Genomic DNA, 70073 nt, shown 5'->3' with positions numbered 1-70073 from the left:
AGTGAACATGAAGATTTTCACACGTACATTTTTAAAGCTAGTGCATAAGCGTGTGTTTTATGCAGTACGATTCTTTCACATTATATGGCTACCTGTAACCAATTCTAAGGGTAAAACGCAGATATGTTATCAAATATAGTTGATATTGGAGGCAATATTGTATATTACCTTTATAGCTTAAGCATGGTCTTATTAATATGAAACTTTATGAATATATTTAAAAGTGTACTTACCAGTGTTGCACGTGCGATATTGCCGAAACCTACATACGTCACAAGCAATCGCATGCTGTCATGGCCTAACTTCCCGAGCACAATGAATACAGTGAACATACGCCATTATACAGATTGCTTATCTTTTTTATCAGTCTTAATAAACTGATAGACGGGTATGGAAAACATTGTTTGTGTGCCATATAAGAACACTGAGGCCTTGTTTGGAAACTTAAACAAATCACAGTAAAAATATGGCGTGGTTTGAGTCATGTTGTTGTTTTGGGGTTTGACGCCACTTTTCAGCACACGATAGGCTATGCATGGTGGCCAGTATTAATGGTGGAGGAAGAACCCAGGAAAACCCCGGGAAGAACCACCGACCCACGACAAGCTACTGGCACGCTTTCTCACATACCCACATAGCCGAATCCTAGACTCGAACCCACGCAGACAGAGGTGAGATGGCAGTGATCCATAATGGAGAGCGCTTTAGACCACTCGGCCACTCGGGGCCCCTCTGGTTTGAGTCAGAAATTCTGCGCATTAATTGTAAATACAGACTGTCTGCAACTTTGAAATCCCACCAAGAAGCCATTTATTCCCCACTTGATTGATAATATCATAGCATAGAATATTCAAATATGGTCTGGTAAGCCTTATATAGAAATGGGGTCACGGCGAGAGTCTCGCGTTATCTGTCATGGCGGACTCGGCCTGGTTAATGTAATTTATTTTATCGTGTAAGGGTTTAATAAATTCAAAATAAGCCAAACGTCTTTCCCAATATGATTATACTTATGTCGCAGATTTGTACACTATTTGTTTTTCTGACTTTAGTGATGATTTTGTTTTGTTCTTGCTCCATCACAAATCAGTCAAGTTGAGGCTATGTCATTTTAGCTAACACAAGACCTAGAAGAAGAATTGGAAAGTACAACAAGGCAGGAGGAAGTGATATGATAATGTTTACAACAACGGAAGCCCATACATCTAAATTAAAATATAAAGTAAAAACATAAAAGAACATATATCAGATGTACAATTATACAGATAATGCTGCATTGTGCACCCCATATCGCAAAAAGGGTGTATTACATGTCGCATAACGCCAATGGAAGAATGTTGTGCAAGATGGTCACACCTTCAATTAACCCATGTGAAGTGAAATGCTCTTCAGTGAACCCGTATGAAGAGCAGTGCCCGTATGATGTGGACGGCTGTATTGGTCTGTGCACACACTAGACAAATATACAGATAATGCCGAATTGTGCACCCTATATCACGAAAAGGGTGTATTACTTGTCGTATAACGTCGCTAGAAGAATGTTTTTCCAAGATGGTCACCTTCAGTGAACCCATGTGAAGTTAAATGCTCTTCAGTGAACCCATATGAAGAGCAGTGCCCGTATGATGTTGACGGCTGTACTTACCTGTGCACCCATGAGACCTGGAAGAAGAAAAATTGGAAAGCAGGACACGGCAGTAGTTAGTGATATGATGACATGTACAACAACGTAAGTCCATGCATCTAAATTAACATATACAATTACAAACATAAAAGAACATATATTTCAAACGTATATGTATACATATAAGGCTGAATTGTGCACCCCACATCGCGAAAAGGGTGTATTACATGTCGCAGAACGCCACTGGAAGAATGTTTATGCAAGATCGTCACCTTCAATGAACCAATGTGAGTTAATTCTATTTAATGAACCCATATGAAGAGTGCCCTTATGATGTGGTCGACTAGCGGACTGTGCACCCACGAAACCTGGAAGAAGATTTGTAAAGCAGAACACGACAGTAGGAAGTGATAGGATGACGTGTACCCCAACGGAAGTCAGCAGTAAATTACAGGCTGGAAATTATATCGCTCAGGCGTATATATTTCTTACAGGCATCGGACCTCGACCGACCCACGACCCGAACAAAACTGTCTGAGAGACCCTGCTTAGCACTCTCTGTGGCTGCCCCTATTCTAAAACTACGAGTTTTGAATAATTGAGGGTTAAAACTGCATTTCAGGAGCGTTGTGCACAGGGCATGGTTGAACTACGGCCTAGTTATGGGCAACCCCCGAGAGGTAAGGAAGAGTGGTCCCGCCTGACAACCCTGCAGTTCTAAATAATGACTCAGCGCGTGGACATGGCACTGGTCTTGTACATTTTGAGGCACGACACTTAAGCGAGAAAGGGTGCCATTGGCATGTTTGTAATTTGTAAACTGGACAACTAAAAAATCGTCATTGATCCGAACCCGAGAGAAATGAAGCATGTTTGGAATGCTACAACCAGGCTGTCTAACGGTCATTTCCCCGCAGAAAATAATTAAATGCAAGAAGAAACATAGACTTAAATAAAGCTGCACGAAACACATTGTGGGTAAATGTCCGCAGGAATAGAACAAGTTTATGTAGCATGCATTTATCAATTGGTAGTCTGGCATCTGTGTGAGGTAAATGATGATGAAGCGCGTGCAGTTTTTTTTTTGAATAAGAAAGAAATTGGTTGGATCAGGGATATTCTTAGTTTGTGCACATAGCCAGTAGTCGAGACATATATGGGCAGCCGTCGCCGCCAAAATTACATTAATCAAATTATCTAGTATGAAATCAAATGATTTAACCTAGCAAATGAAATGATAAATCCAGATTCCAAATGATGTGGTGTCACATGAAATGATTTAACGAACAAAACCAAATGATGCATTTAGATTTCAAATGACGTGGTATTAAATGAAATGATGTAGAGTGAAATGAAATGATTTAACCCATCAAACAGAATGATGAATTCAGATTCCAAATGACGTTGTGTGATATGAAATGATGTAGCATGAAATGAAATGATTGAACCCCAAAAATGAAACAATGAATTCAGATTTCAAATGATGCGGCGTTAAATGAAATGATCTGGTATTAAATAAAAATGATTTAAAGAACAAAACGGAATGATGATATCTGCTTCCAAATGAAGTGCTATTAAATAAAATGATGTAGTCTAAAACGAAATGATTTAACTCGACAAATAAAATCATGAATTTAAATTCCAAATGATCTGGTTTTAAATAAAATGATTTAAAGAACAAAATGGATTGATCAAATCTGCTTAAAATGACATATTATTAAATGAAATTACGTAGTATGAAATGAAATGATTTAACTCGACAAATGAAATGATGAATTCAGATTCCAAATGATGTGGTATTAAATGATTTAAAGAACAAAACGGATTGATGAAATCTGCTTCCAAATGACGTAGTATTAAATGAAATTATGTAGTCTAGAATTAAATGGTTTAACCCAAAAAATGAAATGATGTATTCAGATTCCAAATGATATGGCATTAGTTGAAATGGTCTGAAGAACAGAATGGAATGATCAGCTCATATTCCAAATGATGTGGTATTAAATGAAATGTATGGAAAGTAATCAGTCTATTCAAAATGTAAATCAGCTAGCGTAAATCCAAACAAACACGGGGGCGCTGTTAGCCAGACTCACAATCGACAGGCGTATTTACAGAATTCGGCTGAGATTTTTGCAGACGTTTAACAGCTAAGGTTAGTGTTTCTTGTCATTTGATATAAACAAGAACTGTTTTCTAATCAGGATAAAGTGGCTATCCACATTAATAAATGTATGTGTGTATTTTATTTTAAAATCTGCCTTGTACTGCACGAGTTTTCAATGCTTAATCTCAGCTGGATCTATCAGCTAAGGAGATTAAATCTTCATCTTATTTGATCAATACCATGTTTAATGACCTAACGCACTAAACCAACAATTTGTTGCCCGCCACTTTTTGTATGTCTCATGTTACTGGCCACACGTACATAGGCATTATTCGTCCAAGTTCTATATGTAAGAATTCTTCTTTTTTCTCCAGTTAATCTAGTTTGCATTAACAAATTAGTTGTTTGTTTTTTCTTTTTTTTCTTTTAGTTTTCCTCTGGGAGATCAAATATAATTTATTAGAAATCAAGATTCGTGACTCTTAGTGCATTTAAAACACCACACTCATTTCCAAACATATTGAAAATTGGGGGTTGCCTTCTTGGAGTGTTTTATGGCGAAGAAGAAGCACAGATCATGCTTGAATAAACCCAAAATTTAGCTAATGATGTATGAAAATAACAACGAAAGGCGATGGATTCTATCAAATTTAAAATTTAAAAAAAAAAACAGCATCACCGATTTGTAAGTGATACCCTTAGAGTAAAAACTCTCTCTCTGTGACATAGAACAGTCTAAGCTTGGGCTTTCTGCTAACTTTTGTTCCATATATTTTCCAATTTTTTGTTTTACATATTAGTAATACATCAACATTAATAAATCGCCATATGTGTGTTCTATTATAAATCAAAACTTTCATTGCTTTTTTCCTGAAAAGGGATTGAAATTTTCAATCAAGCGGACGTGATGGAAAAAATGTTTGTTAAAGTGGATATTGTCATCAGTCTGTCATCATGCCCATATTGAGATCGTCTAGGGGAAGAGATGTCATTTATATTTATTTATTGTCATTATTTCTCAACTGGACAGTTGCATAATTCTTTCATAAAATCTAATTGGCGTGCCACTTCTGAGTGGCTTGTTCACTGTTGAGTCCTGCTTCCGTTTACTATTATGTCACAAATTGTTTTATTTCTTTATTTCTATATTTTACCATTTATTTTCTTTTATTGTATTACAGTTGCAAGACTCTCACTTTCGGGGAGTCCTCCTGATTTTCCATTTTTCAAATATTTTGTTTGGAATGTAGTTATGCATGAACCAATGTGGCCACGATGACATTGTTATTAATTACATCAACCCATGTGGGTTCTATTTAGATAGCAAGCTTCGGTTGCTTTCGCCCTGGGATGGTACCTCGAACTGATGGCCAAATTAATAAGTTTTCCGAGAACACATTAAAACCTGGGATTAGTGGCACTATACCTCCCCCTAGGAGAAATCAAAAAGCCACCCATGTTGGCATTAACCAGTGGTAAATGTCCAATTGGACGCACACCACTTAAATTCTAGAAAACAACAACAACCTGGGATGGGATTGGAATTTTTCCATCACGCGGATATGATGGAAAATATGCAAATCTAAAGAGTCTCTGGTGTAATTTTACTAGCCACCTAAGATGGCTTTCCGGAAACAAGATGATTTTTTGGTTTGTTAAGATCTTTGTAGGCATGATAAGGAAAAAATTTGGCTAAGTTTCATTAGCTCTTGTTTTGCTCTGTGTTTAAGAATTATTTTGTATTTTTTTTTTTTGGTCTATTTCCTGGTCATTTACTGCTAATTCTCCCCTGTGGTATTCAATATGAATCACTCGTATGTGTCCTTATGTTAGTCCCTTCTGTGTTAACCGTTTCTTATTAGTTTGCAGGTTTATGTGGGCACGCGTTTTGGTCTTGTTTGGTAATTTAATCACTGCCTGCTGTCTTCTGTCTGCCATCAGCTGCCGGGATTTCGGTCCAGTTTCTTATGCACTTTGTTTTAGAGGAACGGTAAATATCTCTGTCTGAAATTAATTTCTAATAGTCTGGTTTAACGAGTCTATTTCGGGCTACATTTGTTACATGTATTAAGGTTTGCTGGGTTTCAAATGCTGAAGTCGGGTCCTTGCCTGTTGAGTTGGGGGGGGGGAGGGGTCTGTCTGTGTCCTTATAGCAAGCTGATTATAAGTGGCTTTTCCGGGGGTTAGTTTCTCAAAGTTAGTTTGTTTTTCAGGTGGAGTTTTTGCTAGCCACTTATTGGCTTTCCAGAGTATATAATTCAGTAATCCAAAGCTGTTATCTTCTATTTTACATAGCATTATAAATGAAGTCTATCACTTCTCTGTACAAAATTTTGTCTGTTATTTTATGGGTATAAGGAAGATTTTTTGGGCTCAAAATTGCCTAATTTGCTTATACTTTTAGCTTTTATTTTTGTCTTTGTTTATTTAAGGATCTGCAGTATAAAATTGTTTTTTGCTATGTTGCACACGGGGCAAGAAGGGATGTTTGAGATAATGTGTCTCTGGTGGGCATTTTCACCTGTCCACCTAACATCATGTAGATATTAAGTTTTCGTTTGTTTGCTTATCTCTTATTTTTTGCAATGATTTTCATACTATGTTCCAGTCAATCTCTAAGTTTGGTGTTTCCACCTTGTTTGGCTTTACTTTTGTATTGTGTTTTATCATATTTTCCAATTCATTCTTATTAAACATTGTCCAATATTCTTTGCTTGTTTTGTAATTTTGTATAGTTTGTGTTATTCTTTACGCTATTTTGGGGTGCACTAGCAATTTTGTCATGCTATTATTCCTATAAATTTCAGGCTTACTGGATAGAAGAAAGCAAACCAGTAAAGATATATGCCCTGCCAGTGATATTCTGGATTTTCCTGACGTTTATTCAATCTGGAAATATAATTTACTACATATTTAACTCCAGTCTATGAGATTGAGTCCTCCTTTTTTCCTGTCTTTTTATAATGTGTATTTTGGTAACCCATTCCGTATAAATTTTATTATTAATGATTCAGATTTATTTAGATATATAAATTCAAAGTCCGATACGTCAAATTCATATCAAATCGAGTTGTATAAACAAGATTTCGCTATTTATATTTTTTCCGGGCCCCGAGTGGCCAAGTGGTCTAAAGCTCTCTCCGTTACGGATCACTTCCATCTCACTTCTGTCTGCATCGGTTCGAGTCTCGGATTCAGCCAATGTGGGTATGTAAGAAAGCTTGCCAGTAGCTTCTCGAGGGTCGGTGGTTCTTTCTGGGGATTTCCCAGGTTCTTCCTCTACCATTAATACTGGCCGCCATGTATAGCCTATCGTGTGCTGAAAAATGGTGTTAAACAATAACAACAACAACATATTTTTCCGGATAAATTTATTTGCCTATCATTCCATATTATAGCATGTTTCTCTAATTTTTTCCTAATTTATAGAAAATTTAGCATTTTACTGACTTTCCCTAGATTTATTCCTAGTCCTTTGACTTGATTTCTTATGAGTTCTGTAGGGAGCCCTTGATAATTCTTCCATTTGCCTATAAGTAGTATTTCAGTTTTAATTCGGTTTATCTTTGAACCCGAGGGTAATCCAAAAAGGTTGTACTGCTGCATTAAAAACTTATACCATTGCTTTGAAGTTATAATGCTGGAGCAATCGTCCTCATGTTGGAAGGTTTTACACTCCTCCCTCATGTTAGGTACTCTTACTCCTCGGATTCTTTTATAATTTTGGATTGCATTATTTAGTGCCTCTATCCCTGTTTCGTACAGTAACATAGATAGTGGACAACCATGTCTTACAGAACCGTTTATTGAGAACGGATTGGTTTTTGCACCATCGGTCTGTACCAATGATTTTATATTCTGATAAAGTGTTTTGATCCAGTTTTGGAATACATTTCCAAATCCAAATTTATGCAATATCTGCAAAATATAACTCATTTCTACCCTATCAAACACCTTCTCCTGATCAATGAGGATTAAAGCTCCATCAATATTAGATGTTTACATATATTATTGTCTTTATTGAAAGTATATTATTCTGTATATTTCTGCCTTCTTCACCATACATTTGGTTTGGATCTTTTGTGTACCCTAGTACTGGTGTAACTTTATTTGCAAAATTTTTACTGAGTATTTTGCAATCAATATTAAATAACGAGACTGGTCTCCAATAGTTTAGGTCTGAAGTCTAGCCTTTGTTTTTGAAGATGAGTGTAATAACTCCTGTTTTCATACTTTCTATCATTTCTTGATTTTTTATAAATAGTATTGTAGAGATTTTTCATTATTGGAATTAAATATTTTTTGAACTTTTAATAAAACTCTGGCGTTATCCCATCTAATCCTGGAGCTTTTTTCCTAGTTAATTGGTCAATCGCTTTATATATTTCTAATTCTGTTATGCTTCTCCTTCTTCTTCTAATAATAATAATAATAATAATAATGTTATTATTATTATTATTATTAGTCGTGGTAGCTTCTAACTTTACTATATGTATTTTGCTGTACTATATGTACACATTATTTTGCTCTACTGTATGTACATGTTGTTGTGCTGTACTATATGTACACCTTATTGTGCTGTACTATATGTACATGTTGTGCTGTACTACATGTACACCTTATTGTGCTGTACTATATGTACGTCTTGTTGTGCTGTACTGTATGTACACCTTATTGTGCTGTACTGTATGTACACCTTATTGTGCTGTACTGTATCTACACCTTATTGTTCTGTACTATATCTACACCTTATTGTACTGTACTATATCTACACCTTGTTGTGCTATACTATATGTATATCTTGTTGTGCTGTACTATATGTACATCTTGTTGTGCTGTACTATATGTACACCTTATTGTGCTGTACTATATGTACATGTTGTGCTATACTATATGTACATCTTGTTGTTTCTGTACTATATATACATGTTGTTGTGCTGTACTATATCTACACCTTATTGTGCTGTACTATATGTACATCTTGTTGTGCTGTACTATATATACATGTTGTTGTGCTGTACTATATGTACACCTTATTGTGCTGTACTATATGTACGTCTTGTTGTGCTGTACTGTATCTACACCTTATTGTGCTGTACTGTATGTACACTATATTGTGCTGTCTGTATGTACACCTTATTGTGCTGTACTATATCTACACCTTATTGTGCTGTACTGTAAGTACATCTTATTGTGCTGTACTATATGTACATGTTGTGCTGTACTGTATGTACACATTATTGTGCTGTACTGTATGTGCACCTTATTGTGCTGTACTGTATCTACACCTTATTGTGCTGTACTATATCTACACCTTATTGCGCTGCACCATATATACGAATACTAATCATATTCGAGTTTGTATTAACATACTTACGAAAGCAAAACATATTTAATTTTACTTTGAATAGTCCAGCAGATAAGTGTGGACATCTGCGCTTCGCAAGCACAAAATGTTATTTGAAATTTTTTACTGAAACTTCATCTAATGTTGTGGGTGAGGGCAACGTTCCCTCTGAGATGCGCAAGCGTGCGGACGCACAACTGCTCAGACATCCCCACGCATCGCAATGGACGAAGATCTAAAGATTTTACTCAAGTCACCGTAATGCTTGCACAATGCAACGCGCATAGCGTGCACATCTACCAGTCGCTTAGAGGGAACGTTGGGTGGGGGTGGGTGGGCATTTTTTGGGACAGATCTCGAAAGAAATGAAAAAGTGACAAATGAACAGTTGCACCATCAAGAGTGTTTAATTAAAAGAAGAAAAGAAAAAAGAAAACGGCACGGATGGCAAGAGGCATTAATTGAAATTACAGAAAAATCGTCGAATTTGATAAAACTGCGCTTCTTTTTGCTTTTTCCTCGCATTGCAAGATTAGTTTTGGTACTTCGTCATAGCGATACACGAGGGTTGGAGCGCGATTATGGAGGGGGATTACCGCCATAATTCTATGCATGTATTTTTTATTTTTCCTTGATGCATTCTTGTAAATGACTGCTTGCAAGTGCTACTTTCATAATTATATCCATGTATATTGTATTCTTCAATGGTGCAAACTGTACTTGGCAGTTTGCAATTGCTTCTTTCCTTCTGCATTATTGTAAATGACTGCTTGCAAGTGCTACGTTCATAATTCCATCCATGTATATTGTGTTCTTCATTGATGCAAACTGTAAAGGGATAGTTGCAAGTGCTTAGTCTACTTTCCTTCTGCGTCATTGTATCTTGCTTTTTGCTAAACGCTGAATTCGTTCTGTAATTTGTCGAATGGCAAATGTTATGTCAGTTATTACAAGTTTTATATTCTGTTTATAAACTTGCCATACTACAAATTACACCATTCCAACTCCTGATTTCATTTAGATTTGGCCTTGCAACAATCTAATTTTGTCAGTATCGTCTTTCTTGTCCAACTCGAATCGCCATCTGTTGTCATAATGGGATACTACAGTATTAGCATGGCATTATGACAACAGATTGCGCTCTAAATTTCCAAGTTTTTTTTTTTTTTTTTTTATTCTCAATGAAATAATGAATGCTCCTCACGGGAAGTTAGATTGCTTTACGGCACTAATTTTGTTGTGGCTAGCAGCAAATAAAGAACTTAATAGATCTACGTGTGGAAAGAAAACGAACTCGTAATTCTTTCAGTACCGTCTTTTTTTAGGTGTAAGTTAGCAACGAAGTTTAATCGTTCTCTAAAACCATGTGCTTTTTCGAAGCTCAAAGTGATTTATAGCACCTTAAGAAAACAAAAACGCCATCACAACAGCTGGGTGGTCTTTAGTCCTACATGTAAGACCTGATGGTGATATTTATGTTGTGGGCGTCAAGCACCTAAAACAAAATCAACATGTGCTGTGTCTTACCTGTAGGACTAGGTGGTCTTAGACCAGGTGTATCTTCAACCCCGCTGACCATATGAACCCAAAAATGTAAAGTTAGCGGGCCATACATGCTAATATATGCTGTAATTATAGAACTTATTTTTGTATGAGCGTGGGCCACACAAAAGATTCCCGCGGGCCTGCAGTTTGACCACCTTGCACTACAGTACTGTATTGTCATATCACAGACTCACCAATTTTGACGCACTTAAGCATTGGCTTTCACGTTTTCATAAATATACTTCTTTCATATTGATATCTCATTATTTTGGAAATATTAGTTATTTTAGAAAAATACGGATAAAAAATGACTGATATATTCCTTCGTTTCTTCACGAGCTTTCATAAGACGACCCCTGGTCGTAAAGATCGTGTAGTACGTCACCTATTTTGATACACTTCACAGAAGTCTATATTTTCCTGTGATACTATTGTACTCCAGCGAAAATAACATTTCAGAATAACATCAATAGCACATAAAATAAAGATTGGAGCACACACACCCCAGCCCTCTATTCATTGATGGATACATATAATTTTCTTTGTAATGAGCCTCTGTACATCTCACTGCCTAAATAAACAGCTTGTAAGGTCAACTGACAGGGGAATGAGGGGAGTGACTGATCACCCCAAGACGCACCAAACACTCTTGAAAACACCCCAAGACACTTCAAATTATGTTTTAATGTTGAAATTATTTCACTTGAACAGATAATCATTTAATCATAAATACTCCAAAATTGAAAATTAAAAATCCAAGAAGTGTTTAAGCCAATTATCTAGTCACCCACAGCAATGAAAGAGTTATTGTGCTTCTGATTCCAAGCACTGAATAAAAGCATTCTGTTATGTATGGATATATAGTATGGATATATAAATACCAAATGCACTGTAAAGTAATTGAATACTCATTTTATTTTCGTTTATCAATATGAATCCAGGCCACACCACAAGGAGGTACACTTTCCATGGCCCATTTTTATTGATATTTTGGTGGTGGTGGTTGCTTTTTTTTTTATTAGATACACACATATATATTACTTTTTGTCATTGTTTCCTTTTTGATGTCATTTAGTATTACTGTTATATACATTTACCATTTGCTATTTAAAGTCCTGCAAAAAGCAATCAGTGCATTTTTGTCCTTTTGTCCAATAGATGCTGTCACTGTTATGATTTGCATGCTGTTCCTTTTGCCTTAATAACAACTGAACATTTCTTGTGATGTTATGAATTTTGAATTTTGTCCAATAAGAATTTTAAAACTAAATATAGAACTTTTAGGTTCTAATTATTCAGCGTACTGCACTTTGTCACGTTAAAGATTATAAAAGCAAAACTTTAAAAGAATTTTTGAAATATTAATGTAGTGACACATGATTCTGACTTATTGTGTTGGTCTTTGTCATTTAAAAGTGGTTCAGTTAGAATTAACTATGATCAGAAAGAGACAGAGAATGCACCAAAACTTGCATATTTCATTAAGTTATTGTAATTATATACATGTATCCTAGGTATATGAGTGTTTGGGGACAGTGTTTTAGGGTAGTTTTGCCATGTCTCGAGGTCTCTCCTTCAATAATTATCAACACTGGAAAAAACTCGACTGATCCTATTTGTTAATTATACTGATCACTCCTTTTTTTTTGGTTTGATTTTATTTAATTGCCTATATGTATCCTGGGTAGTTGAGGGTGTTTTGGGATAGTCTTTTACTGTTTTAGGGTAGTCATGGGTTCTTTCATTTGGTGATTAAATACATGGGGAAAAAACTCCTGATCTTACTCGTTAATTATATAATGCAGAATTTTACTGATCACTATCATTTTTTTTTGTTCGATTCACTATAATTGTATACATGTATCTTGGGTAGGTGAGAGTGTTTTCGGAAAGTTTAGTGGTGTTTTGGGTTAGTCTTTGTCTTGGGGTCTTTAGTCAGACTTGGAAATAAGAGGCCAAATGTTCATGAACTTGAATGAAGTGTTTAGCCCAGAGTACTACAGTATTGCAGGTCTTAAAATTAGCAGTCAGCAAACAAGTAATTAAAGACACTTAAAGGTATTATATATGTCTATTTACTGTTCTTTATTATTTAAATGCATTTAATTTCCAGTTTCAAAAAGATGAATGTGGGAAAAGATTGTTTGACAGAAACCATGTAGATTCCAGGTTGTGAAAGATGAGTTACTCTGATACCTCATTAATATGGGAAAATGTCTGTAATGGCTTATATTTATCCTAATGTAGGGATCCTGATATATATGTTGCTTAAAATTCACATGAAAGTTGAGGAAGAATGTTAAGAAAACCCAGCACAGTGATACATTGAGAATATTATTGAGTATAGTGTTAACGTGAACATCTCTTGAATTATTTTTTCAGATATTGATAATGCCTGTCAATATTGACCTTAACAATATTTAAGTTTAGCACTTATAAAAAAATAAGAAGTGTTAGCTATTGCACTGGTTTAAAATTAGGGTAGGTAGGTATTTTTTTATATTTTTTAAACATTATATATATATATATATATATATATATATATATATATATATATATATATATATATATATATATATTTGGGATGGTCCTGGCTTTTAAAAAGCTGTCGCCAAAAAAATCGCCAACCTCAATATTTTGTCGCCAATTTTCAAAAAGTGTCGCCAGAACAAGTAGTGTACATTTTTCCAAGTGTTAATTTAGTCTATTAATGTAACAGGCAATGAAAATTACAAAAGATGGGTTAGTTAATACTTTAATTACAACAAGCATTAACAAAATGTTACAGTGTGTTACATGAAGATCCGTCGCGATTTTAGGGCTGCCCACTTGTTGAATGCAGTTTCAAAGTTTCACTGTTTGTGCACATGTATGACTGTTGTTACCTGAAAAAAAAAATGCATTATCAACTTTAGTTGACATTTTAATAATAATAAAACCCTATGATCGTACATTGCAATGTAAGATAAGTGACGTATAATGCGACCGTCGATTGCATGCATTCCATAATTAAATGACCCCCGCCCCACCCCTTTATGGCTAGCTTCACAAAGCTTGTAGTGAATTGCTTCCTAAATCCCAAGAATGATCACTGAATGCTGTATAAATTTTCTCGACAAGCAAAATAGGATCTCCATTCCCATGAATGAAACTTACACGAGTCAACACCTTGCAATATTGGACCGTATATATAAGCATAAATTCACACCCAATTTAGGGATTCTTTCATTCCTGTATTTTGAGAAATAAATAGTTATTTTTAATTATGCAAAACTTGTTGTTTTTTTTGTTTTTTTTTTTTTTTTTGCTATTTCTTGTTGCGGAGTTTAAGTCTCTGCAGCCGTAACACGGGATTGATGGCAAAAGGAAAAGATCAATGAGTAAAATGCACAAATATTACTTACCCCGCCTGGATTCATGTTTGGTGACACACTCCTTCTTCAAAATATCACAGCCAGTTGTAAATGAATTAACGAACTTTGCCTTGATACATACATCACAGAACATCTGTTTTAATTTTTTATCATATCTCAGCCACGGACGCCCAAGTTTCCAACTGTCTAGAAATTTTCGGGAATTTTTGCCCCGTTCATCATAATGTGGTGTTGCACTTGAAGCACTACATGTAGATGACGTTGGACTGCAAGGTTTATCATCGGGTTCAGTGACTGTATTGTCTGATGAATCTGCACTAAATCCAAAGGCTGTTAATTTTTTTAACTTAGGATGAGATGATGAACACGCAACATCTAACTTCCGTTTGCTCATGATAATGTTGCACTGGCGACAGATATAATTGTGATTGAGATATTTTCCATTTGCTTTGTATTTATATACAGTAGTCGGTACTTCAAAGGTTATCAGTTTTCTATGAAGGTTCAGCAAAACTATTGTATTGGTATATGTAAAAAACAAAACAGAAGGATTAGCTATTCAATTAATTGTATCTGTTCTATTCGCGTCTTCAGAAGTCGACCAGTTGTAAGTATAGTTTGGTAGTATGATTGACTGTATCACAGCATACAGTATCAGCCCAGATGTCAGCATAAGCAGATTATGATGTAACAATGCACTGTAATGATGGGGTTGTCAATACGAACAAAAGGATCGTTTGTGTAACAGATTGATTCCAATGCATTGCTTAGTCAAGTTTGTGGCTTCCTTTCGTTCTCCCTTTTAATTTATCCAGTCCAAATCCATGATTGTATGTACAAATTAAATAACCAAAAAGTCTGTCGCCAAAAAAATCGCCAGATGGGATATTTTTGTCGCCAATAAGGAAAAAAAATTGCAATTTGCGACATTGGCTAAGCTCAGGACAATCCCTGTATATATATATATATATATATATATATGTATATATATTACATACTAAGCACTACAAGTACTGGGCAAAACCGGCTCAATTAAATCATCAGATATATTTTGGAAATTTTGTTTTTACGCTGGGGGAAAAAGTGTTATAGTCAGCAACAAAAAACTGGGACAGTCAGGCAGCTTGAAGTACACATTTGTTTTTTTTTTACCTAATAATTATGTCCCAAATGAATTTAAGACTAGACTATAATGCTGATGCCAGAAATTTGCTCTTTGAATTTTTTGTAGCCTGGTTTCTTTCACAGATGGTGTCATCTCATACACTGTTGTATTTTGCTCTGATAAGATTTTGTGACCAGAGCATTCTTCTGTTGATTTCTTCATGTAGATTTATTGATGATTTATGTATAAATGTGTTTTTGAGAATGCATTTTATTTAAATTGGTTGTCAATAATGCTTATGAAATGGTTTTATTTTGAAACAAAAGTATATCAGTGATATGTTTTAAATGCACGTTTAATGTATTAAGAGATAAAGTAACACAAAGTTTTAAAGTCAACACCCATCAATTGAAAAAGCTATCAGAACTTACAGAAAACAACATTAACATACTTTACATTTTGGCTCGTATGTTTAGATTCAATCTACTGTTTCTTGACAAATATGATAATCATGTCATCTGACTCTTGCATGACATCACAGGATATTTAAGAGGACAACTGGCTAACAGATTGTTTACAGTTATATAGATTTTAAAAAAGATATAGATATTATTTGAGAACATGGAATATGACCATTATTGGAAACACTGATGTTCATAGATCCAACTGATGATGCAGAACAAGTAACTTATGGTCATCCAGTGTATGGTGATAAGCATGTGATAGGTGGTGCTTGGCAGTAAAATACTGTAAACTTGGAATACCGCAGTATCAAGGCACCAGTGATATCATATGAAGGATATTAATTATTTGTTTGGTGTTTTTGTTATATTGTTCATTTGAATATTTTATGCATGTTTATCACATGCAGTCTTCAGTTTTGAAAAGATAGAAGTGTGTTTGTAATCCTTTTACTTCGGTAATATCTCCATACAGAACCTCTTATGTACCAAATAAATTTGTAAATTATGCCTCAAAAACACACTGGTTATATTCATTAGTGACTGCTTGAAGCATTATCCCCAAAAACATTTTATTACCTGATTCATATTCATTATATAAGCTTTACAAAAGTGCTGTTGTTTTGAAGAATCTGATTTTTTGCAGGTGATAAAATAACCTTTTTGCACTTAATATTGGCAGAAACCATGAAAAGGATGATAATTTGTAATTTCTTATGTTTTGACCATCACAAAAATACCAGATATTTATCTGAACCTGAGATGAAATTTGAAACCTGGCCAGTTAAGTTTACCAACTCATGTGGTATTCACCAATTTTATTTGAAATAAATCATAGAACCATCAGCTGGTCTGATTTTGTGTCAGGTGTTTTATCATAGAGTCTGATCTTAAAAAATAAAATCTTTCTTGCATTTCATCCTGAATGTTGAATCTAGTTCTTTGTCATAATAATGTACAGTAATTAAGATGATAATACAGTAATGTTTAGGAAACTCCAGTAATGAAGCAAGACATTAATCATTTTGCTCATATAGTATTAATTCATTTATCAACTTGTGTTACACTTAATATCCTGGAGTGCATTTTATGCAGTTTATTCTTTGCAGACATCACATATTAAAAGTGACTTGGCCACACCAAACTAAGGTCACTGTAGCCTGCTTGTCATGCTTTAGTACCTTTGTATATTCAGCCTTTTTGATCATTGCACCTTCAGTATATTGCGCCTTGTTTCACCTTTAGTTTTTAAAATGTAATGACAAAGATTAACTAAACAGACTTAATTAACTTTTCAGCCCTCATTTTAAGGTACTATCTAATATTTCATGCATTGGTGTAATATAATCACATATCAATAAATCAATCAATTCATTACCCCTATTTCATTTGCAAGTAGTTGTGATACATTAATGTTTACAAGTAAATCAAACATTATGTCGTCTAATTAGTACAATAAATTGTAGTTGATGATTTTTGATAGGGTTACTTGCATTCAAGTTTTCACCTAAAAGCAAATAGTTATTTTTTGGCCATTATTTTGTTTTCCTTTATTACTAATAATATATCCAGTTTATTGTTGTTTTAGATTTAGATGATGAACAATCAGCAGCTTGCAGCGGAAGGCTGCCGATGCCCTGTCTTCAGCTACCACAGTCCCATGTGCATCAAGTACCACAGGTGGCTCAACACCAAGACCTATTACAGAGATTAACGAAAATTTACGCAATATATTTGCTCCATACAGCCATCCCAGAACTGCTGGAAGGTTCTCCAATCCAAGACGGGGAAACAGTAAAGGCAGGGCCATGGAACCCATGTCATATTGGACCTACAGATTCTGCTTGTTAGCAAGCACATCTGAGGTATAAAGAAAAACTCAGCTATCTTTTAAATTATACATTTTTTTGAGTTCTGAACAAACTCCCTTTGTTTATATACTGAAAAACAAATTCTGTATGTCCCTTAATATTTTTGGCAAAAATTCATAGCAGCTCTGTATGACACTTAACTGGGTATAATTATCCAGTGTGTGTGTGCGTGCGTATACGTTTGATTTGGATTGTTAACATAGCTTTACAATATTTTCAGTCATATCACTATGATGTCTGCAGTGTGGCAGTTTTTAGTGATGTCTAGCACTGGGGTATCATGCCGCAGACATGTAGCATGATGTCCCACCCAGTCACATTATCCTTACCCCATGATGACCAGTCCTAACAATATCCTCTTAATGCTGAGCACCTAGTGAGGCAGCTGTTAGTAACATTTTTTTAGGTTTTTGGTATGACACATCCAGGGTTCGAACCTGCGACCTACTGCATCAGAGGCAAACATTCTAACCAGTTAGGCCACTGGAGCAGTCCCATCCAGTTTGGTTTAATTTGGTGTTTATCAGCACAGCAACACAGTTTGGTTATTTAGTGTAAAGGCAATTGGAGTAAAGTGCCTTACCCAAGGACATACCACAGTAGCTGACTTAGGCTGGTCCATTGGTAGGATTCTAATGTAAACCCTTTCGGTCATGAGTTCTGCATGCTAACCAATGAGCCATTGTTGACACATCCAATTTTGGATGATGGAGATACCAGGTAGAATATAGCATGAGAATATCTTATTGTTATGACCTGTGTTCTATCTCCAACTCGTTAAGTTTGTCTCTCACAGACCTGGCAACCCTGATGAGTCCGTCTCAGTAAGGCAGTTGATTTTTTTCCATAAGATTGACTAGTTTTCAGTAAGGTGTAACAAAATATCAATAACTGCTATTGTAAAGCTGGAAAACGTAATTAAAAGTTTGACAAATCGATGATAAACATTATGTTCAACTAAAAAGTTTGTAAAGTATGCGTATACTTTATTTACCACCAGTACAGTTGCACAAACTCTAGTTCCAAACCTGATGCAGCTCAGTGGCTTGTTGCTATCTCTCAGCTTTACATAATTCTTGGAAATTATTTTCCATTTCACATGATGACGGCAATCATATCTCCCTCCACAAGACATACTCAAATTGGCACAAGATGTCCAATAGACATAATTGTGTCCTTTTCAGCTTTTATATACAAGAATATGAATACTCCTTTTTATTCTTCGAGGTTGATTATTAACACTTTTCTAGAAGTATATTTTCCCTTTCGTCTTCAACATGCATCACTATCTGGATGCCATTTTTAAAAATTCTATAATCAACAGTATGATCATGCAGATGCTTCACGTGAACAAATAGGTGCAGTTTAAAGCATCTAGGGTGCTGCTGTAAAGTTAGTCTGGTTTTTCTGACTAATTTCGCTAATTCTAAAATGAGAGCTGGATACAAATAAAACACCAATGAACCAATTATCTGGATTTTTTGGGAAAGATCATTTTTCCGTAGATTTTGCTAGCATGTCGTAAATCCGTATTTTAAGGGTAATTTTCATAAGACTTACGGAAAAATCGTAAGAGTTGGCAGGTCTGCTCTCATTTAGTGCAATATGTCTAGTCCTATTAGTGTACAGTTGAGACTAAAAGAACACCGTAGGAATATCCACATTAAAAAAAGAGACCCAGGTTTCTAAACACTGTGACCTACTTCACCACACCTAACCTGTGTTCAGTATCAGATAATAGTAGCAACAATAAGTGGAAATATAGAGAATATTTTTGGACACACCAAGATGTATTGTGACTGTAAACACAGAAGTGTGCATATTGCCATGCCTTATTATTTCTGTGGTAGAAGATTAATATGGTGAAACTCGTAATATTGTCATGACATTGTCAGAAGGTGGTTTCATTACCACACTCACATCATTAGATATGTATCATCTGTAATGGAATGATAGATAGGACAGATTTACTCACTATTGACATGTAGTAATTTTGTGACTAATTGGGGTTGGTGGGTACTAAATGTCAAGGTTATTGCTGATCTTTGCTGCTGATGCCACATTGGACTTCATTTTGGGTGGTAGAGGGGTCTTGTATTTTTTGTGCTTTCACACACACTAACAGATTATTTTCCATCTTTTCTTCAGGACAGTGTTCCCAGCAGAGATGAACGAAAGCGCCTTTATGATGCTGGTCTGAAAAAGAAGAAAAAATCCCTTTTCCCCCCTTATACTTCTTTTTACCTCTTTATCACAATTATTTGGCCACAGTTCATCATGCTACTATGTACTCTATAATTCTGTATAAAGTTTTTTTTATTGAAGTCTCCATCCATGTCTAATATATTTGCCTTTTGATATCTCCCCCCTTTGTTTATTTCTTCTATCACTTTCAATCTACATGTTTTCCTGCTCTCACACTGTATCATTGTGTGTAGTTTACTAAAAGGGGCTTTTTTTTACACCGTGGACATTTTGGCGATACTCGGACCATGTGCCGTCTTACTGCTACCTCTCCTATCAACCATGCATTGTGCATGTATTTGAAGCAGAGGCTTTGTATTTTTAGGGAGCGTAGTTTGGTCCAGTGCCACCATGCTCTTTTCCAGTTAATCTCTATGTTCTCCTGTTCTACTTTACTTTTATTTTTTTATTATTTTTTTTTTTTGTTATTTCCTCTCTAATGTATCTATATGTTAGTTTTCCTCCAGGTCCCATAAACTTTTTATATCCCTATATTTGGTTAGTATTTCTTTGATATGTCCAAATTTTCTTGGTATTTCTAGTTTTTTTTACAAGTTTATTATTTTTATAAATGTCCCCCGTTTCTCATTGTGAACCCAAACCAGTAGATGTATATTCCCTCCCATGGTGATGTTGTTATTGCTTTAATCTTTTTAAATCTGTTTATAATATTTGCAGTCTTTATCCAAGTGGGGTTGGGGAGAGCTAGTCCCCCCTCTCTTGTGCTCTATATAAAGTTTCCCTCTTGACGTAGTGGGTCTTAAAGTCCCATATGTAATTAATAATCTCCTTATCTAGTTTTTCTAAAATTTTTATTTTTTATGTCAATAGACTTGGTAATAAAATTTATATTCGCATACATGTACGTTTTGGCCACTTGGGCCCGTTCCATTAGACATAATGGCGTAAGTGCCCAGGTGTTCACATTCGTTTCTAATTTCTGTTTCATATTTTTATAGTTTTCTTGTTCTTCTCTTATCCCAAAATAAGTGCCCAATGCTTTCACTCTTTCTTTAATTAGGTGCGGTGGTAATCCTGAGTGATTTCCTCTCCAGTTCCCTATTTTCAGTATTTCAGTTTGTTCATGATTTATTTTTGACCCAGAGGCCTTACCAAATTTTTCAAATTCCTTCTCTAGGTGTTTAAATGAATTTTGGTCTTTAATAAAGTTCTTACAATCGTTTGCATGCTGTAGCATTTTAATTTTGTCTTTTATATTTGGAACTTTAATACCTTCAATCTTCCTATTTAGTCTTATTCTTATACTTAGAATTTCAATTGCTATTACGTATAATAGCATAGATAGTGGGCAGCCTTGCCTTACTAATCTTTTAATTTCATATTTTCCCGAAGAAAGGTCGAAGTGATCCATCACAAACACTTCTGGCTTAAACGCGATAAAATGTTAATGCCCAATACATTCAACTTTAAAGTTCACTGCAATTCAAACTTCGACACTTCCCAGTATTATTTTGGATTTAATTCATAATACTATTAATTCCTCTTAAAGTTTCATTTCATAACTTATAGAACTAAATTATTTGTAAATTGTACAAAACTTGACGGTTTTGCTACATTCGGCTCATTACTTTCAGACCACAGAATCGCAACGTTTTATTTGAAATTTTACAATAGTCTTACATGTACCTTATTTCCGCTGCTTACACTTTCTTGAGACGGTACCTCATCGAAACCTGCTTTGGACGGCATTCAGTATATATGTTGTGCTGGATGTTTAACTCTCCATTATCGACTGTATTATTAACTGTTATGCAGGGATTTCTTACAGAAAAAACGATATTTATGGTACTTTGTTTACTATGTATTTTTGTTTATTGCTAGCTCTCGGTTCCCAGCATTCGTTGTTACTGAGCGCGAGGTGGTTACCTTTCTATGCACCAGAATCAGAATCAGATAACCTTGCTTGTCTCCATAGAGTATAATTGTGTAAACATTGGTCAAAACAACATTCTACGAAATACTGTTGATAAATATATGTAAGTAACGAAATATCTGTTATATTTCTTTAATAACATTAATAAATTTGATTTGACAGGATGTTATTTCTTAGTAAGCCAAATTTTAGATCTTCATATTTTCATTTGCCCGGATTTCATAAAAGTAGGCAATACATAGTATTAGAGTGTAGCATGATAATCAGTGGCGTAACTACCATGGTAGCAGGTACAGCCGTGCTGTGGGGCCCGGAAGTGTTTTGGGTACGGCCACACCAGGAAAAAAAATCATTTAAAGTGACAGTAAAGGGAGGGGGGGGGGTGCAAAAAGTTTTATGTGTGGTCCGTGGTGAGATAGATACGCCACTGATGATAATGTAACAATATTATTCATTTACCAAATAATACTGATAAGAAAATCTTATTTTTAGGTGTGCATGAAATTGTGGTGCATTGTGAAAGTCTTATTTTATGAAGTTTGTACTATCGTAATGAATTAAAATCATTATCGCTTTATATAGATGAAATTGATAATATGCAAATAATAGACAAAAATGCACACACACAAATATATATATATATATATATATATATATATATATATATATATATATATATATATATATATATGATTTTTGGCCAACGCCCAGTGATATATTATCAAGTCATAGTCATCATCTCTGTGAAGTTAATGATAAAACAACATGGCCAGATATTCAATGCTAGTAAAGTCAGACAAATAAATTGCTTTTTGTCATTCCTTATCTCAAAGCAGATTTTGACTGAGGTGAAAAATGTAAGATTACATTTTTCCGAAGTAGTCGTTCAGAAATGCATAGTCAAAAAAAAGAAAATAATGCGGCATCATCTGGTAAATGTCCCAATGGTAAATAAAGGACATTTATACAAGTAGAACTTCTAGGAAGCCTACTTCCATCATCAAAAAATTCAGTCTTGGGTGGCATGTAGTATCCTAAAACTGGTATCTCTGCTGATGCTGTCACAAACTGTAATATTTTCTCCAATGTAACTTTGGCTTTCTCCATTCCTCTTCTACCACCTATAAAAATTATATATATATATATATATATATATATATATATATATATATATATATATATATATATATATTCAAGTCTATGGTCTTTCCCTAGAATACGAAATGAAAATTTAAAAAAGAAAACTTGCAGTATAGTGAAATGGATACCAAATAGTCATAAATGTTTTATCACAAGGCCAAAGATGTAGACTAATCGGAGTGAATTCCAGTGTAATTCCAGTTTTGAATGTGCTGATGCACCATTAGCTGCTCGCTGATACTGAATGCCGTTCACAGTGCGGCGAATACAAAAACGGGATGGTGGTTGCGTGCTGAAGAGTCATTCTTCTAGCATTCTATTCAGGAGTAAGTTTCATACAATAAACATAACAGCAAGTTTGTTATTTAATAAAATTAAAATGTTGTTTTCATGTGTTAATACCGAATATATTTCATGTGAAACAAAAAGCAATATATTTTATATTTGAACATGTGGCTTCAAGCTCGCAGATATGGAAATGTCACGTTATTTATACTACACAATGAGATATAACCGGTATTACCATAGAAAAGGATATATATCTGTGTTTGTGTGTGTGTTTATCGTTTATGCAAACCTTATAATTCATTATCTTCTTTGATATAACAACTTTATGTGACCACTCCGCTAGTTGCCACAAAGAAGGACTGAACATATTGTTTTACAATAAATCGTAGAAATGTGAATGTAAAAGAAGAAAATGTCCACCTCTCTTTAGAGGCTATATAAACCTTTCGAATCCAACGTCTCTCAAAATGTGTATATACTGGAGTCCTAGTAATCATGCTAATCTAACACAACATAGGTACAACGGACTGAACATAGATACAATTTAGATAGTATGGAGAAATTCAGGAGTAAACATGTAATATCATTATATTAATAATAATCTTTAAGAAAGTAGTTCAATTATAACCATGGCGCAAACGAAAAACATTTACCCCATATTTCATTTTGATAAATGTATATCTATAATCTATGAAATCAGAACTACCTCTTTCTTGTTATCTTTACAGATGTTATATATTTACCTGAAACTTCTTTAAGGTATGCTATGAATTTTTTATATGTACCATCCTCCTTTAATCTTCTGTTAGATCTGAGAATACTGGTTTTAGGATATGGATCAATTTTCTCTGTGTCAGAGTTGACCTTGCAGAAGGTCTGAAGAGATATTTAATACACGGTTTTCGGCGCATTAACTGAAAAGTAACATTTCAATACATAAAAAGTTGTAATTGACCCAAACTGTTTCATTGGCAAGGTTGCAATAACAAAAGGGACTTTGTACCATAACTTCTATTTGCACATAAGACTTTATTATCACTTTAATTCTTATCCAGTTATGCGCATCTTCAGTTTACCTTTCAAGAATTGGAAAATATGAGGGGTACTAAATTTATTAAGCTTGATAAGATTAGCTGATATTCACATAATCTAATACATGATAAACTTATGCTTTTAAAATAACCTTAACAATGTTTACAATCCTTATTTAATAAACAAGCTATATTGTATATTGTGTTCCCAAAAATCACTGCCAAGATTTTTAGTGTATAATGATAACAGGTTACAAGAGTTTTATAGGTCTGGGTTACAGTTGCAGGTTTGGGAAAGTTTAGATACTCATTTGTGCTTACATCAACAAAACCAAGCCGATTTAAACCATCTCTAAATTGTGCCTGGACTGGTGTTAAGTTTTGGGACAGGAGCGTTTCTAATTCTTCTTCTGGTAGGAAACATGGTAGAGGCCCGTTCTGCATCAATGACAAACTTAAAAATATTGTTAATAAGAATAGAATGGGTACTTTAGAAAAGTACCAAAGATGACGCGCGTGTGATATTAAATGAAAGATATATTTAAACCAAATGAATCATTTTTCTGTTTCACGCTTATTAACTCCAAAAACGAGGCACAGCCTGTTAAACAAGAAATGTGGATCATCACAATCACATCTTACTAGGTGTTGAAATAAGCGTGACACATGAATGCACGACAAAAATAGCAATGCATTGACCATGCATGCAACAAATATCGTGTAAACTGAAACTGAGGTATAGGAGTTAAAGAATGTCAAAAATATTTTTGCTAAAACAGGATCGCTTTATATGTCAAGAGAGAGAGAGAGAGAGAGTATACTTTCGTTCAATAACAGAATGACAGACCTATACCATTCATTTACACGACAAACGATTTGCTTTATCAATTGCTTACCAAATTGCAGACCAAAGCTATTTACCACAAAAATTAACATGAAAGCATATTGTGCTCTGCCTAATATTCACATCGCAAATATGTTGCCCATTGATAGCCGAATTATGACCAGCATAGTAAAAATTAAATCTACAGCAAGTAACGAAAATATAACACTTACCACAAACTAGTCCTGCACCAAAATTGTATTTCCTTTCAAGTCCACCGGAGTCATCTCTCAGTGTGTATGCACCCTCCTCAGTCATTTCAAAAAGTCTCCATTCTTCTTTTATTATCTCTTGCATCATATGAGGGAGGAACTCCTTCCTTGGTCCCCCTAGGTCGGAAGCCTCTTCTCCATAAAATGTCACCTCAAGGGGTACCAGAAGGTTTGGCGTTTCCACGATCTCCTCCATTCCTGTTGCAAACCTATTCATCTGCGACACACAGATGGGTTGGGTTTCACCCTCCAGCAGTTCTGTTAATGCTGTTTGGTCTAATTGTCTTCCAGTCATTACAGATTTTTGAAAATAGCACAAGACAGCTACTGGGTCATGAATGTCCTTGCTGTGGCAACAAAAAAGAGCAAGTCAAGGTACTTAAATTACTGAATTCAGGTGGAATTTTGTAAACTAAGAAGGCATCAATATATGCTGAAACAAGAGAAAAGAAAAGCAACAGAGTCTAAGAATCATACAATTTGTCAGTTGTATCTAACTTCCCTAATTCAAAGGGCAAACACTCATTCATATGCATGTAGCTGTGAGAAATAAAGATATCCACTGAAAACATGTAATTGAAGTCAAGCTATATACATGAATTAATATATTTTACTTGGATAACAAAGCAGAAGATATCCAACAAGATTAACTAGTTGATAGACATATTAGCAATCGGTGCTTATTGGTGTACGTGTGTTTGTGTTAAACCAGTCTTTACTATTAAGAAAAAAGTTACATTTTTGCAGCTGGAAACATAAACAGGTCACTTGGCACAAAAATACGTAGTCCAGCATGTAAAATGAACTAATTGGAGTTACCTGCATCTTATTATGCGTTATTATGACCCATCTAGACAAAGGAATTTCCACTATCTCATATAAAGTAGTGTATTGCTGAAAAGGCACAGATTGGCCTCGAGAAGGAAATTTTGTTTTTCATATACTTTGATCAAAGACTATTGATCGATTTTTTCTAAGCATGAATGTATACAGCAACCATACAACATGGTATCTCATAATTTGATCTTTCCACCAAAATATTTTTAAAAACATCTTACACTCCTTCCAAAATCACAGCCAAGTTGTCAACTAAACAAGAAGACCTGTAATTTGTCATTACAGTATGATGCAGATCACCAATGTTGGGATGTCCGGTTACATCATTATGATGTTCAGTGTTTCTTGATCCAACACCATGCTCTTCACTGGTACGGTCTACTGTTGCTACTATACCAGCATGCTCGCTAGTCCCAGAGCTGGGAAACGTGGCCACGACAGTATCCTGTTGTATGATATGTGGAATTGTGGGTACATTATTGTACATTTCATCAGTGTTGAGAAATGGATCTACAGTACTGGTGTTGTTGTGTGTTGTTATAACACTAGGCTGCTCACTAACGTTAGCCTGATCATCGATGAAAACACAGAAATATATTTACAAAATTTGACAAATCAGATAATTATAGATCGATTCAGATTTATGTCGTCCTGTAAGTTTCATAAAAAGCACATGCCTTCTACAAGACATATATTTTAGATAAGAACTGTACTGTAATAGTTGAAATCTATGTAGGACACAACTGGAATGACTATGAAGTGGCATATTTATTAATCAAGAATGATTAAAGTCCATCATCAGACTCTGTAACCATCAGACTCTGTAACATGCAAGAGGATTGACATTGAAGCAAAACATCGCGTAAAAATCCACCAACAGGACATTTAGTTAGTTTACATGGGTAGTGACCAGTGGACTGAGTAAAAGGGACAATGTATAGTGCATGATCAATCTGCACTGGAGCCTCACTTTCTTTTTCACTAAAGTGATGCTCTATTGTGATGTTTAGTGGATTCCATACATTTATATGCAGTCAGCTTCCAGTAAATCACATATCAAGTTTGCAGGAACTGTACGAATGTAAATCATATATCAGTTGTACATGCAACTATACTATACTCTAGACAAATATGAATCATTTATCAAATGTACAGGTAGTTACACACTCTACACAAATATGAATCATTTAAGGCAAATAATCAAGTACTGAAGGATGGACAGAAGACCGTCACACAAATATCTAGTCCTGAGTCAAGTAGATCTAAAACATAAGTTCAAAGACATACAACTTACTTGAAAATTTCAATGAAATCTGCATCTTCTCCTGATTTCTGAAAATCATAAAAAATATGTGGGTACGTTTTTAGCAATAACACTCTCAATCCCCAACATCACGGAACTACTCTGCACACATGATACCATCGTATAATCTTAGTGATCTAAACAACAGGCACTTTCTAACCAAACGAAATGCATACCCTTTGATTCTGTCTAGTTATCAGTAAAGTTTATAAAAAATACTCTCAACAGAAAAGAAAAGCAAAACTTCATTTACAGAGCACTTAATCTTCGCTAGCCAAGGTTCCGATATGATAATCCTATCTACACCTTGGCGGATTGAACATATATACTGGTACTTTGTCCTAGCGACATCTATTGGATTTCCTGAACTGTTTCCCATCGTACATAATGACAGGTAACCAATAGCGTGGTGCATTCTACACTGGCCGAAAATAATGGAGGCAATTGACCTCGAAGGATACTTTGGACGTTTAACCTCGAAAGTATGACTATGTACCAGATTGAAGCCATTACAGGTGTATTTGAGAGAAAGGAAATTGTGCAAACACGGACTGGGACTTGAAAATTGCTTACTTATCAGTCCATTCTAGCTGTGTGCTCCCCTTGTCCCGATTGTTTAGGAACAGTGTTCAAATTTGAACAACTTAATTTTGATTGGATGCGGTGGCTTGCCGTTGCATCCAGTGAAATTCATAGACATGAAACACAGAAATATCTGCCCGATACGCCGAGGCGGTAATAGGTTATCATATCGGAACCTTGCCTTGCGAAGATGACAGCCCTTAGAAATTGCACCTTTGTCTAATATACATGAATTGTATATAAACTGGGGTAACATACTGTTGGATTAATGTTAAAGCTTTAACATGAGCAAAATACCTGATACAATTAATTGATAATCAGACTACCTTACCTGACAAGTTTGCATGTGTTCTCTCAGGTCCTTTATAGGTACCATGCTTGAACAAGACAAACACTTGCTTTTCAAAGGAGTCTTCTATGTCAATTATAGTGATACTCTTCTAAACCGGCCTGATGTATATGCGACCTGAACCGAACTCCCTAATGTCTTCTGCACTGCATCTTCCGTGACTTACTGTGGTTAAAACTTTTGTGGAGTTGCTTTTTAGCGTTAACAGCGCAAAACCACCACACTGATCTAAAGCCGGAAAATAGCTGGAAAACAGATAATGATTATTACATTTTTTTATTTTCCAGTACGGATAACAGTTTTATATCAATGTTCACTCTTAAACTCAATTTTAAAACAATTATATAATGTGTTTGTTTGGCGTTAGGATTTCAGGAATAAAGATATGGTTAAATTTATTTAGAAGGTTGATTCAAGCTGGAAATATTGAATGGATAATGTTGAGTACTGAGAGGAATCGTCATCGAGTCTTATATTTCAGTAATTTCTTGAATATCATTCAAATATTTTTTACTCAGATAATATTGTTTTGTGAACGTATCTAAAATTTGGTTTGTACTTTTACTTGGTTTTGACAGGTAAACCGTAGGACATAGCTTGTTCAACCAAATCTTAATTGTCCACATAAACGTTAAGAAAAACACCTGGTCTTACAAGTACAGTATTAAAACTAATCGCAAAAAGGGATACAGTTAAGTCTATACATAAAATAGACAATATCTACTGAATCTGTACATTTCAAATTTTACATAGTGTTTCTGAACTTTTATTTTGTGGAACATTCTATTTAAAAATGCAATAGGAGTTTAACGCATAATTTATGGTCCAACAAATATTAGCTTCCACCACTCCCACTCACACATAAGCTTGATGGTTTAGAATAAGTACTTAATTGTTTGATTTACCAAGAAACAATATTCTAAGTAAACATGAGAGAAAAACATTTCCAGCTGAAATATTCTTTTCGTGTTGAGGCTTGGAACAACTTGAAGATGGGAATTTGTACATGTTCACATTGTTGAGAGGAAGGAATTTCTATGACTCAACAAATCTGTACATTGTGAAATAGAAGTGCACATGGAGATCCAATTTGAAAGAGATATTTGCATCAAGAAAAACAGTAGATATATAACTCACATCAACAAGTGATGGTGTATCTTTTCTATTTTGACTTCAACTGTAACTAGATGAGCAACATAGAGGCGGAAACCGAGTTGCATAGTGCCTACCTGCTGTTGCTTTTTTTTTTACAGTTCATTCTCCTCAGATTTAGAACGTAACATACAAGCATTTATTCGCATGCACTCACTCGTTTCCTTCATTTCAAAAATTTGCCGATCACCTTTCATTACTTTTTGGAAAACATAATTACCTTAGTATGGCCTGTCTCACTTGGTCATGCAAAGCATCAGCAGGATTAATAACTTTCTTTTCCCCAAGGCCATTTTTACGTAGGATTCTCCTTTCTTGTGGAGATGGAATAGTAGTAGAAGTATTGGAACTCAGACAAACAAAAGATCGAGTCATAGTGCAACCTAAAAAAGAAATATATATCACCGCAGTTTACTTGTTTTGGTTACTAGAATCAGGACATAAAAATGAGCAATATTTCCTAAAACTTTATATAAGTTTATGTTGCATGAGTGAAGCAGCTAGGTATGTGTTTGTGAGACATGCATGCCCACACGTTCCTGTTGGACAAAAATTCAAGGAAGAAATAAATATGCATGTATTTATAAATCATACTTAGGTTTCATATTCTCTGTTGCAATTGTGTGTGAAAAAAATGTGATAAATTGCATTTTGTAAATTTTAAATGTAGGCATTTCATCAAAATCGAACAATGTAAATTTGTGAATCGTCAAACACACTAAAGAAAAGACATAGCAGAACAAAAACAACAACAACATAAGAGGGGAGAAACAAACACATAGTAACATTTGTGCATCGTAAGACAGACACACATCAAGCAGACAGTCAATACAATAGTTGAGGTACTTATTTTATATTCAAAATAATACTAGCACAGAATATTTAAAAAGAAACAAACATTGTGCCTTGTTCTAGTGGTTAACTTGAATGCTGAATTGATGTGGTGCTCGTGTCGCATCAAGACAATAAAGGATATATATTGACTATATATATGGGATAACCTATTTGTGTGAGAGTATTTGTGTGTCTGTGTGTACACGTTCTATTAGATGCATTGTATGAAATGTATTTTTCCATTCATAAGTGTTGTCTTGGGTGCTTAATATGGCAAAAAACAAAACAAAACAGAAATAAAGCAACTATACAAAATAGTGATATATAGTGATAATGAAGGGTACCTTTTCTTCTTCCATCAATCCTGACCATATTGGTATCGGTCCTACCAGTTCTTGACCTATATGGATTTAATCCCTTGCAAAACAAAAAGAACATGTGACAAATCTAAATGTACAGAAAAAGATGAAGTGGGTTTTTCTCGTATAACAAAAGATGTCCAGGTCATTATATTTTGGGGGAAATCAATAACATTTCATGGTGATATTCGTTTACTCTTCTATTGAAAGAAGACCTATTTGATACACTAGGCTTCTATGAATGTTACAGGGCTTATGTGTACGGAAACACACTTTATGAATCATAACGTTTAATTAAAGTTTAGCGGATATTATATTTTTACACATTAGCAATAGGACATTAGCAAGTTACGGAAAGGCAAAACTATAAATTAGTCGATGTTAATAGTTTCATTGTTTTTCACATAGCATTTAATTCAGTTTAGTGGCTGTTGAATCCACTAAACTTAATTAAATTGATTAAATGGGACAACTGCATAAAATTAAGTTAAAATTCAATTTTAAAATCTTCGTGGCATCAACAACTCCGGATGACAGACAGAAAGACGAAACACCGTGATGACAATGATGTAGCTCATGGAATTAAACAGTGCAAAAAGGTGAAGTTTGTTGAAATTATATACCATTGTTCTACTAAACAAGCGCCTGTGTTCCTTCGATACCGATGAAGATGATGTGTGACTCGTAGACGAACCAAATGCAGAGGATGTAACTGATGATGAGGTGGAGGAAATCTGGTCTGCGACCCTCCTCAAGATAGATATGGCATCATCAAGGTTTGTACTCATGTCCGAAATAAGAACAAAACTGGTAATAGTTATGGAACGCCATAAACAGTACTTGCGTGCAAGCTGCTTGTATGAATCGTTTTCTGTTCTGTAATATCAATAAATTGGTTGTCACAATGAGGAATGTGTGTGTGTGTGTGTGTGTTCATGTGTGTATGAATGTATGTATGTTTAAATTTGCATTGTTTGCTTGTTCGTTTTGTTTTTATAATTTAATTTCACTTCATACTATTGTCATGTAATGATGGACTTAACCCTGTAAAAATTCAAGTTCATTTTATATTCGACTTTAATTACTGATTTTGTTTAAAGACTGTGAACAAGTAATATATGGCTAAAATATTCTCTTTGTGTATGGGGTTGATATTAAAATCACTATCAATAGAAGTAGACATGTTTATTTGGGTCTGGGTCTAGGTTATTGGAAATTCCCCATAAATTGCCAGGTTTACCTGTTGTTTACTACATTTTGTATTATAATTTTAGAAATAGTTATAAATATAGTTATAAATAATTACAACTAAGATTTTATTTTGTAAACATTAGGAGCCTTCTGTAATGGTTTGTATGACAAAATGCTAATAGTGACCGGAGGTCAAGTAGTGGACTATATAATATTGTCACTGGAAAAATTATTCATTTGTGCTTTAAAATCTTAGTAGAATTAGTCTGTATTATTGTTGTGACCAGTAGTTCATATGGGCTGGAATTTTAGGTATTCCAATTATGTCTTCTCTGGAAATACAAACGTGCTCTGATAATATTCTTGGAAATAGAGACTTGGATTTATAGTGAAATACAAAAAAGGATATAATCTCGGATTGTATTATTGTAATCCAACAAAAGACTGTTGACAAAACAACACTTTACGAGCCATCGCAGACACATCAACCCTTTCAGCGTTGGATTTAATTTGGATTTCCACTAAAGTTTATTCATACCTTTTATCATAGGAAATTTTGTCTGGAATTCTATGATCATTTTGCGATTTAATTTGCAATATCATACTTTCTTTCTCTTTATTTTCACTTTGTAATCCAGGGAAATAAAATCTTTGTTGAATTTTTCAGTCTGTTGCTTCTCACACTTTTCTATTACATATTTAAAACGACGAGCAGCAGGAGGAGTGAGACGCCTACATTTAATCGTCACCCTTTTTGTTTACCAAAAAAAATGAAGGTGACTATCATAGAAGTAATTAATTTACTACGTTCTAGATTGACCCAAGCAAGGGTTGTAGTCGCACCCCTCCTGCTGCTATTGATTTTATCATCAGATTATTTCATCTCTGCTTGAGGTTTATCTGTTTTGAGTTTTATTTTCTTGTATCTCAACTAATATTCTATCTCCGTCGGAGGTTTCTCTCTTCTAAAACTCACAACTTCTTCATGTCTACGATGATAATAGGCCATTAAAGTTCTGTATTTATCTCCACCACATTTTTTGCAAATTTGATATGGTCCTCTAACGCCGTTATTACATCCAACACAGTGTCGAGGACCAGCAGATGGTTTCTTTGATAGGGCATAATTATGAAATTTGAACGACAACAATCAATGATCAGAAAAAAATGTTAATTTGACCTCATTTTGTCAATCGGACATTTCATGACTGGTGAAAGTGTCACATAGATTATTATATATAGAAAAAAATATTTTATGTGACACTTTCACCATCATCAATTTGTCAATGCGACATTTTACCGATGCAGCAGTCGATGGAACATTTATTTTACCGATCTGACATTGTGGAATGTGTAGGTAAAATTATTATTATATAGAAAAATTTATTTTACCTACACTTTCCACATCATCAATTTGTCAATGGAACATTTCACCGATGCAGCAGTTATTTTGATAATCTGACATTTCGATGATTGTGGAAACTGTCACATAAAAAATTATATTATAAGGAAAATTTATTTTATGTGACACTTTCCACATCATTCATGCACCTGTTTTTTTTTCTGCATTTCAAGAAATTCTTCCGCGGTTGGTGGTTTTTCTTTCGATGTGAAATATTTCGGTTTTCTTTTTCTGTAATATGCCAGCAGTGATCGATATAAGTTTCCACCGCAGTTGTTACATATCTCTGAATTGCTTCGTAAACCCCTCTTGCAACTCAAGCACGGTCTATGACCAGTAGATCCTCGTTTGACGCTCTGGTTGTGATATCCGCAGTATTCGCCGCGACATGTTTTATTGCATCTCTCAGATGATCCTTCCGGAAGCCATTTACAGTTGTTTTGGCCAAATTGAAATGGCATTATTATATAATTTAAGTATATTTAATATTTTAATTATATAATAATATATGATATACAAAATTAATTCACCGTTTGTTGAATCTTACAAAAACATACATATATATATATATATATATAGAACTATGTAAGATTCAAATCCAGCTATTTTGCCAATGCGACGTTGTGAGCAACGAAATATTTATACGACGCTTGTATCAATATAGTAATTAGAACAAAATCATTATAATAATGGCTGAATATATCATACGAGAACATCCCGTTGCAGGGTGTAAATTTTACGGCAAGAAAGTTTGTGGTGATTTAACACTCATGCATGTTAATGATGTTTGTTATCCTGGGTTTTCACAGAAACAGACAATGAGATATCCATCCCGTGACGAGATCGCACGAAAACGTCTTCAGGATAAATATCTACAACAGCAGAAAAATCGAATATTTTATCAGAAATAATCTGAAATATGAAATAATCTAAAATAATCTGAAATCTGAAATAATCTGAAATATTTTGAAATAATCTGAAATATTGTATTTTTTCTGAAATATTTTGAAATAATCTGAAATATTGTATTTTTTCTGAAATATTTTGAAAAATTATCTGATTTGCACGATTTTGACTACCAACTAACCCGTCAGCGTAACAAACTTATTTGATCTGCACGATTTTGACTACCAACTAACCCGTCAGCGTAACAAAATTATCTGATTTGCACGATTTTGACTACCAACTAACCCGTCAGCCCAACAAATTATCTGATATTGTCGATTTTTTTAGGAAAAAATAAAAATATTCCAGAATTTCAGATTATTTCAGATTATTTAAGATTATTTCAAAATATTTCAAAATATTCCTGAATTTCAGATTATTTAAGATTATTTCAGATTATTTCAAAAATTTCAGATTATTTCAAAAATTTCAGATTATTTGATATAACACACATTTTGTCAAACTGCGCTGTATTTTATTATTATTATTATTTTGTCATTTTCCTTAGTATTTTTTCGGCTGATAATTCACCTAGATCAATACCGAGCTTCTTTTCTGTCTTGGCAAATTTCTTCATGTCTTTTATGTACTTTTCATGATCATTTCTGTAAATAGCATCATTATGTTCATCAACTAATATGTGGTATTTCATACAAGCTTGTTCGATCTTGCTTATTTTTGCATTTATCTAATCATCGTGACGATCCAACATTGTCATGATACCATCACGAGCGTTATTTTCGTATTGTTGCACACGCGATTTCAGTCTTATTATTTCGTTACCTTGATGTCGTGAATTACTTATGTACTGCTGTTGTTTTCTGATCGTATCTTTCAAGTTATCAACTTCCAACTTTAGATCCTTTATTGGCAATTCCTGTTCGACTCGCTTCTGATCAACAGCATACAAATTTTTCTTGTAGGATTTAAGTTGGGATTTTAATTTTATGTTATCATCGCTGATTAATTTTGATTCATTGATTAATTTTTATTCGTTAATTGATCTTGATTCGTTAATTGATCTTGATCCGTAGTTGATCGGTATTGATTCGTTAATTGATTTTGATCTGCTGATTGGTGCTGGTTCATCGTTGGTTGGTTATCATCAATATCAAAGTTGAATTTGATATCATCATCGTCGGGTGCTTTGTTGATCGTTGTTTCAAAATTTCTATCAGGTATATTGTCTCGCCATATATTATATATCCTCGTATAACCGATTTTATATTCCACAGCAATATCTGCAGCTGATTTTTTGTGTTGTAGTGATTTAATCCTGTTAATGTGTTCTTTTGTCAATGTAACTGTTTTTGGCATTCGGATATAACAAATCAGGCGAAAAAATATTTAGTTTTGACAAAAATATTTTATATTTCAGATTAATATATCAACGCTTTTTTATTTTTATTACTATTTTTGTTCAGCAATAAACAAATTGCACTTACGTAAGTACAGACAAACAAGTAATTCAGACGCAGAAATACCATTGTGAGATATACACGTCTTATTTACCGTTACTTTACCAGGTTTGTATGATCGCGTATTCGCTAGTTTTATTCCGTGTAATCCTGTTTGATGATCTAGCTTCCACGATGGATTGTCATCGCTGGCTTTTTTAATTAATTCCCGCTGCACCTGTATTGATACAGGCGTTGATTTGACAAGTACATGATAACCGCATATTGTTTCGAATAAATAAATCTGTCCTCGCTGACAATCGAGTAACCTAACAATATAATCAATAATCTCATTGTGAGTATTTTTTTCTTCTGTTTTTACGCGAGTGCCTTGCTTGTCAAATTTATTCTTGTGATCAATCTGATATTTGTAAAATGAATCAATATCAAAGATCGGATATCTTAATCGAAATTCGGGTATGATTTCATTAACTGACGATTGTCCGATGAATTTTTCAGCGACTCGTTCAAAATCATCATCGGAGGAAAAAACGTAGAATGTATCAAAGTGTTGGATTATTATTCCGTGAAGATAGTAATTATCGTGTGAGACACTTTGTAATGCTCGTAACGCATCCTTTTTACTTGATACAGCAACGGAATCTTTTAACGCGTCAATGTCAAATATTGAGTAATAATCACGCAGAATACGGTAATTAAATCCTGCTAATTCTGCTAGTTCTTCCTGGGTGTTATATTCGAATAAATGTTCGCTGTTAAAAATCGGATTGTTTTCGTCACATACGTGATCGTCTTGATGATTTTTTGACGTTTTTTCAGGACAAAAATCTGTAACAATTTTACACATAACATCACAAATATGCGATGGTGGATTGATTTTATATATCATATTATTATATAATATTGGATATGATAATTATATTTCTAATTTAAAAAATTAAATAATGTTTTATATATAAAATATGCCATTCCAAATTGGTCAAAACAATTGTAAATGGCTCCCCAAGGGATCATCTGAAAGATGCAATAAGACATGCCGCGGAGAATACTGCGAATATCACAACCAGAATGGCAAACGAGGATCTACTGGTCCTAGACCGTGCTTGAGCTGCAATGAAGGAATATGTGGCAACATGGGGATATGTGTTGATTGTGGAGCAAGTAAGCTCAGAGCAGCTATTTTTTATTATAAAAATAGAACACCACGGTATTATGTGAAAAAGGAAAACCCTCCGACTGCGCAGGAGTTTATCGAAAAACAGAAGAAGAAAAAAATAATATCGTCAGATTGACGAAATAAATGTTCTATCGAGTGTTTTTTTGTTGATGGGGGAACTCCCATATTACTATATAATATAATATTTATGGGACTTCCCCCCCACTCATCATGCACGTGGGTCAAAGTGTTAGATTGAAAAAATAAATGTCCTATCGTTGGTGGTAAAACTATCATAAATAATATATTTTATATTTAAAAATAAATGAATAAATATAATGCCAAGTCCAAAATCAGCTACAAATATCTGCAGATGGCTTCCACAAGGATCATCTATGAAATGTGGGAAACGAAGTTGTGGTGAATTTTGTGGACCTCATATGGTATTAGCGAGGAAATCAAATTCAAGCGGACCACAACCATGTGTTGTATGTGAGCGAGGAGTTCTAGGAAAATATCCCCTCTGCGTAGATTGTGGTGGATCAAGATATCGATGTATCGTTGAATATTGCATTAGAAAGAATAGATCATTCCCCTCCACTGAGGAGTTTTTAATGCAGAAAAAATAATTTGCTTGAATAATGTTGAATCTTATATATTTCTATATACATATATGTTTTTGTAAGATTCAACAAACGGTGAATTAATTTTGTATATCATATATTATTATATAACTAAAATATTGAATATGTTTAAATTATATAATAATGCCATTCCAAATTGGCCAGAACAACTGTAGATGGCTTCCGGAAGGATCATCTGAGAGATGCAATAAAACATGTCGCGGCGAATACTGCGGATATCACAACCAGAGCGGATATCACAACCAGAGCGTCAAACGAGGATCTACTGGTCCTAGACCGTGCTTGAGTTGCAAGAGGGGTTTACGAAGCAATTCAGAGATATGTAACAACTGCGGTGGAAACTTATATCGATCACTGCTGACATATTACAGAAAAAGAAAACCGAAACATTTCACATCGAAAGAAAAACCACCAACCGCGGAAGAATTTCTTGAAATGCAGAAAAAAAAACAGGTGCATCAATGATGTGGAAAGTGTCACATAAAACAAATTTTCCTTATAATATAAATTTTATGTGACAGTTTCCACAATCATCGAAATGTCAGATTAACAAAATAACTGCTGCATCGGTGAAATGTTCCATTGAAAAATGGATGATGTGGAAAGTGAAGGTAAAATAAATTTTTCTATATAATAATAATTTTACCTACACATTCCACAATGTCAGATCGGTAAAATAAATGTTCCATCGACTGCTGCATCGGTAAAATGTCGCATTGACAAATTGATGATGGTGAAAGTGTCACATAAAATATTTTTTTCTTTATATAATAATCTATGTGACACTTTCACCAGTCAGTCATAAAACGTTAGATTGACAAATTGAGGTCAAATTAACATTTTTTCTGATCATTGATTGTTGTCGTTCAAATTTCATTTGATGTTGTTACATCATCAGATTCATCCCAGACAGATGAGCTAAATTACTATACATGAAAAATTAAATTTAATTTAATAGATATCATTTGATATATGCACAATTGCACGTGGCTGATTCAAGGAACAACGGATCATTGCAGCAAAAGATACCGCGGAAAATATTGCAGGAATCATAATTATATTTTATCAAACAATCCTCATGCTGGATCACGATATTGTGTTGTATGCAACAACGGCGTTAGAAGATCATATCAGATTTGCAAAAATTGTCACGGAGATCGATACGGAAGTCTAATGACATATTACAGAAAAAGGAAAACTAAGGATCCTATAATGGAAAAACCACCATCAGAAATAGAACATGATTTGAGATTCAAGAAAGATGATTCGATTGATAAATCGAGCTGAGCAACAGGAACGGTGATGACAAACTGGTTCAATTTTACAATGGATCATATAAAAATTTAATTTAATTTAATAAATACCATTTGATATGATGAACAATTGCGTCTCGTTGCTTCAGGGGACTGCTGATAAATGTAATAAAAGATGTCATGGACAATATTGCAAGAAACATAATTATGCCCTATCAAAGAAACCATCTGCTGGTCCTCGACACTGTGTTGGATGTAATAACGGCGTTAGAGGACCATATCAAATTTGCAAAAAATGTGGTGGAGATAAATACAGAACTTTAATGGCATATTATCATCGTAGACATGAAGAAGTTGTGAGTTTTAGAAGAGAAACCTCCGAAGGAGATAGAATATTATTTGAGATACAAGAAAATAAAACTCAAAACAGATAAACCTCAAGCAGAGATGAAATAATCTGATGATAAAATCAATAGCAGCAGGAGGGGTGCGACTACAACCCTTGTTTGGGTCAATCTAGAACGTAGTAAATTAATTACTTCTATGACAGTCACCTTCATTTTTTTTGGTAAACAAAAAGGGTGACGATTAGGCAGCTCACCCCTCCTGCTGCTCGACGGAGTTGTAATAATGTATGTATGTATGTATGTATGTATGTATGTATGTATGTATGCATGCATGTATGTATGTATGTATGTATGTATGTGTGTGTGTTTGTGTGTGTGTGTGTGGTCATGTCTATCAAATCGGATAGTAAATACGTAGAATAGTGTAGACAAAGTGTCAAAAACGGAGTGCTCATGGCTAGAAACGTGAGTTCTTGGAAGTGGGGAATCTGTAGGTAACTCTGAGTTACTGTAGCCAACAAAATGGCATCGACTTTCGACGATTGAGGAAACCAATATATAAATGCTTTACATAATGAATAAAGCTCCTGAAGACAGTTACACAAAGGTACATATGAACTATCTTGTGTAAATGCTGTCTAACCCTAAGGCATAATGTAAAGATGCGGGCAAGTTACAGCGTTGTCTGCTACAATGCACAGAGTAAAGGTCTCGGCGACTTTTGATTTGTTTTACTAAGATTCTTCCTATAAAACATGTTAGTCGGGTCTTGATGCTGAAGTTATGCATAATTAGACGTGGACACGAAGGATTTAAACTTTATAAGAAAGATTGTTGGTCAACTGCATACAGTAAATCGCATACATAAGAAATACATAAATATTATCCTTCACTTAGTAATGAAAGGTTAATTCCTAGCCCTGTTAATTATATTTTTCTTATTTATTAAATTATGGCAAATTGTTCCTTGTAAACAAGTTGGTATTGAAAGAAATCAACACACTCTACATGTATGTATGTATGTTTGTATGTATGTATGTACAACACATATACAGATAATGACAAGAATGCTGAAAAAAGACAGACGATCCTTACAAAACTATTTTGACATTATCGTGCAACATCATTACTGAATGGATACTGCCCTGCTGAATTACTGATCGGAAGAAAATTACTAGCTACTTTGCCACCGGCACCAGAAAACGTGCAGCAGAAAATGGCAAGATTTAAAGAAACTGACGAAATCGGAAAACTATAGACATTTAATGCTCATGCCTACCACATTATCAGAGCATGTCCAAGTGATTTTTTTTTAAACCTTGATACTTGACTCTTGATGAAAGCAAATCAGAATCTATCAAGCAAACTTGATATTTCACACGTTTGGGAAGACTGTGAAACCCACATGAGAGACAGAACCAGGTCACGTTTCATTTTAAATGTTAACATACGCAGGATTTGAGATGTAGCGTTAGCCTAATTCTAATCAGCTTTAAATATCACTCAACTGTTCTTGATAAAGAAATTAATCAGACGTTCTACACTGGACTAGAACTGATTTACATAAACAGCTGGTTGATGTTATGCCTTCACAGGGTTTAAGATCAATGAGAAATATAGTTTGAGGGCAATCATATCTCCGCAGCTTTACTGGTGTCTTGTAATTAATAAATAATTAGTATGCGTTTAATACAAATACGCCATATAGATTAAACGTATTAGTTCATATTATCATAAGGAAGGAAATATCCAGTTATGCACTGTTATCCTTTTTACCATCCAGGTTAATATGCAGAATAAAAGTAGTCTTTTACCGATTGAGTCTGGTTCACCCTTCATTGATAAATGGTGCTCACCTGGAATATTCTGTTTCATATATAACTTCGAACTAGTAATTGATAGCAGCCTATAACAAATCATAATTCCCCATACCTCTTTCACACTGTACCTTACCTTTCCAGTTAAGAATCGCCCTCATATTCTATATCCCATCGTTCATTCAGTGATTCTACATTGCATTTATCTGGTAAATCTCTAGACTCCATTCAAAATAAACTTCAAATCGACCTCAACAATATATCAGTTTGGTGTCATCAAAACAAAATACATATTAACATCTCTAAAACGAAATCTATGACAATTGGAACAAGGCAGCGTCTATCTATCTACTAACATGGATTTACTTCTAACTCAAAATGGCTTGTCAAAAATCAGAAACTTCTTGGTATCTACATTGATCAACACCTCAGCTGGAATGCGCATATCGATAACCTATGTGCAATGGTAGTCAAAAGAATAACTGTTAAAACTGTTTTCGAAATTTCTACCTCCACAATCACTTGCAATTTATTTTTCGAGTTATATACTACCACTGATAGATTACGGCTGTATCATATGGGGAAACACATCAAATTATAATCTGTCCAGAATTGATAGACTCCAGAAAAGGGCAGCCCGAATAATACTGAAACTTCCTGTTCTGACTCCCTCAAATGTTTTGTTTTCACGTATGAATTGGCTACCTATACAGAAACGTATTCTTTATTTTAAAGGAATCATGACATACAAGTCTTTAAACGGTCTTTCTCCAGATTATATCTCTAACATAATTGAACTAAGACCATCGAATACTGAGCGTAATATCCTATCGACGACTAACAACGATCTACAGATTCCTTGGTCGAAAAGCAATCATTAAAAAAGCTCATTTACTGTATCAGCACCTACTGTACGGAATTCCTTACCAATGAGGATACGTAATTCAACTTCCCTTGCTTCTTTTAAAATATCATTAAATAAATTATTTCTAGACCATCTGGAATGACATACTAAAAGCTCTGAATAGAAAACTTTATAATCATATCCATGATTGATATATCCAGATCTTATTATATATATATATATATATATATATATATATATATATATATATATATATATATATATATATATATATATATATATATATATATAATAATCATAATACTAATATTGAGGACTTTGTATAGCGCCTAATCTTTAGAAGCTCTAAGCGCTTTATAACATTAGACAACACCTATAATATAAGAATAAAATAATATTATTACAAAAACAAACAACATGAAATTAGAAAAACATTAAAAAATAAAAAAACATGCTGAGAATATTTCAGGTAGGAAACATTATTAGGTCTTTAAGTTTGTTCTTGCAGTCGAAATAAGTGAGTTTTGAGAGCCCTCTTGAATGTGATCACTGTGTCTTTGTGTCTAAGTTCAGTGGGCAATTCATTCCACGTTGCTGGGCCCTGGTATGCAAAAGAACGCTGTCCATATGACTTTGTTTTCATAGTGGGAATAATGAGTATACGATTGTCAGAAGAGGAGCGTAAGTATCTTGCTGGTGTGTACACATGGGTGAGGTCAGATAGGTATGTTGGACTAGAGTCCGAAAGTGAAATGTAGCACAGAGAACAAATTTTGTTTTTGATTCTGGATCGAATGGATAGCCAGTATAGGGTACAGAGCAACGGGGAGGTGTGCTCTGAACGTGGTACTCTAAGTATGATCCGAGCAGCTTTGTTTTGAATTTTTTTAAGTTTTTGGAGTAGATATTGAGATGAACCAGACAGAATTGAGTTACAATAGTCCAGTCTTGAAAGTACTAATGAACACACAAGTGTTTAAGTGGCATCAACTGAAAAATATTTGCGAATTGAGCTGATGCGTCTCAGCTCAAGATATGCAGCCTTGCATATGTTCATGACATGTTGGTGCAATGTGAGAGTACTGTCAAGAGTAACACCTAGGTTTCGCACTGATTGTGTGAATTTAATGTTGGCGTTGCTGATATTTATTGTTTGAGGTAAAGGATGTGAATGAGAAAGTCTTTGTGTTGTGATCAGAATGGCCTCAGTTTTATCATCATTCATCTGCAGATTGTTAAAAGTCATCCATGATTTCACATCAGAAATGCACCTCTCTACACCTTGGATGGTAGCATCAATTTCAGATGGGTGGCTAGATTTGTATATTTGGGTGTCATCAGCGTACAATTGGTGAGACACTGGATGATGATCTATGACACTTGAGAGCGACTGAGTGTACAGAATGAAGAGAACATGTCCAAGAACAGACCTCTGTGGAACACCACAACATATATCAACTGGGCTGGAGGGTATTCCATTTGCAGATACAATATGTGTCCTGTTGACCAAGTAGGACTTGAACCACAGTAAGGCTGTATCATGAATGCCAAATACATGCTGGAGACGGTGAAGTAATATATCATGGTCTATTGTGTCAAATGCTGTAGACAAATCAAGGAGAGTGAGTACTGTAATCTTTCCGCTATCCAACGCAGAGAGAATGTCATTAACTACTTTTAGAAGAGTAGTTTCAGTATTGTGGCAAGGGCGATATGCAGATTGAACATTGCTAAAAAGACTATTTGAATTTAGATGAGATACAAGCTGGGATAGAACAACCTTTTCTAAGATTTTTGAAATGAATTGGAGATTAGAAACTGGGTGGTAGTTCTTTATATCGTTATGTTCTAGTGTTGGTTTCTTCAGCAGAGGCTTTACAATGGCAGTTTTGAAAAATGATGGGAATTCCCTGGATGAGAGAGAGGTATTAATAACATCAGTTAATGTAGGCAATACTGGATCTAAGCACTCAAGCAGCAGTGATGTTAGAATTGGATCAAGTTCACATGACTTTGGTGCACTCTTCATCACGATTGTACGTACGAAATCCATAGAGACCAGTTCAAATGCTGCTAATGGTTGCCGCTCAAATTCTGTATCCCAACTGTATGGTGACGACGAGTCAGTTGAAATTGTGGTGTCAAGTTTATCTCTAATGGTTTGTACTTTGTCACGGAAGAAATTTGCAAACATGTCCGGAAGGTCGAGTGGAGAGAAGGTAGTTGGAAGTGGTGTTGATTTATTCCTTGACATTAGCTTGTTAGTAATCTCGAAGAGCTCTTTGCAGCTGGAACTTTCCATGATCTTAGTAGTGTAGTGGGCTGATTTCGCTGCACGGACTATATATATATATATATATATATATATATATATATATATATATATATATATATATATATATTAAGTAAGGCTTATGCTGAAATGTATGTACCTGTGTATTGAATATTGTTCATAGTTGTATGTTTCCCAGTATAGTCAAACATAGTCAGAATGAGTGTGCGACGATACCTGGTTATGTACATGATCTTATATTTTTATTTTGTGTATTTTTTTCTTTCTTATTTTGTTTTAAATATTTTTTATAAAAAATTAACATAGCCGATTACAAAAACTGAGTAAGACACGGCAGATGGGTCAGCCATGACCAGATGTGTTATCCTCGTTAAAGATAGTTTATTATTATTATTATTATTATTAATGCATACTTCACTGATCGCGTAACTCGTATCCACGCCTGAGTTTTACATATTAATTTCAAGCGTTTCTCTTTGTTTTCCACCTTTGGTTCAATATTAATTTCTCTTTGCATTTTGTAATAATAATAATAATAGTCTTATGTGATGATGGTAACACAATTAGTACCGAAACTAACCTCATTTGTGCCACTTTATTATCTACATATGTAGAGGCAAATATATAAAATACAAATGAGAAACAAACATCATACAGAAAAGGTTTAATGATTGATATACACAGGAACAATTAAGTGTTGATATAGCACAGAAAGCATTGTGTACACCAACATGCACGATTAAAAGCTTTTTCATTCACACACACACGCACACACACACACACAGAGGGGAAAGCTGACCATAACCGGTTATAGACATTATTTAGATTGTATCCATTTCAAACGCCTGTGACGAAAGGAATGCTCTGATGGTTCTTCTTTAACATCTATAGGTAGACAGTTCCAAAGGATTGGACCCAAACTATTTTTATACAATTCCATTTCGGGCTTAGAAAGAAGAAAGTTATAATTTGGCATAGAGCGTAGTATCGATAGACCAGAAACTGTACTGACATTATTTGTCCTTTTACTGAACATACCGTTTATATAGTTTGGCGTCGAATCATTAGAAACTGTCTTTATACTGTGAACAAATTTCTTTTAGAATAATTACCACGTATGATGTTGTCACTCATATGTATACGTAATATTAATTTCATGTCATACGCTATCATTATTCTCATCTCGTTCTAATTCATACTTGCTGTACATACATATCGATTGGAATGCATATATCGCTCTCCTTTTCATAATATATTTTCTAGTGCGCGCCTGCACATGTGATACTGCTGACATATATACATATTTTATTGAATAAAATCTATGAGAAAAAGTTACAGATCCCTACTGGAGTTATTCTTCAATAACAAAACATTACAATCACCATCACTATTTAGCACCACTTAGGCCAATAACTGGTGGCGCTGTAGTAGCGCCTTTCTGATGTCACTGCGCTATGGGGAATTAGTCACAAGCAAGAGGGTTTCTTCTTTTTCTACCTTTAATGAAGTATGTTGCCCCTAGTTCTTCATGCTGACTCTCTGCACTATGTTTGACCTGGTTATTTAAACAATCCTAGGGGACTTCAGAGAAAACATTCCCTGAAGACCTGTTCTAAACTGATATTCTGGTCTGATTGTGTTAGGTGCAGACCCTTTATCCAACTCTAATCTACATATCAAAATGCACAGAATCTAAATTTTGTAATCCAAAATAAAGCCATATGTGTACTCTCCATACACACTCTTTTCTCACTGATGCTGTGTGTTAGAATTTACAAAAATATTATTTTGAGTATGAAATTACTTGTAAACTTTATCCTCTTGAACAAATTACTTCAAAATTAAACTATAACTACCCAACTCTATTTTAAGCACTTTATACCTACTAAAAGAGATTCAAATTTCCCTTCAAATGGTCACTAATTTTAATGTTTAAGTATTATGGCAAACTTGCTATAATTGATTTTAATTAGCTTTACAAACACATCTTCCAACTGTCCTACTGACTCCTTTGTTTCAATTTCTCTGGACTGTAACTTGACACCATAGCATTTGAATAGCTGCTGGTAACCTAGTATTGACCCCAAATCTCTGCCTCTAAATCTAACAGTGACTGTAGAGTTACTCCTCTATCATAGACATACTGTTATTAAATTTTTGTAGAGAATTTAGAAAATTTATACACAAATATATCTTTCCTTCTAAAACTAATATAAATACCATAGCACCTGAAATAACTAAATTTAGCCCTATAATATGTCCCTCCGGCCCAGCAAAATTTGGTCCCCAAATTTTTATAACATACTATTGTTTTTGTCAAATTATTGAATAAATTGGATTTAGGCATGTATTTCATAATGTTTTATGTGGCATCAGTGTTCACACACACTTCCTTGCACACTACAAACCTACAAAATCTACTCCCTAAATAGAATTTACATTCCATAGTGCATGGTATTAAGGTACAAAAATATTGCGATTTATTACAATCTTTTCAGTTAGAAACAGAAATAACTTTATAATCCCAAGAGGTCTTATGGATGTTAATTTTAGGTAAATATCTTGATACATGTATATGTAAAATAACTTCAAACACTTAATTATTAATCACACTAATAATTTATATATCATCTTTGTCTACCAAAAGTCACATGAACAACAGTTCCATAAATGTCTGACTTCTCACCAATCTACAGTACTTTGTATAATGTTCCATGAATGTCACTTCACTTTGAATGTAATTTAAAGGTATCACAAGGGTTTCAAGATTTTCTTGAACTGAATAAGAACTGGCACTAACATTGTGCCATAGACTGCTTTTAAAATTACAGTAGTTATTTGTTTGCAAAGAATAATCCATTTGGAATGTGCAACATAGCTGTCAATTGTCCAAGTGTGGGATTTATACATCTGTTCTGCTATACCATAGGAAGGAAGATGTGCAGGATAGATATGGAAGAAAAGGTTGATAGGAAAGTATAGCACAGCAAAACAAATATAATGAGTCCACCTTTAAGAACTAATTGATCAAGTCCCTTTGGAATCTTCACTTTGCATACTTTCTTCTCTTTCCTTTTTGTGTCTTTGTTACATGAAATTCCCGGAGCAAAAACTGCGGTAAAGCTTCTTCAGGTTCCCATGTAGTCTTGGGGAAGTCTTGCCATTTAACCCTATAAACACGCTTGCCACAATGCCGACTACAGGCTAGAATTTCATCAACATCCAGTAATGTTAGGTTCTTTCGCATTAGCATGTGTGGTATCGGGGAGCTGTGTTTCTCCACATGTGGTCTTTCTGTCAACACTAGGGTGATTTGCAGCCTTGCTCTCGGTTCTTGTTAGTGGCCTGGGTTTAAGAAACCGTTATTAGCCATTGTACATGTCTCCCTCATTTCTTCCTTGGTGTTGTTTCTTTCGTTCCGTATGGGTTATCATTTTGTCTGTTTTCCGTTGATACACTGAGTGTAGGTCCTTGTTCCAGTATTCGATATTGCTTTCTGCTTTTCTGTTAAGAGGTCCTTGCATATGCATTATCCGTGTTCAGTTCATAGTCCTTTATCGTTTCCTGGTTGTCAACAATTTTTTTTTTTTTTTTTTTTTTTTTTTTTTTTTAATTTAATCCATTCATTTTCCCACTGCTGCGGCTAGGCGTTCTTGGCTTCCATCACCAGAAAAAGGTGGCATGAGACTGAAATCCATGCAGCTTCTATCCATTTTGATGCAGTAGAATCACAAGAATCAAAGGCACATATAGATCTCTAATGACAAATTTTTACCTGACAGATCACTTCGTAACATTGTAGAATAAAGTGCAAAGAAAGGTCCTAAAGATGAATATACAAAAATTTTGCTACTTAACTTTCATATGGAGTCAGCACAGTCTAAAATAAAATAGAACTCCCCAAAATCCAGTAAAAGTTTTAGAATACAATTTAACACAACAGTTCCATTTTAAATTCTCCATCAAACTGTAGTAGCGCCTTTCTGATGTCACTGCGCTATGGGGAATTAGTCACAAGCAAGAGGGTTTCTTCTTTTTCTACCTTTAATGAAGTATGTTGCCCCTAGTTCTTCATGCTGACTCTCTGCACTATGTTTGACCTGGTTATTTAAACAATCCTAGGGGACTTCAGAGAAAACATTCCCTGAAGACCTGTTCTAAACTGATATTCTGGTCTGATTGTGTTAGGTGCAGACCCTTTATCCAACTCTAATCTACATATCAAAATGCACAGAATCTAAATTTTGTAATCCAAAATAAAGCCATATGTGTACTCTCCATACACACTCTTTTCTCACTGATGCTGTGTGTTAGAATTTACAAAAATATTATTTTGAGTATGAAATTACTTGTAAACTTTATCCTCTTGAACAAATTACTTCAAAATTAAACTATAACTACCCAACTCTATTTTAAGCACTTTATACCTACTAAAAGAGATTCAAATTTCCCTTCAAATGGTCACTAATTTTAATGTTTAAGTATTATGGCAAACTTGCTATAATTGATTTTAATTAGCTTTACAAACACATCTTCCAACTGTCCTACTGACTCCTTTGTTTCAATTTCTCTGGACTGTAACTTGACACCATAGCATTTGAATAGCTGCTGGTAACCTAGTATTGACCCCAAATCTCTGCCTCTAAATCTGACAGTGACTGTAGAGTTACTCCTCTATCATAGACATACTGTTATTAAATTTTTGTAGAGAATTTAGAAAATTTATACACAAATATATCTTTCCTTCTAAAACTAATATAAATACCATAGCACCTGAATTAACTAAATTTAGCCCTATAATAGCGCCTCCAGTCATGTCAGAAAAAATGCGGAGAAGTGCTTTGTAGGTGTGTGTCATGTTTACCCCGACCCAGAGTAGCCCAGTTGAAACATGTATAAACAAGGTAATTCTGACAGGCCATTGCTTCATGTCGAACATCGCCGAAGGCTAGCACTAATCCGTTACGTAAGATTGTTGTGCTAGAATAGAAGAACCGGACATCGGAGTTGCGAAGTCACAGACAGCCAATTATCACCTAGCTGTCGAAATGTTTCCAAGATCAAAAGAAATTGCCTGAAGAAGTGGGAGTGTCCTAACTTCTTTCCCCTGCAAACAGACAGACAGGTTGAACTGGCCGCTAAGACGATTGGACAGGGGCACAGCGCCACCCAATCAGAATCGAGATGGGGTGGGAGACCTTGATTTGGGTAGAATGATATCTCCGCGTTTTCCGGCAAAAGTTAGTTCGCTGAGAGAAATTACCCAGAGAAGAGGTTAGCGTAACTCCGAATAGCCATTCGTTATTGGCGGGAAAATCTTAGAGCGGGAAATTGTAAGTACAGAAAGCTTCAAAAGGAAGCTTTGAGGGACAGACCAGTTAAAGTTGGTCCCGTAGTCTCGGACAGAGAGACGGAGGAAAGGAGAAGAAGGTGAAGTTGAAGTCTGGGAGCGAAATTGGAGGAGGAGATAATAGAGAGGGAAAGGAGAAGAAAGGAGAAGTTGAAGTCTGGGAGCGAAGTTGGAGGAGGAGATAGTAGAGAGGGAAACAGAGACAAAGGAGGAGTTAGAGGAACGGAAAGAAGGAAGAATCAGCGGGAAGAAATAGATGAGTAGATGCAAGGACGGGGGAAAGTCGAACTCACACTGTAAATCACGGGATGAATTAGGCTGTCACTTGGTCGAGGGAAAGACGAGTGATTGGAAGTTATCGTTTTAAATTATCAAATTTATTAAATTGTTATTGATTGAATTTCATCTTCGTGTTCTCTATAATTTAACCGTCGGCATTGCTGACTGGGGGCTCAGAGCTGTAAATCTACATCATCACTAATTTAACTTTCTAACCTAACGAGCCAGGGTGGAACTTTCATCATAATTTAATTAAATTATATTGGAAGAACCCCACCCCAATACGTCAAGACGCCACAGTGTGTACAGCACCACAATTCATTCATTCATTCATTGGCGACTCGGTCTCGAAAGACCATGCGAATAGCGCCCTTGGGGTGTTGTCTGTCTCTGTTGGCATCATCTGCTGTGGCTGTGCAGGCCTATACGTGAGCGACAGTCCCTACTGCAGTTGGTGGAGACATACTGGGAAGTCTGCGTTACTGTGGTTGCTGTTGCGTTCTTCTTTCTCTTATGTTTCTCTGCCGCCAACTGGCCTCTCCTCGCATCAGCGACTGATATGCCATTGTTTACCATCAGTCTCCAGGTGCCTCGGTCCTCAGCCAGCTCTTCCCAGCCATCGGGTGAAATGTTGCATGCCTTCATGTCCCTCTTGCACACATCTTTGAAACGGAGTGAGGGGCGTCGGACTCTTCTCATGCCAGTGGCCAGCTGTCCATATAAGATGTCCTTTGGCAGCCTTCCATCCTCCATGCGTCGGACGTGACCCAGCCATCGAAGGCGGCGTTTAATTAGCACGGAGTACATGCTGGGGGTACTTGCACGCTGCAGGATCTCGCTGTGTGGAACACGGTCTTGCCAGCTGATTTTCAGGATGCGTTTTAGGCACCGTATATGGAAGGAGTTGAGCCGGCGTTCTTGCCTCATGTAGGTACTCCACGTCTCACTTCCATATAGAAGGGTGCTGAGAACGCAGGCCTGGTAGACTCGGACCTTGGTGTGCTCTGTCAGCGAGTTGTTTTCCCAAACCCTCTTTGTTAATCGAGCCATGATGGTGTTTGCCTTTCCAAGCCTTCTGTCCAGCTCCATATCAATCGAGAGAGTGTTGCTGATGGTTGACCCTAGGTAGGTAAAGTTGTTGACTGCTTCCAGGGTGACACCGTTGATTTTGATTGAAGGGGCAATGGTGGTATCTTGCACGCTGACATTTGTTTTTTCCAAGCTGATTGTGAGACCAAACTGCGTGCAGGCAACATCAAAACGGTCTCCCAGTCTCTGGAGGGCTTCCTCGGTGTGGGCCACAAGAGCTGCGTCATCTGCAAAAAGAATCTCCCTGATGAGCACAGCTCTCACTTTGGTCTTTGAGCGCAGTCGTGCCAGGCTGAACAGCCTCCCATCGGACCTGGTGTGTAGATATATGCCATCCATGGACGTGTCGAAGGCGTAGGACAGGAGCAGGGAGAAGAAGATCCCAAAATGTGTTGGTGCCAGCACGCAGCCCTGCTTCACACCACTGTTAATTGGGAAGGAAGTTGAGGATGATCCATCATACAGGACTGTTCCCTTCATATCTGCATGGAAAGAGATTATCATGCTGAGGAGTTTTGGGGGGCAACCGATCTTACTCAGAAGTTCAAAAAGGCCCTTCCTGCTGACCACGTCAAAGGCCTTGGTGAGGTCGATGAACATCATGTAGAGTGGTTGACCTTGCTCTCTGCTCTTCTCTTGGAGTTGTCGTAGGGAGAAGATCATGTCTGTCGTCGACCTGCCTGCTCTGAAGCCGCACTGTGATTCCGGGTACACACGGTCTGCCAGCAACTGCAGCCTGTTGAGTATGATGCGGGCATACACTTTACCAACAATACTCAAGAGCAAGATCCCTCTGTAATTATTACAGTCACTGCGGTCGCCCTTGTTTTTGTAAAGGGTCACATTTGTGGCATCACGCATGTCTTGGGGGACTACTCCTTCCTCCCAGCAGCGGCAAAGTAGCTCGTGCAGTGGTTTAATCAATGCTGGTTTTCCACGTTTGATAGCTTCGGGCGGGATGCTGTCACTACCTGGTGCTTTGTCGTTTGGAAGGCAGTCGATTGCTTTGTTGAGCTCCTCTAAGGTTGGCACTTTGTGGAGCTCTTCCATGGTGGGCAGATTCTTTATGCTGCTGAGGGCTGCATCAGTGACTGATGTTTCTCGGGAGTATAGTTCCGAGTAGTGCTCCACCCATCTGGCCATCTGTTGCCCACGGTCTGTGATCTTCTCTCCCGTCAGGGATTTCAGGGGAGCGACCCCTTTCACTGTGGGGCCTAGAGCCTTCTTGATACCACTGTACATGCCTTGGATGTGTCCGGACTCGGCACTGCGCTGGATCCCTTCACACAGTTGTTGCCAGTACTCGTTCGCACACTGTCTAGCAATGCGTTGGTTGTTACTTCGGGCACTTCTGAGAGCAGCAAGCGTCTGTTCATTGGGGGATTTTTTGTAAGCTATGAAGGCTTTTCGTTTCTCCTCGATTTGTGGCTCCATCCTTGATAGGTGTGCACTGAACCAGTCCTGGCTGGGTCGTTCCTTCTTGCCAAACGTTGACATAGCCGTACTGTAGATGGCACCCTTCATGGCATTCCACTTGGCTGTAGCGTCATACTCAGGCAGGTCCTGGAGAGCCTTGTTCAGGGCAGAGACATACTCCTCCACCTTGGCAGGGACTGACATCTGTGCAGTGTTTATGCGAGGACGTCCTTTTGGTTTTGAGCGGTGTAGCGCGTGTGGCTGTAGTCGCACTCTGCTGCTCACAAGGGCATGGTCGGAGTCACAGTCTGCACTGTGGTAGGTTCTGGTGGAGAGGACGCTGTTAAGGGCAGAGCGCCTGGTGATGACCAAGTCGAGTTGGTGCCAGTGATGAGATCTGGGGTGTTTCCATGACACTTTGTGCTGTGGCTTACACTTGAAGAAGGTGTTTGTGATGCACAGGCCATGGTAGGTGCATAGCTCCAGCAGTCTCTGGCCGTTTTCGTTGGTCTTTCCAGTGCCATGATATCCGAGGCAGGTAGGCCAGGACTCGTGGTCCGCACCTACTCTGGCATTAAAGTCGCCGAGGAGGAATAGTGGTTCATTTTTGGGGCATCCTTTGATCTGTTCGTCCAGCTGCCCATAGAACTGATCCTTCACGTCTTCTGATGACATGAGGGTTGGGGCGTAGACACTGATGATGTTGACAGGACCTGAAGTAGTGGTGAGGCGGATGGACAAGAGACGCTCAGTGCCCCCTGTTGGAGGTTCAACCGAGGCCAGGAGATTGTTTTTGATGGCAAAGCCCACTCCGTGCTGACGGGGCTCCTCAGGTTCTCGACCCTTCCAGAAGAAGGTGTAGTTTTCCTCTCTGAGGGAGCCACTAGAGGCGAGCCTGGTTTCCTGGAGGGCAGCTATGCTGATATTTAGTCTGGTGAGTTCTCTATCGATGATGGCCGTCTTTCTGGTGTCGTCCACTTCTCTGAGGTCATCGGAGATGCCTGTACACATGGTGCGCACATTCCAGCTTGCAAATCGAAGAGCTGGAGTCTTCTTTATTGGTTTCTTGTTTCTTTTGTCTGGTGTGGAATTACCGTCTGCTTGTCATGCTGAACAACACACTGAGCTCCAGACACCCACTGGAGCAGGCAGACGATGGCGGGTCAACACCTTATTGACCGGGGGCTGCCCGGCTTGAGGCGCGCGATAGTTGGCCAGTGGGACACGATGATCCCTCCCACCGTCAAAGCTGACCCGTGGCGCCCCTTCCCTACGCCAATCGGGTGGGACTTATAACCCGTAAACTGTCAGCTTCCGTGTTGTTTCCTCACTCAGTAGCGAGACTGGAGTGTCCTCTCCAGGGCGCAAGCCTGGGCGTGGAGTATGGAGATCCTGGGCTGCCCAGACGTCAGGATCCCCCTCTCGTCCTTGCTGGTGGGGTCCAAAGGAATGCTGAGCATGACATTTGGCACCAGTTTGGATCCAGGAGCTGCCGGAAGGAGGTCGTAGTCGACCCCCAGCCGCCTTAGGGGCTCCACTCCTGATTTTCTTCCTGGGTTTACTCCCGTAGCCTTTCCTTCTCCCGAAGATATCCACAAGGCAGTGGAGCCATAATCCAATGGATGGGACTTGGTTGGTTTAGAATCAGAGTTTCCTTCTCCTAGATGAACTGCCTGACAAGGCTAACGAGCTTCATCTGCCCGGGTTTGGGGTCAGAGTTTCCCTTCTCTTAGACTGGTTGCCTGCCAAGGCTAATGAGCCCAGTCTGCCCACCTAGTTATACCGCCGGGTACTCGGTCGCGCCACACAGCAGGCTCTGTTAAAACAGGGGGCACCGCGTGAAGGTGCTGCTGTGGACACAATAGTGTAGGAGAGGCCATATGCAAGTAACCTCCCGCCCCGCAGAGCGAGACAGTGGTCCTGCGGCGATCACTACACCTGGGAAGGAGAGGTTATGAGAGACGCTTCACTTTCCTTTGGCAAGCGGGACGTCAGGCCCAGGCCACGCACCCCCCAAGCACCACAATAAAAATAAAACAATATCAAGAGAATAAATTAAAGACACCAGCAGTACAAATATCATGTTCACCAATAATAATAATAATAATAATAATAAGAAGAAGAAGAAGAAGAAGAAGAAGAAGAATTTACTTCACGTAATAAATCTGTTGATGGTGCACAAAGTTAGATTTTCTTAAACTTTACAGTTTCGCTTGTTTCTTTTACTTAGTTTAACACCATAGAGTTGTAACACTTCATATAGACTCAAACTTAAATTATCAAGAGATGCTAATTGTTGATATACGTTCCCTGTTGATTTGTTTGATATTTTTGAAGATGTAGACAGTTTGTCTTTCTAAGGGCTCATAACATACCACTTTACAAATATGGAAGTCCTTGTAGTGTTGAAACATATATCGAAAGAAAGACAGCAATGGAATCAATTTCTATTCTTCTTTCTGAATTATCCCAGGATCATGTCTCCATGATTCTTGTAAAATATTTTCTGTTTTCACAATTTTTCAAGGAAATTTACAAAACCATATATTACCATGAAGGTTCCAACTTCGTTTTTATTAAAAATGTAGACGCACCAGAAATAACATACAGATGGAAATTGGAATGGAAGTATGAAACTACCTGACATTAATAATTCATTCAAACTAGATATTCTTATAAAATACAAAGTTATTATTTTGGTACTAGGTTTTATATATATTGGAAGATCAAAGACTAAAAGTTTGGCTTATGAAAAAAAAGATTAAATGTGGACAGAAATAGAAACTACAAAAGAATAGCTATTTAATTATTATGCAAATTGATAAAACTTGTTGCACGAATGTTGCATGCACAAGGTTCATGTAAACTGTAATCATAAACTTTTATAAACTTCGATGTTAATATCAATTCAAAAAAACATTTAATTTAATTTTTATTTTAATGTTAAATTATTTATTTTAATTTAATATTTTAATATTTTAATGGCCATAGTTTCTTCAGTGTTACTTCTAATATACATATAGCCATATATTATTACCGTTTACTGTAAATACATCTAAAATATAGCCAAAACAATGTCATGCCTAAAGTACATCCTCCTTTATAGTGACCAATATATAAGAAATAAAGCAACATATACAATGAGTTTCTTGATATGTGGAAGCCTGTAAAACTGACAGGATTATACAATTTTGGAGAGAACGCTGTTATTGGTTGATCTTAAAATTAGTCAATACTGAAAAGTTATAAGCTACCATGACAATAAATAAATAAATAAATAAATAAATAAATAAATAAATCTACTTATTCTTCTTCCTATTATTATTATAAGAAGAAGAAGAAAAGCAAGAACAAGAAGAAAATGAATTATTTAAACTGATATAATGGTATGGTGATGACAACAATGATGATAGTGCTGCTAATGGTAATGATGTTGAGCTGGAGGTTACTTATTTTTTGCTTGAACATTATTTTTAACCTGATTGTATATATTTGTGATCACCTAAAACAAAAACTCTTCTGCAAAAACACTTTTGGGAACCGATGAAAACTGGACTTAAATATTTGATGAAGAGGTACAGTGCTTTTGTGGAATTGGTTTTTATATGTGTGTGTCTGTGACACAATTACACAAACGTGTCAATTATTTTTTCTCACTTCCACAGATTATCACATCATCAGCTAAGGGTGATTTACCCTAGCTACCTTATGTTTCATCGTCTCGGAATACACAAGGATTATAATGTCCTACTTTAGTTCTAAGTTTGAATCTCTTCTGACTAAAATGGACTATTTTAGTAACAAACTAATATCGTTCATTCATTTTATCTGATATTAAGTGGCATGACAAGGAGATCAAACCTTGGTGGTGGTGGTGGTGGGGGGGGGGCTCCACTGAGCTATAGGGCTTGACTTATATTTAGAAGCACACGATTAAGAAATGTTGATTTTAGGTCTATGATGTCAGGAGAAGGAAGTAGATAATATAAACTTGCATGCAATAGTGTTGTAAAGGAGTGTTTGGGGTACGGACGGAGTGTTTGCTCCGTGCGCTAGTGGCATTGGGGCACCAAAACCGGAGGTGTTGTGGCGCCAAAAAACCCTTGGGCTATCATCGTCGTCCCGACGCCATTTACCTTTAGTACGCCACTGCTTGCATGCAAGTTAGAATGTATTTATGCTTTAAAACAAACATTGCTCTTGTGGCAATGACAATTTGTTACTTTTGACATGACACATAATTATTATTATTATTATTAATTTTGATATTTTGTTCTTGTTGGCACTGCCAATGACATCCAAGTAGAAAAGTGATAAAATATGCCTCGCTTCTGTAAAACAAGATGTCGAGAGTTCGAAACTAGCGGCAGCATCCCAATTTTTTTGTAAATACCTTTTTTGGCATTTCTTTCAAATTCGCTCATCCCAATTTTACTTTTTTTTTTTTAAAATTATCTTGAAAATATATCGCCTTTTTATATTGATACCCACATTTATCTATCTATATCAGGCTGCCAAACAATAGGTCGCAATTTTTTAAACACCTTTTTTGTATTTTTAAATTCAAACTTGTTTTTAAAATTTGCTCATTCCATTATTATTAAAAAAATTTGTTTAATTTTTGAGAATTTTTTTATGTTGAAACAGGCAATTGAGCTAAGTATAAATAAATACCAAATATACACTACTTAAATCGATGGATATCAGGTAAAGTCTAGCATTGGTCCAGCAGTCAGCAGAAAGTACAAACTTCGACCGTTCTATTGCACAGAGAGAGAGAGAGAGAGAGAGAGAGAGAGAGAACGTAACTACGTTGTATCACTTACAAATCGCTGATGCTGTTGTGGTTTTTTTTTTTTTTAAATTCTGATAGAATCCATGGCCTTTCCTTGTTATTTTCATACATCATTTGCTAAATTTTGGGTTTATTCAAACATGATCTGTGCTTCTTCTTCGCCATAAAACACCCAAAGGAGGTAACTGTTTATTGTTCACGTATTATTCTTTCAAAATATATGACTAAGTTCCCCCCCCCCCCCAATTTTCAATACGTTTGGAAAGGAGAGTGGGGTGTTTGAAGTACACAAAGAGTCGTGAATAAGGGATTCTAAGAAAAATTATATTCGATATCAAAGAGGAAATATAAAAGAAGAAAAAAAGCACTAATATGTCGCTGCAAACTGGATTCAATGGCGGAAAAAGAAGAATTGATAACATATAGACCTTGGACGAATAATTCGTATGCACGTAGGGCCGGTAATGTAAAATATACCAAAAGTGACGAGAAACACATTTTTGGCTTAGTGTGTAAGGTCATTAAACATGGTAATTAATATTGGTCAAATAAAATCAAGATTTAATCTCTTTAGTTGATAGATCTCGCTTTGTTGAAGCCAAAGAAACTCGCGCAGAACAGGGCAGAACTTGAGATAAAAATACACGCACATTCATTAATGTGGATAAAATCACTTTATGCTGATTGGAAAACATGGTTCTTGTTCATAAAATACGAAAAGAAACACTTACCTTTGCTTTGCTATCCAACTGTCGTCTGCAAAAATCTCAGCCGAATGCTGTAAATACGCCCGTCGATTATGTTTCGGCGTGCTGACATCATACGTCATAGATAACAGCGCCCCCCTGTTTGTTTAGATTTACGCTAGCTGATTTACAATTTGATCAGACCGTTTACTTTCCATGCATTTTATTTAATACCACATCATTTGGAATATGAGCTGATCATTCCATTTCTGTTCTTCAGACCATTTCAACTAATGCCAGATCATTTGGAATCTGAATACATCATTTCATTTTTTGGGTTAAATCATTTAATTCTAGACTACATAATTTCATTTAATACTACGTCATTTGGAAGCAGATTTCATCAACCCGTTTTGTTCTTTAAATCATTTAATTTAATACCACATCCTTTGGAATCTGAAGTCATCATTTCATTTGTTGAGTTAAATCATTTCATTTCATACTAAACAATTTCATTTAATAATATGTCATTTTGAAGCAGATTTGATCAATCCGTTTTGTTCTTTAACTCATTTTATTTAATACCAGATCATTTGGATTTAAATTCATGATTTTATTTGTTGAGTTAAATCATTTCGTTTTAGACTACATCATTTTATTTAATAGCACTTCATTTGGAAGCAGATATCATCATTCCGTTTTGTTCTTTAAATCATTTTTATTTAATACCAGATCATTTCATTTAACGCCACATCATTTGAAATCTGAATTCATTGTTTCATTTTTGGGGTTCAATCATTTCATTTCATGCTACATCATTTCATATCACACAACGTCATTTGAAATCTGAATTCATCATTCCGTTCGATGGGTTAAATCATTTCATTTCACTCTACATCATTTCATTTAATACCACGTCATTTGAAATCTAAATGCATCATTTGGTTTTGTTCGTTAAATCATTTCATGTGACACCACATCATTTGGAATATGGATTTATCATTTCATTTGCTAGGTTAAATCATTTGATTTCATACTAGATCATTTGATTAATATAATTTTGGCGGCGACGGCTGCCCATAATATAGTCCCTTTAGGAACTGCACTCAGAATTTGCTAACTTTCAGGAAGATATATTGGCTAAACAAGAACTGTTCTCAACAACGACTGTCCAATGTTAGCCAGTTATTGTGGAGATTCAATGGAGATAATGGAGCTGAGTGTGGCCTCATGCTCACAAATAGAAATTTTTAGAGTCCTTGCAAGTCAGCAATGAAATTCTTCTGAGTGAGGTAATTTTAGACATACTTGTAAGAAGTTCCACAATACTTCCAAGTTGATCCACGATCTGCTAAAAAAGAAACAAATGAATTGTTGGCCGGGGGACCATCAGACAGTTGGGATCGGATACTATGCCAGATGTAATAAACTCGCAACAATGCTCGTCTGATCTTAACTGTGCATGATTCAACAGCAGTTACAAGTGCAGAAAAATCACACCGAATTCTGGTTTTATGGATGAGACGATAATCATCGAGGAAAGGCTGTATTTACAACAGTCTGCTGCATTGATGCAAAGATTTCACGTAAAACTTACACCGTCTCAATCATTTCAGAACTCATGAATAGTAAAAACAGTATGGTATATATCATGAATATCTTCAGCAAGTTCAATATGTATCTCTGTCCATAACATCTGAAAAAACGAAGCAGCCTCACTGATGACTTCGGGTGCATTGTTGCCAACGCGAACTGATTCCACGAGTATTTTTTTTCTTCTTCCAATTAATTATCAAGGTCTTTAGGGTCATACAGTCCATCAAAGCCACTTCCTTTCTCTTCTTGTAGCTCCATCCACCTCTGTCATTTTTTATAATCTTGTATGCGTGCATATCATAATGTTTTCTCTGGAACTTTTGTAGTTATCTCTTCGAGAAATTGTGTTATACTGCTACGATTGCGTTGTTGCTTCAGTGCAAGTTTGGTTAGATAGTTTCCCATTTTTGGTGGAGACACATGTGCATCAGGTTTTCTTACGTTTTTTTTTTTTAGTCACCGTTAGAATTGTTTCTATCCACTGTTGTTGTTTTTCAATTGTGCCAAATGGAGGTCTTGTTTGTATTTGGACTTCTTTAAATTTATGCTTGCTCTCTTGCTCCCTTGTACCATATTCAGGCTCGTGGTCTCTAGGAGGTTGTTGTGGTTGCATCACTTGTATGCCCACCTTTACCTAAAAGCTCTCCATAAAGCTTCAACTTCTATAATTTATTCACTCAAATAATCATTCAGTATTTGTTTAAAATAATCCCACTGAGTACCACTATATTGTTTCTTTCCAGCAATCTCCCTAGGTAACAATTAAGGTCATCCAATATTCATGCATTTATTGTTTCTTTGATGGCATTTTTATCATGTACTCTTTCCAGTTGGGTGGTCCCTTAAGAGCAACGACTACTACAGGCTTTGCAAAGATCTTATCACGAGCTTCTTCCTAAAAGAACTGAGGCGGTATTTTCAACGAACATGTGTACTCAGGTGGCACACCTGGTATTTTGTTAAGTGCCTTTCCTATATCCTCATCAATTACAGCAACAGATTATTCAACGTCTTCTTTGGCTTCCTGAATCGCCTGTGACAAATGTATGATGACTTCTGTAAAAGCTCTGGTGACTTTGTTTTATCTCATTGGTACGTTAAAAACTGGATCAGGGTTGCTTCTGTTCTCGTAAGCGCTACCACTTGTACAGTTTCTCTGGTTACCACTATAATATCCTCAACACGTTTGGCAATTTCTTTTGTGTGTTTAATCAGCGGCACAAATATTTGTTCAAACACTGCTGTGAGATCTTCTTGTGCAGTCTTTCGAGACTAACACATCATTTACTTTTTGCGGCCTTCTATCACATTTTGAATCCATTATATAGGAATTGCCAAGCATTTTCACGGCTTCCCTTCTCATACTCTTCTGTGACATCATTGCCAGACATTTTTTAAATGATTGCTTTTTGTGTTAAATTGGCGCATCCAAAGCAGCTCAATAATTGCCTCCACGATTGGAAGCTCTAGGCAAATGAATAGTTAGAAAACTATATGGGTCTGAGGTAATCTGCTCAAGGATGTCACAAAATTCATCCCCTGTATGGTCAGCAGCACACCAAGTCCAATGTATACTTCCAAGGCCGTGCCCGTCAATATCACTGGACAACAAATTTTTACAAAAGTCATGTTACTGAAATAAAATTAGTCAATTCTTATCAATTTTTATGTGCTGAACACGAATATGACAGTCAAATTGCAAAATTGGCTCTAGTTTTTTTGTAATCTGCAAGAAATTAATGTTTACATAATGAAATGCATTACAATAGTAAAAGGTCAACTGTAATAGCCTACCTATAAAAAATCAAGTCATTGACTACATCTTAGATTTCTTCGCCTGTCTCTTGTACAGCTGTTCGGGAGCATCTCTGAGGAGTGTCCAGCAGTAGTCAGCCAGCATTGTAGTGGACCATTTTCCCTGGTATCTTTGTTCCATTGTTGCGATATCTTGATGAAAACGTTCGCCGTGTTCATCACTAACAATACCACAGTTGCTAGGAAAGAAATCCAAATGGGAATGAAGGAAGTGAATCTTTAGAGACATATTGCAGCCAAGTTTCTTATACTTCATCAACATGTCTTCTACTAGTTCCTTATAGTTTTCTGCCCTAACATTTCCGAGGAAGTTTGTAGAAACTAGGCGAAAAGCATTCCATGCTTGTTTCGCGTCACCTTCCAGCAAGTTGTTGAACCGGTCATCTTTGAAAAGCTCTCGAATCTGAGGACCCACAAAAACTCCCTCTTTAATCTTTGCTTCGCTGAGTCGAGGGAATTTTTCATGCAGGTATCGGAATGCTGGCAAAGTCCGGTCAATGGCTTTCACGAAGTTCTTCATCAAACCTAGTTTGATGTGAAGGGGTGGTAGCAAGATTTTCTGAGCCTCAACCAGAGCTGGGTGTTGGATATTCTTCTCTCCAATGGCTACATTCTGCCTGTGAGTCCATTCCTTCCTCATGTAGTGCATTTCCCTTGCTCGGCTATCCCACTCGCATAAGAAACACATGTATTTTGTATATCCTTGCTGCAGTCCCATTAAAAGGGCAACTACCTTCAAATCACCACAGAGGTGCCAGCTGTACTTGTTATACTCGATGGAATTCAGTAGCTGCCTTAAGTTATCGTATGTCTCTTTCATGTGGACAGCATACGCTACTGGAATAGATGGAAGAATGTTTCCATTGTGCAAAAGCACAGCCTTGAGACTCAGTTTCGAAGAGTCCACAAATAGTCTCCATTCTTGTGGGTCATGAGTGATTTTTAAAGCATTCATGAGGCCCTCAATATCGGAACAGAATATCAGATTACTTTCCTTTCTGAAGAAAGGCTCCAATTGCTGGTGGCGCTTTCGATATGCAGTAATTGTGACATCTTCTTCTAGAAGATTCCATTGTTGGAGTCTTGATCCTAGCAATTCTGCCTTGTTCTTTGATAAGTCCAAATCACGAATCAGGTCATTTAGTTCTTCCTGTGTTATTCTGTGTGGGGTTGATGATGCACCACAGTGAAAATCTGGATCACTGCATGCTGATGGACCAGGAGAAGAACAGGTCGACTCACCTTTGTCTTCGTCAGATGAATCAAGAGAATATTCTGCTGGAGGTTCTGGAATAGGAAGTCCCTCACCATGTGGAACTGGTCTCAATGCAGACGGAATGTTTGGGTAGACTATTCTCGACTTCTTTCGCTTCGTTATTCCGCCGGAAAGAGGAGGAACCAAGCAGAAGTAACAGTCATTTAGGTGGTTGCTTGGCTCTCTCCACACCATTGGGACTGCAAACGGCATTGATGACCTTTTGCAATTCAACCACTGTGAAAGCTGTGTTGTACATGTAGCACAGCATATATGCGGAGCCCAAGGCTTGTCTTGGTCACCAACCTTGCATCCGAAGTAAAGATGATATGCCTTCTTCACTTGAGAATTGATACTTTTCTTCTGGTTGGCAAATGTCACTTCCCCACAAATATAGCAAAAATTGTCCGCGGTATTAACACACTTTCGAGGCATTACTGTTCTTTATTGTACGTAAATGGATAAAATAATAAGTTTTATGTAACAGTAGCTTGAACTGTCTCGCACAACGTCTAAAATATTTTAAATGCTGAACCTATCTGATTGGGCTTTATATAGTACACTGCTTACGTCAGCTTCAGCAGCCGCCTGGCATTAGTATAATAGGCCTACACATGTATAGTACACTGCTGACGTCAACTTACTTCAGCAGCCGCATGGCGTTAGTATTGCATTGCATCAGAAAATGATGCAATCAACTGTGGATGATGTGAGCATGATGGTATTATGCAATGTTACATCATTATTCCGGATGTTGCTGCAGTCCTACTGGAGAAACTTACACAGTGAAACATAGAAAATGAGGTATATGAATATCTTCAAAACGAGAGCCAATACAAATTTTTCACGGTTATATTTGTGTTCGGCACACCAAAATACTACAGATTAGGGCCTTTTCAAGTCAGTAATGATTTCACTGTTGACCAGTGTATCACAAAACATTAGCAGGTTGTAGTTATCACTGATTACTTTTGGCACATATGCTTATTTCTGAGTCACATAAATCGTCTATATTTTCATGAGGTCCTCATGGAAATACTTTTGCGGGATCAACTTGATCTTCAAGCCTCACTAAGTTGTACACAAGAAGTTTGTTTTTATTTGTATCCACATAGTCAATGAAAGGGGCTCCATCCATAGTGGAAAAGAAATCGATGGAAGTGTTGCTACCACCTCTCAATGATATCTTGCTACTCAAATTGTTTTGAACATCCTTTAAACACCACAACAAAGTTGATCATCAACTGATGATGCAATTCCAGGTTCACCATCTTTCGACCACATTCAAAAACCGAATATAGAAACACAGTTCCATTACCATATTTGGATGTTCTAGGTGTGGCTTGTGCTGAGAAATCAATAATGGAAAAATAATTCTTTTTCTTTTGCCTGATGCCATTGAATAATAATACAGTATTTATTAATAAAATAATGTCTTCATATTGTTTGCGATGTCTCATAAAAACAAGTACTGCAGATAGAACTTGAGTTCAAACATGAAATGGACGAGGAGTGACTACAGGAAATTGTGTTCGATGTGGAGCAAATTAGCTAACGTTCATCAGAAAAGCCATATTTAAAAAAAAATTAGCAGTGGTTATATCGTGGCTTCGTTCACAAAGTTACCAGGGACACCATGGAGTAATTATTCGGGCGAAAAACACCTTCCTAAATTAAATTACTGTGGGTCTGGTATATGGCTAAATCTACGAATTGATTCTAATAACCATTCAAGGCACAGTGAAGTACCAATCATCCACGTTGATCCTGAGTGTTACTGACATGACCCAGCTTTTTAAAGCATCCGGTGACATTCGTGGACGTCAACGAGCCGACATGGATCTTACCCATGACTTAAATGCAATTAAGCAGCTTCGACAAGTCCAAAATAGACCAACCAACATAGATTGGTTATGACAGTTTGAATTTTGTTTTTTTTTCTTCTGCTGTGAACGGCAATAAGTCTGCCATCAAAGCTTTTTCTGGATTCAAAGGCCAGGTCAGAGATGAGCCTTCGAAGTTTATCTTTCTCACTATCATGGACAAGATTGACTTGAATTCGTTTGGGCAGATTCTCCATTGTTTCCCCAAACATGACATTGTTCATTACCTTGAAAAAGTCCTTTTCAAATTCGTTGGTAGCCTTTGTGCGTAGGTCCATATTCATCTCAATTTACGGGGTCATTTAAGTTTGGTGATGAAATTCAAGCACTCAATGCATTTTGGTTCCACGCATACCCAATTACATGCACAAAGGCAGATTTCACATGCGTACTACATAATTGTGTTTGGTCGTAAGACTTGTTACCAGTTTGATGCATTCATTGTATTTGCATGTTGACTCATCAACGATTGCTCACTGAAATGGGGACAAGTTCTGGCAGTGCCTCTGGTGCCAGAGGCTAATTGTTATGTGCCGTGTGAAGATGCTAAGGATATTCAAGATCAGTTTCAAGGAAGTATATGTGGTCACTGTTGATGTTGTGATTGAGAACAGTTTTTTTAATAGTTTTTTTTCCCCGATCCATTCAAGTCCAGTAACCGGAAGTTGCCCACCCTGAAGGGTTATTCATATGTAGATACATGATGTAACTGTTGGGGTTACAAGTCATACCCTTCCACATTTAGGTTGCTGGCACAAGTGTATCTGACATTGACATTGATATTCCGCCATGAAGTCATCGCTTGACGAACAGTGTTCAATGTCACAAAGCAATTCCATGTCGATTTTGTTCTAGACAATGAATCATCCCAACCCATGGGAGAAGTAATGCAAAGGATTCAGCTTGTACACGTGCATGGCAGTATCACAAAATTTCTCCAACACATCAGCGATCAACAACAAATCAGTGTGTTGGTACAGGTCGTGATAGTTACTGAGGTTTTTGCAATCGAATGCCGACCAAGCTTTTTTTGCATGTTCGAAATCATATTCTGAAATATCTTGTTGTGACAACGATGAATAAAACAGATTGATTGGTGACAAATGAGTTTCTGCAAATTTGTCCCAGTTACTTATGTACTAGTATCGATATAGACCTTTTTTCTTCAGTAAGTCTGTATTAGTTAGGCAGTATCGATGAGTGATTTTGAAGTTCTCTGTCATCAGATTGTTCCCTAACTTATCCAAAGACAAATTCATAAACTGTATTGGCTCGATCAACTGCAGTCATCCCAGCCTAAGCGTCATGTATTTTTCTATGTTGTTGGGGATCACGTTTATCAGTGATTTTGATGCCGTAGCTGCTGCTTACTTTATTAAGTGGCCATCATACCCATGCATGTTATGAAGCACCACAAGGATTTTTGTTTTGTTGGGATAAATTCTCAAATGCAAATTATATGCGTCGTGTGCAGCACCTCTGTTCGCACCAGTGATGTGACAGTGATCACGAACATTAGAACTGGGACTTTTAGCTCATCGTTTAACAGGTTTTGTTCTTTACCGTTGTGCAGGCTTTGCTCTTCAGTAAAAGCTTTTTCACAAATCCAGCAGTGAGTGGCTGCAGAAAACTCACCAGTTACAATTATGCTGCTGGATCCATTTTGCTATAACTTTGACTGATCTGAAAAATATCTTGTTTTGTTTAGATAGTTCTGTTTTGCCACCACATCGAACTGCTGTGTAACAGAACCGGCATTGATTTGTTCAGCAACTTCCACAGTTGGATCAATATTAAGCACATTGTGTCTTTGTTAACAGAGCTGGGTGCTATCTTTGTGGTTTAATATTATGCGAGCACGACTGTGAATACAGTGTAGTAGTTTTAAATCCCTCCTTGTCCTCCACGACTAAGTGGCATAACCACTAAACCAGATGCATACCAAGGACAATGATTTTTACACTGCTAACATTCCAGGAATCATATTTGTCACTAGTTGTCAAGCACCTTTACCTGGTGGGTATGTGTGTGGAATAATTGCTATGCAATTTTCCAAGTCAACACTGCATTTTTAAAATTTGAATTCTGGTACTTGTGAATGATGTGTTTTTGCACGAACATACTCAGCTGCTTCGATATCATTTACAGATGCAAAATGACGAAGATGGTTTTGTTCATACTCACCTAATGCCTCAACTATATCGGCTTTTCTTGCAACTATTTATATTCAGATATTATGCTCATGCGCAAATTGTTTTAGTTGCTGTACTGCTGTTTTATTTGTAGTCCTTGCTGTTGTTGCTATTGCTGCTGCAGTGGCAACCAGTGGTGGTGGTTTAAGTACAAATATGGTATCAATACTTAAAGTATGGCAGTCTTTCTTGTTAGACTTGGTACTGATATTCCATGCTGCCATGTGATCTGTTTTAGCTGTGGGAAAGTAGGCATGTTTATACTAAGGAGAGGGTGACGCATCTTTCTAACTGGAAAAGTCTATTAATGGTTTGTTTTATAATAATAAATGCAATACTATTTGCTTCAACCCCTTGAAGTATCATCAACATGTTACAGTTCACCTGGATCATTTAGGCAAGTGTGCATATTGTCGTGCCAAATAGATCACATTGATGTTAATGCCTCGGTGACAGGAAACTATTCTCAAGTGGTTGTCTTGTCAGTCAAGCATCACAATGTCGTACACGACAAGATTACTATGCTCAGGATAAAGTTCATCAATGACTTTATTGATCTTGGAAAATAAATCATTTGTGGATGATGAAGTCATCTTCAACAACACAAGTGCTTCCGGATAATTGAGTACATCATAACACCTCTGATCATCTGATCACGTACAACCAAGCCTAAGTTAACCATCTTATTCATCTGATTCAGCAGTAACTGGGTTTCCCATGATCCTGCATTATGTTTAGGCAGTCAAGGCTTGTCATGAGCAGGAAAAAAATGATGACACAGTCGAATGTCAAATGTTGTATAACTCAATCTTGTCTTCATATTGTATGTTATACCGCATAAAAACCTGTACCGCTAATCCAACTTGGATTGTAACGCATCAAAATTGAGAGCATATCGCTGAAACCTGCCTCTGATGTAGGGCGATGAAGTTTAAGTTCATCAGAAATCACTGGTTCCGGACCTTCCAGATCTTGTGGATGCAAATGCGAACCTAAATAGAGTCGGTGGTGTAATCGCTTCTGCGATAACCATTCTACCCAGGGCATCATGAAGTAAATATCCTGGTGGAAAGCATAGCACTGGAAACAGCTATTGTGGGTCTGGGACACGGATGGTTATACGACTACGTCGTAACCAACAAGTGCCCATAGCGGAGCATGTGGCCAACACGTAACGTGAGCAAATGTGATTTCCAATGTTTATTATGGAATGTTCTGCAGAGGAGTTATTCTTTCTAAGGCACATGCTTGGCATTGATTACATCCGAATGCAGTTAACTTTCTCTCTACAAGCCTTAATTACTTAGTTTTTCCCTGTAGCCTTAATTTATTCTCATGTGCGTACAGTGGTATCTCAATTTGGATGTTAAAATCTAGATTACAGGTTAGAATTTCACTGAGTCCATCAAGCAACATACAATATTTTTGTGTTATAGTAATATGAACTAGTAGGTTAGGCTTTTGCAAATAGACATACTTGATCTTTCCTGGATCTTAAAATTCACTTACAAGCCTAATAAACTTTATATCAAGTTGGTCTTGGCCCAAGTAAGCTCAAATGACCCATCACTGAGCATTGCACTCACTTGAACATGGTCAGACCTTTTACTTTTGTATCCAATGTCAAACATACTGGAGTACATGCATTTTGCATGCATGGTTTTCACTTAATTGGGCTTGGAAACAGCTTCATTAAATTTCTCTCACTAACTGTGCCGCTTCTCTCTGCAGCTTGTACATGAGTTTGTATAACTCCTGAACGTTTGGTGTAGATGTTATTGATATATTCGTGTCAAAAATATCTAATTGTTTTACCTATTGCTGTATACACTGCTCTCACCACTTGTCAGTTCAATGACCTAGGTTCGAATCTCTGTAGAGTATGAATTAAAATTTCTCTAACCTGTATGATAGTATATTATATATTTATATGTGTGTGTGTGTGTGTGTATATATATATATATATATATACCACCACCATAATTGTTTTGTTGTTGTTGTGGGGTTTAACGCCATTTTTCAGTGCATGATAGGCTATACATAGCTGCCAGTATTAATGGTGGAGGACGAACCCAGGAAAACCCTGGGAAGAACCACCGATCCATGAGAAGCTACTGGCAAGCTTTCTCACATACCCACATTGGCCAAATCATAGACTCGAACCCACGCAGACAGAGGTGAAATGGCAGTGATCCGTAATGGAGAGCGCTTTAGACCACTTGGCCCCTCGGGGCCCCTCTGTAATTGTTTATTATAATATTCTCACACAAAAGGAAACAGTGTCTATTTAGATTGTAGTTGTTGATCATTATCTTTTTGCCTGCCAGGTTACATAATACCTAGGCACTTCATGGGAACTTCACTTTGTGGTTCACATGGGTTACAATCACAAAGGCATGCATGTGCAAAATCCTTAGTGGGGGAAAAGTCATAGGGATTGTAGAAGGATTTGGGGCTTGGGAACCAAAGACCAATGAAATGACCTCAAGTGCCTATTACTACTCGTGTGCTGTGTTGTGTTCTGCTGATATATATATATATATATATATACACACACACACACACAGCCATTTTCTGACCTGATCAGTATGTTTCTATGCATAAAAAAAACAAGGTATTAGATGATAAGTTCATGGCTTTATCACTTACCCACCTCCCCATTTACATGGTAAAGGCGTTTTAAGTTTAACATGGTGGCCATTTGTTTTTGTTTTTTTGTTTACTTTTTTTTGTGGGCAATTTTGGTCATAAAACATCAAAATATAGTGTGGCAAACATAATAATTGGCTTCAGTATACCCAATTCCACTGGAAAAGTGGCTTGCTAACTTTTCCTCCAAAATGACTCCTGAGCATTGTACAGCAACATATCTGAGATACTGTCCTAGTATATCACTGAAAAAGTAAATATCATGAAGCATCTACATGACAAGTTTCATAGCTCTCCTGACAATTGTGTCTGAGATACTTAGCTAAACACAATGGATAACGCAGGTCACTTGTATGAACAGTTCATTATGTCAAAAGTCACTCTGACTGAGAGAAGAAAAACAATTTTGCACAATAACTTGAATTTTCCATCTCCTATGGTGGATGACTTGCAATTAATGTAAAAATAGAATGTGCCATTTGGAGTGAAAAGATAAAAAGGTAAACATTGCTGTGGTTTCTTTGCAATAGCATTTGTTGTTCATGAACAACTTCCCTTGAAATATTACCAAAACATTATTGTGATCTTGGACAATGTTATCTATTACACAATCTGTGGTTCTGAACAGAATATCCATATGCCTGTGCCTGTCTTTATTTTACAAAGGCCCCTCTCCCTCCAGAACCTACAAGCCAAAGCAACCTGTTAACTTTGTCAGATATGACATATATTCTTAACAAGTAGAATTTTTCAAGAGAGCATGTGATTCTTGAGAAAGTACTTGCAATGACTTGTATTTGAGAAACAAATTCTGAAGCACTGGTACGTTATAAATTGGTGGATAAATCCTGAGCTTCATCATACCATCACTCTTAATGCTGGTCTATGTGACCTGGCATTCACATTCAATAATATTGAATTAATTTGCTCATCAGCAACAGTTTCATGCATATTAGTTTATGCAATTGCATGATACTGTGCATAACTGTGACCTATTTTTATATGCCTTAGTAAATTAATATATGGCTTTGTTTCCAGACCTACTGCTCACAGTTTCCTTGTTGCTTAATCAGAATTTATGTAAGATGCAGTTTGGCTTCAAGTCAATCAAAACAAAAAAAGAGAAACACCAATAATAAAAAAGCAAGGCCATATGTATCATGCAAGTTTATTCATTGTGTAGTCAGTGATAATT

The 70073-nt window shown here is 36.2% G+C and overlaps 2 protein-coding genes and 1 long non-coding RNA gene across 3 annotated transcripts in view; 1 reads left to right on the top strand and 2 right to left on the bottom strand.

The window, feature by feature from the left end:
• The first annotated feature begins 9465 nt into the window (after nt 1-9465).
• LOC149784318 (uncharacterized) lies at nt 9466-20861 on the top strand. The gene is made up of 3 exons (XR_016413844.1): nt 9466-10405; nt 17152-17428; nt 19583-20861. It is a non-coding gene; the product is annotated as an uncharacterized LOC149784318 (long non-coding RNA).
• Nucleotides 12947-14916, bottom strand: LOC149784319 (uncharacterized). The gene is made up of 2 exons (XM_089932345.1): nt 14028-14916; nt 12947-13508 (listed from the first exon to the last, which is right to left on the bottom strand). Exons 1-2 carry the CDS (start codon nt 14389-14391, stop codon nt 13468-13470), a joined length of 405 nt encoding a protein of 134 aa, XP_089788471.1. The 5' UTR covers nt 14392-14916; the 3' UTR covers nt 12947-13467.
• Nucleotides 20862-70032: 49171 nt separating the features above from the next.
• The window catches only part of LOC149784317 (uncharacterized), a 20912-nt gene continuing 20871 nt past the window's right edge, over nt 70033-70073 (bottom strand). Inside the window, exon 2 of the mRNA XM_089932344.1 lies at nt 70033-70073. This exon is cut by the window's right edge and continues 8261 nt beyond it. The gene's annotated coding sequence lies outside the window, so the exon portion shown is untranslated.

The sequence above is a fragment of the Sinohyriopsis cumingii genome, chromosome 14, assembly GCF_028554795.1.
Source record: "Sinohyriopsis cumingii isolate HCF-2022 chromosome 14, ASM2855479v2, whole genome shotgun sequence".
NCBI classification, from domain to species: domain Eukaryota; kingdom Metazoa; phylum Mollusca; class Bivalvia; order Unionida; family Unionidae; genus Sinohyriopsis; species Sinohyriopsis cumingii.
The sequence above is the reverse complement of the archived record's forward strand: the minus strand, read 5'-3'. Positions and strand labels throughout refer to the sequence as shown.

Excerpts from the sequence above, each read along its gene's own strand:
- LOC149784319 (XM_089932345.1), bottom strand. The coding sequence starts at position 14,391 with ATGAGCAAACGGAAGTTAGATGTTGCGTGTTCATCATCTCATCCTAAG. Across the intron at positions 13,509-14,027 it reads CAAACATGAATCCAGGCGGG|GTAACAACAGTCATACATGT; the intron begins GTAAGTAATATT and ends TTTTTTTTTCAG.